At 38.0% G+C, this 71,921-nt stretch overlaps 5 protein-coding genes and 1 pseudogene across 8 annotated transcripts; 1 reads left to right on the top strand and 5 right to left on the bottom strand.

The window, feature by feature from the left end:
• Window positions 1–5,206: 5,206 nt before the first annotated feature.
• LOC126786706 (uncharacterized) lies at window positions 5,207–12,320 on the bottom strand. Of its 2 annotated transcripts, XM_050512613.1 has the most exons (4): window positions 12,182–12,320; window positions 10,890–11,257; window positions 9,061–10,252; window positions 5,207–8,681 (listed from the first exon to the last, which is right to left on the bottom strand). In XM_050512613.1, the coding sequence occupies exons 2-4, from the start codon at window positions 11,018–11,020 to the stop codon at window positions 5,715–5,717; spliced, it is 4,290 nt and encodes a 1,429-aa protein (XP_050368570.1). In that variant the 5' UTR covers window positions 11,021–11,257; window positions 12,182–12,320; the 3' UTR covers window positions 5,207–5,714. The 2 variants fall into 2 exon arrangements, with proteins under 2 accessions (XP_050368570.1, XP_050368568.1); XM_050512611.1 differs by lacking the exon at window positions 12,182–12,320 and having other exon boundaries at window positions 10,890–11,596.
• Window positions 12,321–27,839: 15,519 nt separating this feature from the next.
• On the bottom strand, window positions 27,840–31,958 carry LOC126785951 (uncharacterized protein At4g26450). Its single transcript, XM_050511633.1, has 4 exons — window positions 29,716–31,958; window positions 29,266–29,455; window positions 28,953–29,007; window positions 27,840–28,168 (listed from the first exon to the last, which is right to left on the bottom strand). The coding sequence occupies exons 1-4, from the start codon at window positions 31,605–31,607 to the stop codon at window positions 28,113–28,115; spliced, it is 2,193 nt and encodes a 730-aa protein (XP_050367590.1). The 5' UTR covers window positions 31,608–31,958; the 3' UTR covers window positions 27,840–28,112.
• Window positions 31,959–38,270: 6,312 nt separating this feature from the next.
• LOC126786168 (chloride channel protein CLC-f) lies at window positions 38,271–43,879 on the top strand. The gene is made up of 9 exons (XM_050511910.1): window positions 38,271–38,855; window positions 39,696–40,098; window positions 40,807–41,001; window positions 41,413–41,867; window positions 41,951–42,055; window positions 42,244–42,474; window positions 42,608–42,820; window positions 42,952–43,184; window positions 43,464–43,879. The coding sequence occupies exons 1-9, from the start codon at window positions 38,373–38,375 to the stop codon at window positions 43,537–43,539; spliced, it is 2,394 nt and encodes a 797-aa protein (XP_050367867.1). The 5' UTR covers window positions 38,271–38,372; the 3' UTR covers window positions 43,540–43,879.
• A 2,777-nt stretch (window positions 43,880–46,656) lies between these two features.
• On the bottom strand, window positions 46,657–49,870 carry LOC126787527 (protein NAR1-like; annotated as a pseudogene).
• A 1,838-nt stretch (window positions 49,871–51,708) lies between these two features.
• On the bottom strand, window positions 51,709–56,362 carry LOC126789412 (probable WRKY transcription factor 2). 3 transcript variants are annotated; one of them, XM_050515561.1, is made up of 6 exons: window positions 56,143–56,362; window positions 54,609–55,144; window positions 53,767–53,943; window positions 52,708–53,555; window positions 52,460–52,618; window positions 51,709–52,375 (listed from the first exon to the last, which is right to left on the bottom strand). In XM_050515561.1, the coding sequence occupies exons 2-6, from the start codon at window positions 55,053–55,055 to the stop codon at window positions 51,802–51,804; spliced, it is 2,205 nt and encodes a 734-aa protein (XP_050371518.1). In that variant the 5' UTR covers window positions 55,056–55,144; window positions 56,143–56,362; the 3' UTR covers window positions 51,709–51,801. The 3 variants fall into 3 exon arrangements, with proteins under 3 accessions (XP_050371518.1, XP_050371516.1, XP_050371517.1); XM_050515559.1 differs by having other exon boundaries at window positions 54,609–55,151; window positions 56,143–56,361; XM_050515560.1 differs by lacking the exon at window positions 56,143–56,362 and adding an exon at window positions 55,981–56,103 and having other exon boundaries at window positions 54,609–55,151.
• Window positions 56,363–61,494: 5,132 nt separating this feature from the next.
• Window positions 61,495–66,214, bottom strand: LOC126789411 (serine/threonine-protein kinase BRI1-like 1). Its single transcript, XM_050515557.1, has 2 exons — window positions 65,947–66,214; window positions 61,495–65,664 (listed from the first exon to the last, which is right to left on the bottom strand). Exon 2 carries the CDS (start codon window positions 65,481–65,483, stop codon window positions 61,905–61,907), a length of 3,579 nt encoding a protein of 1,192 aa, XP_050371514.1. The 5' UTR covers window positions 65,484–65,664; window positions 65,947–66,214; the 3' UTR covers window positions 61,495–61,904.
• Between the last annotated feature and the right edge of the window lie 5,707 nt (window positions 66,215–71,921).

The raw sequence follows: 71,921 nt of genomic DNA, 5'->3' as shown, positions 1-71,921 counted from the left end.
AGAAGCCACACGCGGCTTCCGATGAGGTAGAGGGATCTGCATGCCCCGATGAGGAGAATGTAGTTGTTCCGGAAATGGCGAGCGTTGAAGCGGAGCCGGGTGAGGGCGGAGGCTAACGAGCCGAGTCGGGTTAGGGAAGAGACGAACTCAGGCCAGGGGCAGTGGCGGGTGTCACGATCCCAAAATTTCGAGTATGAAAACTCAAATTCTGAAGTCATGAAAACTCTAAAACAATCTCAACAACTCGAAATCATTTTAATGTTACAGCGGATAATTACTGAGTTCATTGTACAACTCAATCAAAATGATTAGTACAGACCAAATTTATAATTCAACATTATATCAAATGGAAATGTAAAAATCCTCATAAATCCTCACCACAAGATAGGATAAAATAACAACTTCAAGTCTTCAGAGTTGTCCGTCGATTTCCGCTAATCCACACCTGCGGAATTATCCTCTACACCATCGAATATGTACACCGAGATTGTAAACACAAACCCGGTAAGCTTTGCAGCTCGTATGAGTAAAACATCAATATACTCGCATAAAAATATATACGCAACTCCACAAAACATCAATTATAAATGCACTCATGAGTCATTAGACGACCCATCTGGTTGTCTAATAAAATGAAAATGTATATACTCATGAGAAATTGGGCAACCCCTCTGTTTACCCAAATGCATTTATAATACGGGTACTCATGAGCGCTGATACACCTCTGTCACCCCTCATGATAGTACGCGGCCGACATTGGGCAACCACCTGCTACCCAATATCTAAAATATGGGTACTCATAAGCCGATAACCCATATGTTACCTCTTATGCAATACCCCGGCAGACAGACTAGAGCTCTAACTGTATCGTAACTTTCACCCGGCCAAATGCTAGGTTCTGACATGCCAACACGTCCGAAGACAGAAAACACGTCCGAAGACAAAAACGTTTTAACAAAACTCAATGTTAAAACCACGTACAATAATCATCACATTATATTGTACAAATCGAATCAACATGCTCAATATATAAATCTCAACACCAAAATGAACTTATTCACAACGGAATTTACGACATTATATAATATAGCAAACCATATATATATACCTATTTACCATTTATACACATACACAATCCACTATATCAAATACATATCATAGTTCATTCTTTAAACTTTAGCATATTCCTGAATCTCCGCAAGCGTAGATTCGTCATTGTGAGATTTTACTCACCTTATAATTCTGAGCGTAAATTCCACGATTCTGAATGTGAATCCTTTACTTGAAGTATCGATCACCTAGAATAGATAATAAGTGAATTTAGAATCGTTACGTAAAACCTTAAATGCCTAAACAGTAATAATGTTTTACTGTTCAGTAATTTCTGGTTTTACGAAGTTACTGTTCACAAAATTATTAATTACGTATTCATGTACGAGTACATACTGTTTACGTATTTATGTACATATGCATACTATTCAATGGTAAATACTGTCTCAGTAAATAATATTTACGATTTACCCTTCTGAAATTACTTTTATATTTAATGTACGTAATTTATATTTATAATTACTGTACGTAAAATAAATTCACATTTACTGTAAATAAATTCACATTTAGTGTACGTAAATCACTTTTATATTTACCGTACGTAAATCACTTTTATATTTACCGTACGTAAAAATAAATTTTTACAAAACAGTAATAATGTTTTACTATTCAACTCAGGCGACCGCACGTGGGGCCCACGCGCCGACTCTAACACCGCCACCCCAAAACCTCTCCTTTCTTTCCCCTTTTCTCCTCCACAGTCTCCTGCCGCCTCCTACCTACCTCACACACCCACACGCGCCGCCTAAGGCGGCGGTATTCCCACCACTCCCCTCGTCCTCCGTTCCTCCACCAATCCGAATCAAATCAACCCAAAATTCACAAAAAAGCATCACAACAATCACAAGAAGCTAACCCTCACCTCAATCGGACCTTGGGACCGTCAGATCGTCACCGGAGAAGCTCAAGAAGTCGCTAGCGTTCGATTTCGGGGTGGATTGAATCGCGATGTGATTTGGCCCCCAATTCAATTGCAGATGGTACCAAGGGTGAGGATCGGCGTCGAGATGCTCTCCTCCGAGCTCTTGCGTCGCCGGAGACGGAGGGTTGGGCAGCGATGAGTTGCAGGGGCCGCAGGAGGTGGGCGTGGCTTCTCGGCGGCGAGGAACGTCGCACCTTGCTTAGGGGAGGGAGGAGTCGAGTCGGCGAGGGTCTAGGCGTCGGTGGTGAGGGCCACGTCGCCCGGAGCGGGCAGATCGGTGGCGGGCTGAGGGAGGGAGGAGTCGAGTCGGCGAGGGTCTAGGCGTCGACGGTGAGGGCCACGTCGCCCAGAGCGGGGAGATAGGTGGCGGGCTGAGGGAGGGAGCGATCGGGAAGAGAGAAAGAGAGAAGAGAGAAAGGAGAGAGGCGGGGTGAGAAGACGGTTTCCGAAAATGGAAATCCTACTTCTGAAAAGTTTCCTTTTATACCCACTTCCAAAATCGGAAACTAACTTCCGTCGTTAATAACTTTCACGTACAACGTCCAATTAGAACGCGTGACGTGCCCACGAACTCGTATCGACGAGCTCTACAACTTTCGTGAATGAAATTTTCACAAACGAGCAACAGAGTTAAAGTTGATTCTCACATCGAGGAAACATAACGTTTTTCTAATTAAAAGTTCTTATAACGTTTCCGTTTTCGATTTACAACGTCGCAAAGTAACCAAATGTCGTTTAATAAATTTTACAAACTCTAAAAATTTCTAAAATTTGAAATTACTTGACTCCGAAAAATCGGGTCATTACAACGGGAGATGGTGGCGAGAAGGTTCTGGATGGATCAGGAGATGACGTCAGAGGCGGGAATTGTGACGGGGATGCTGGTGTAGGGGCGGTGGCGGGTTGCGATTGCGACATTTTTTAAGATTGTGTTTGGTTTCTGGGGAGAGGTTTGACATGTAACTATTGTTCAACACTTCGTGTGCTTTGAATGGTTGGTAATACAAGTAGCCTAAACTGAGAGGTATTTTTTTTTTCTACATTTAGGTTACACTATGTACTTTCGAGATTCTGATACTTCGACTTGTTGTACTTTCGAAATGCTAGCTCTCTAGTGATTAGTGAGCCTTACTCCAATGTGGTGCATACAGAGATAGGATGGTTTGCAATCGAAATCTCTCAAGGCATCGGGGCTAACATGTGTGAAACAAATATATCGGAAAGTACTAGTCTGAAAAAAATGCATAATTGACTTAAATCATATGCTTCGTTCCGATTGTCTAGCCTATAACTATGCTAATTTATATTGATGTTCGTATGGACTTTTCGACGCTAGCTGGAATACGAAAAAAACTTTCTTTTTGTTGCACAATTTTGCGTTAGACTACGAAACTATAGCATTTTTTTTGTTCATGAATGAGTTGTTGTTATCATTTTTAATTGCTAATGGCCAACTTTTTGAGAGTGTAATGTTTTTACTTTTTATTAACTCGTTCGTGCTAGTGCAAGTGTCTTTGATTCTTTATTAGCAATCGGAGGAAAAACCTGTGGAAGTCAAGTCAAGTATCCTCGAAACTCATCCTCATAGAATGATGGGAAATGCCACTAGCTACCACCAAGACCAATTCCAACCTCAGAAAGGTCGTGGACTCCTGGGAATATCTTCCGAAACGAAATCAATCTAAAATAAATTGCTCTCTTCGATCAATCTCACGCACTTCACCATCGAGTGCATAAATGATACATGCACAAAGTGCTAAAAGCAACCCTTGATACATATGCAACCAGTTTAACAAACCATGAGATTTGGATCAGACATCAAAAGATACTTCCCCCTTCGCTAGTTCAATGCATGTGTTCGAGTCTGAAAAGCCAGAGATCGAGAGCAGTACTCATGAAAATCAAAGCTCTATTTCTCAGGCTTCCAAGTATATATGCTTTTGAGATGAGGCTGCAGATGCGCAAGAGAATAAAGTGAGTGATCGACAAGAGAAGAAAAACGAGGAAATGGCCCACGACTAAGTATCATATAAGTGTTGCAGACTAGTGCGTAGCAAAATCAGGAGCTACTGTGCCATCAAAACCAATCCTGCATTATTACTTGGATCCCTACCTAAGCTTTTATATTGCGAATCCAACGGCCATATTATATTTCATGTTGTCGTTACGTCCTCTCTCTCTCTCTCTCTCTCTCCCCTTCAGCAAATAATGCACACTTCTACTAACGGCTATACTTCCCCAGTCGATATGAGAAACGTCCATGCATACCTTCTGTATATCAATTCCACCATGTAAGAGAGTTGAGAAATTAAAACCACAAGAGAAATCATCGAGTACGTGAAGGGATCGGAGTTAACTTTGAATGAAGCTACGTACTAGTTTTTTTTTGGTATTGTGAAGCTACGTACTAGTGGTACTACTTCTGATTCAGATAATAATTCATCGATCATAATTTGAGATAGATAACTGTTGCCATGCCAGAACATTATTGTAGCTCTGATCTTGTCTTGAAGTATCTAGCTAGTCAGATATATATAGTACGGGTACGTACGTACCCGGCATGCGATATATGCAAGTAACCAAGCAGCTGCTTGGTGAAAATTACAGTACATACACTGTTGTCTTATATCTGCAGAATTCAATGTGAAGGTGGAGCCTCTTGGTCTCATGCATATCCCTCCCGGCCCTCGGTCCAGAGACGCAAGTACGTCCAAACATACACAACATACAATTAAATGATCAGAGAAGATGACGAACGAGAATGTGAACATCGAGATATCTACATTCCTTGAAGAAGGCTTGTGCCCTATTTCGTAGCTGTGATGATTAGTTGTAGTTGGCACTTGGAAGTACATTCCCAGCTAGCTAACACTGTTTCTTTCTCGGTTGGAATCGCTAGCTTATCGATCATATATGCAAGTATGCAACCATGCATGCATCAATCATGTTCAGCCATGACATCACCTGGTATAGTGGTATATACATAATTACATATAGCTTATGAAGTTACGATCATTGATTTACAGTCGGGTGTAATTTCATTATTATTATTTTAACGGATAATTCCATTAAAGTTACTGCAGATATATATATATCATCGAATCATCGAGACAAAAGATAAATAGTAAATCAACCCTCTTGAGCATAACAAGAATGAACTAAGTTACTTTTGTAACTAGACGGTGTAATTATTTCCTACAAAGGCTCGATCCCATGAATAAAAAACAATACAAATATATATACTCAACATTTATGATTTTATGTGGCAATAATCTTAAAAATGAAAGAGCACAGAAAAGAAGATAAATACGTGTTTCAATTTAGATCGAAATGCTCGACTCTTCATATTGCTCAATTTCGTGGCTTTGAGCCAAGCTATTATGTCAACTATATATATTATTCCTTGATATTGCTTGTACTTTGCCTAAACTCTTCTGGGTTTAGCCAAAAGCATATGCATGCCTAAGCAGAAGAAGCCTGAAAAAGCTGCATAACTTTCGACCAGCATCATCTGGTACAGTAAAACTATATGTCCTCTCTCTATCCTTGGATCAAGGCCGCCTCTTTCTTGGCATTACCAGAAGTCTCTAGAAATCGGAGCCCTTTTATGATCAGTACACGTTTGGTCATGCAAACACCTGGTTGCGCTCAAGAAAATCCATTTCCAAACGCTTCTTCTTTTCTATGACAAGCTCGGAGGATTATAAAGTGTTGATCTCATATGAAGACCTCTCGAAGGTGTTGTTGCATGAAAAGGACTCTTCTGCAGCAGACCAGAACCATCTGTAGTACAGTTCCATCTAACAGGACTTGCATCAGCTAGCCTAGATGGAATTGCATGAAAGCTTGTGTTGTAAAAAACTGGTGATCCACAAAGTAAAGATGGTTGTTCCTGTGACCGGTAACAAGGCAAAGACGGATGTGGTCCTTTTGAGTTATAACTCGATGCTGGAATCAAAATTCCAGAAGAAGCTACATGGCTTTCCCTCAACCGATCAGAGTAGTTTTCAGCATTAAGATGATCAGCTTCACAATCATCAATGACAATTATTTCTTTATTGCCACTCAAAGCAGAACTCGCATTGTTGTGAAATGTAGATGCTCCAATGGGTTTGCTTGCAGACTTGTGTAGCGGGATTGGAAAATGGTAACCACCTTTGTACTCCTGAGATTCCATGGATGCCACGAAACCACCATCTGTATGCTGTTGTCGACACAAGCTTGGAGGTACTCTAGCAAACACTGGTGGCACATTCGGATTACTATCGCTTCTAAAATTATTCAAGGGCATTCCATCAAAACAATCCCCCATTTGATTATATGAATCCTGGCCTACGATTACTGAGCCATGAGCCAGATTATGATGAAAGGAAGGGTAGACCTGGTTCTGAAGACTTCCAGGAGAAACTCCTCGTGAGAATGTCGAAAACTGTGAAGTTGTATGGTTCATATGGGTGTGTGGTTTGGCCTGGCCAGGTTGTATCGGTGACACATCTTCATCTCTGTTAACCACCATCAAATTCTTTCCCATCAGCCTGAGTACGGAATTAGAAGCAGATGGACTGACAGAAGAACCAGAATCACTGTGACTTGAAAACTTCCCTTTTCCATCAGGAGAACCTTTCATAGGAACCGGAACAAAAGGGGACGTTGCAAAAGGGATGGACACCTGTTCCGGTCTTGAGGTTGGGCAACCATTCAGAGAGAACATGTCTGTCATGTCAGACCTTATCTCTGCATTGTCGGTTCTGCTGTTTAAACTACCCACCTGCTTTCCCATGGTTGCTGGTATCACCGAAGCCATTGCTCGTCGCCGTAATAACGGTGACTCTTGAAAATTTAAAGAAAGGCCTTGAGAATTTCTCTCCTTCCTTTGACAGCAGCAAGGCTGATCATCTTTACTTTTGAAGCCAAAAGGTCCCTTCTCAAGTGATGCCTTGTTGAGTCTGCAGTTCTCTCTGTCAAAAGCAAGTCTTTCTGCTAGATGTCCATTTATCTGTTGAAGTGCAGCAGCATCAGTTTCTACAGAGGCATCACTAGCTGCACCTGATGACACACCTGGTTGAATCTTCTCTTGAACAGATAGAGAACCCTTGGATGATAATGGTTCAGAAAATTTCCCATCCTGGTATGTGCCTGCAGAATGAGAGATGGATGATGTTGTAGAAATAGGTGAATCTGACGTATTCCCATCAACAAAATCAAGCTGATCCTGAGATGATTGAACCCGGCTTGTGGTTAATGAAGAGTTCCCATGAAAATCATCTGAACCCATATCCCTAGGACTTGGCAAAAATGATCCGGGTGGTCCTGGTATTGGTATTGGATCAACCTCAGTGAAATAGCTTCCCTGCCTCACTTCAGAGTACATTCCCTTTGCACTATGCCGAATAGTACCATCTTCAACTTCATCAGCACAAAACATGTCTTGTTCATCATTAATTCTTGGATCAGTCGAACTTGTCAGTGCTTTGGTTTCGGATAAAGATCCCTTGTATTGAAAACTGGAACTGGCTTTGGAATGGTGTCCCAGCATGTTAGGTTCAGGATCAACTGGATTACAAAGTCTAGAAACAGTCTTCCCGACACCTATTAGGGAAGACGATTCAGTAATAATGTCCTCACCAGAGACTTGATCAAGAATGCAACCAACCTTGGTAACAAATTTATCACCAACAGTACCATAAGCATCCATTTCTTTCCTCACATCATATCCAGAGTGCACGGGCACTAACTGGGAACTCTCTGAGGCCACGGATTCCCTCCTCCCCGAGTAACTCATGGAGCCTCTATTTTGTCGCGTTTGTAACACAGTGCTTCTGCGAGGAGACGCTTCATTAGTATTATCTACTCTTCTTGACTGCTTTCCAGCATAATTATACATGAAATCATACCCTCGATCATCCTCAGAATCCCAGTCCATAGTGTCTTTATCAATTTCTGACCTTTTGTGCACTTGTGACTTTTTAACAGCTGAATGTTTCTTAACAAAAGCAGCATCATTTTCAGTTAAGGATAACTGACCACCAACAGATGATATTTCTTTTGATGAGGGAAACTTCATGGAGTTTGATCTGGAAGCACCACGACCCTTAGATGGTTGTTCTTCACTAGCATCAGGATGACTACCATAACTTTTAGTTGGAGTTTCAGTAGTGTTGCTCAACATAGGTTCATAGTCCCCGTCATGAGCAAAATTGCTGTGGTTACTAAACTGACGAGAATTCCGCTTAAGGGACCTCTCAATGATCTCATTCATGCCAGCCTCAGAAACGGGACTTCCTGCTCGCTTTCTCAGAGGAGAGCAGTCACTCTTTTCACTTGATAGGGAGTCAGAAAAATCATTCTCAGTGCTTGAACTTCTTTCAGAGGAAGAAATTGAATTTACTGAGAAATTTCGAACACAATTCCCCTCCACAGGCAAACATGTTTCATCCCTCTCAACCAGAAGGTTACGAGATGTGTGCAATTTACTTTTCACAGCTGGATGGTCATCCTTCTGGAGCAATTTCTTTCCAACACCCGTGCGTTTGGAGCATGCCCACGATTTTAAAGCTAAAGGATTATAGGGATTGACCTGCTTCTTCAGTTGATGTCGTCCCTCTTTGCAGCTCTCTTTCACTCCATAGCTTGCTTCATCCTCACGATACTGTTTAAGACAATATTTGCTGTTATGATGATTACTTTATAACCATCATATTTCAAATTCAAAGGAAAATATCTAAAAATAATAATAAACAATAATTGGGATTAGACCAAAAAAATGTCCAGATACTGGTCTGTCCTAGCCTTTAGTAAATTTTTAGCTTCAATAAGAATCTAAAGGAAAAGCAGTGCCACCAAAAAAATAGCAAGAGCATGTAATACAGTTGTCATTCCTTTCTTCATTGTCTTCTTTTATGGGATCAAGTTAGTCGTCTTCGATGACCTACTAAAGGCGTAAGACTATCGGGAGGAAAATAAAGAAAGAGTTGTACATATAAATCCGTAGAAGACCGTAAAAAGAGCAATAAAATTGAGTAGTGTACCTCAGAAGAATGAGCCTTGGGAGATAAAAGATTTCTGCTTTGAGGAGCAAGTTTAAGGTACTTGTGGTGCTTTTTCTTTTTGGCAGAAAGAAATTTGCTTCCTTTACCTCCTTTCAGAGGTTTTATTGGTCGAAGATGCTCTAACACTTTAGAAGCTGGTGAGGATGGTACATGATCAAACTTGGACAAAATTCTAAGTTTGGTGCCACTGGCATCGACATAAACTGCACCAACATCAATGTCATCTGGCTCAGGATAAACTGAGGACACTCGCTGCCTTTTCTCTTCAGCAGGCAGATAAGATTTCTCTTTATCACGCATAGTAGAAAAATTTGAAATAGTAGAGGCCCAGCTTGAACCATTTCTTCTATCAAGATCTTCCAGCGTACAATGTTGAGCAGTAACATATATATCCACCATCAACTTTGTCTTCCTTGGCTTAATTCTATGCCTTGTTGTTACCTTGGACTCCTCCACAGTCCACTTAGGGGTTGACTCCCCAGAAAGACACTGATCGATATGAGCATTCAAGGTGGTATTAGATGACGATGAGAAGGTTTTACAAACTGGACAAACTTTCGAAGTCATTGTTTCAGAAATGGTAGAGCAATTAGAAGCAATATCTTCCTTTGAGTTTCTCTCCGAGTGGCTATTGTATTTCACTACCAATCTGCACTTCTTACCCAAGGGTGGTCGGTTTGTTCTTCCAGTCTTGTTGGCAACAGTAGGACCTGCAGCTTTTACTTCAGCTGAAGCAGCTTCCAAAGAAGTATCAGTTTCTACTGCTGAACTTGATGGCCTGTTGATGGGAAGTGACTCTTCTATTTCAGATTGAGAAATGCTGGTAATTGTTGATGGGAAATCATTTTCTCCTTCAGACCTGCATGAAATCGTTGTAGTTACTGTGCAAGCTTCTGCTAGCTTTGTCTCCTTCAATCCTGCATTGTTGGACGAGTCTAATGCCACATGATCATGATCCACATGCACATAAGGTGCTGCAATATTAAGATTGCTTCGGTTTTCATCTTCAACCGTACATCTGATCTTACGGGGTTGGTTCCTCACTGAATCAAGACTCTGAAATGGCGGCAAGACATCCTTCACGCCATGTTTCATACAACGTTGCAAATTTTTCTGAGAAAAAGGCCAGTTGGTCTTGAGATCCTTGCGCCGGGCAGTAAAAACATAATCTCTGCAGAACAAACAATCGTATCATATTATTACCAAAACACAGTCAAATTACAACGAGCTAATGAAGCTTTAACACCATGTATGACCCATCAAAGGCTCAAAGCCACCTTTAAAGTTTAGACTCAGTCCAAACAACCTACCAGGTTACTGTTACAACCCTTTATTGTATGCTGAACTAAAAAAAGGGAAGACCTCACACACAACAGTGGAGATATCCAGATATGGTAAATCAGAACAAACTAGTTCTGAGATAAACTGAAGATCTACAAGGTGACATGAAATAACAAGCAACGTGGGTGGACGAAAAGCAAGTTCGATTGCCGTAAATCAAGTTGGGTGGATTACAAACACGAAACCGTGTGGGATGCTTGGATTAAGAGCCGTGAAGGACTTCATAATTAGCCAAACCAAGCAAAAACCCCCTAAACACTGAAAATAGAGACAAGATGGGGCGTGTGTCATGACTTATTAGGCCCCATGTTGGACTGAGCCACAAGCAACATGAATGCATCATCTATATCTCTGGATCTGACTCAATACGCTCTAAGAAGACTTGAGGTCACAAACAGAAAGCAAGAAGCAGTTAGACCAACGAGCATCCACTGTTCACAGTTTTTGAGAAAAGAGATTAAATTTACCTTATGGAGAATTTGGGAAGTGGGCTGTTGCTGTTATCATCAATAAGGGTTTGCTTTGATAGATCTACCTCTTTGATCAGCTGTGGAGGAGGACATGGGGGATCTCGTGGAAGTTTTTCAGCGGATAACATCTGAAGAAAAGCTTCTCGGATCTTCTTGTGCTGTTCCTCCAACAGTCACAAGCTCGATGACTAGTATGTTTACTAGATTTCAGCATATATGATAATAGACCAGAATCTCTTGTTGTTCTTACTCTTCACTAGCTCCAAGCACCGCCACCACCACCACCGCACATATATGAAGTATGAACTAGTAGCACAGAAAGCAGCAAGAAGTTTCAACAACAATCTTCATCCATTTCTACCAGCCTACAAGAGAGAAATGAAAAGAGAACATACATGAGATCATGTGTTTTTGGTAGAAAACTAGATGAACACGGCAAACTAAGAGATTCCAGACCAGTCTAGAACGTTATTTTATGTGAGATGCACATGAGTGAAACCAAAGCATCTGAACACACACAAGTGACACAAGATTAAGAACCCAATTGACAAGTAAAGGACAAAACAAGCAAACAGATATGATCTTCTTGAATCCTAAAGTTGATCGAGTAGTGATATTTTATGCGAGCGAACCCAGAAGATAGTACTCAAAATCAAGGCTTTAAACTCAACAATCGACTAACTAACAGCAGAAGTAAAACAAATCGATTGAAACTATCAAGAGAAGAGGTTGAGGTTGAAGTAGTTTACAAGAGCAAGCGATGAACCCCCAAAAAGAAAATCAAAGTATTCCTTTTTTTCCCATAAACACTTGAGGCAAATCAAAACCAACAAATTAAAGCACAGATTGGCAAACAAGACTTGCAAGGTTGAGAGCTAGAGACCAAACAGCAAGTCACGAAGACTTGAACTGACCTCAAAACACAGAATCTACTCCACACAACAAAGCACACAGTGTGAAGCCCAAGACTGGATAAGAAACCAAACAGTGGTCAAATAATTGAAGACGCCCAGAAACTCAAAACACATGAAAAACGAGATCATGAAATCACAAAGAAACCAGCTTTATAATTCAAGCAAGAAGAAGACTCAAACCCAACAAAAACCACATCAAAAGACTCAGTCTTTGAGGAAGAGAACACAAACCCAAGATCAAAGAAACCCCAGAGCAGATGATTGTATGAGTTTTGAGAGTTGGAAATGAGAAAGAAAGAGAAGATATGAGGGTCTATGAATGAAGCAAAGAGAAATAGAGAGTAGCAATGAGGAAAAACAGAACCACCCACTCACACATCAAAAGGGCATCAGGTTCTCTTTCACTCCATAAAGCAGGTTTGTACCATTAACACACACCACGATTCACCTCCCATCTGTGAATATTCGTTAAGGAGAGAAGAGAGAATAGAGAATAGAGAATAGAGAAGAGAGATAGAAATGGAGATGGAAAGAGGAGAAGGAGAAAGAGAAAGAGAAAGAGAAAGAGAAAGTTAGAGAGAGGAAGAGTTTCTTTTCTCTCCTTTAAAAAAACAATTAACTACAAATACAAAGCTGTCCTATCCTATACCTACCCTACAACCCCCTCTTCTCTCTCTAAATTACGTCATTCTTTTTCTTTTTCTCCATTAATTAAATCCTTTGATTTTTTTTTTGGTTTAAGATGGCTATGTGGGCAATTGGCCTCCTACATGAATTGGCTTCCTCTTCAAATTTCTATCTCAGACGCCCATCATGTTCCATTACGCGACAAACTCTCTCTGTTGACAATTATCACACTTTGGAATATCACATTGTTTTTTTGATTGATTGATGGAATATCACATTGTTTTTTTACCCTCTCTTCCCCTCTGCTATGTTGGTTTTTAATAATAGAAAATGAAGTGTTATTGTCAAACAGTGTTTTCCTAGAGGGACTAAAAGGTTTTTATAAAATAGACTGTAATTTGTAGGAATTTACGTACACTTCCTGCGGCAGTGATTTTTTGGATATTGAGTCGGTATAAAAAGAAAATCAATAATACATATTAAAATTAAACTTAGGTTAACATGCTATTTAAATTAAACTCGAGAACGAATATAAGATACATATACGATATATGTTGTCTTGAAAGTAACCTAATTGAGTTCTTTTGTTAGGATACTTTTTCTTTTTCTGTAACTAAGACTATTTCTTTCGATGTTTCTAACTTAGGCTACAATAGAGACATTTGCCTCTAATTTGTTTGTTTTCTTTTATTATATTAAAAAAATAAACGACTTAACACCTTAAACAGATAAATGAGTGTAATAGAGCGACGCTAAGTATAGATCATAACAATGTCTCCAACTCTCCATCACATGTTGCACTTGAAATGCGGAATCAAAATACATTGAAGCACAAACCTCATACCATAGTGAAGTCACAATGTAAAAAACAACGGAGGGTTACAATCAAATAGGGAAGAAACGATAGTCTAAATTGAACGTGAACGGTTCAACTAGCCAATAAAAATGTCATTAGTTTGAAATTAACCAAAAGAAGATTCATGACACCAGATGTGGTAAAAAAAAAGTAGTAAATCATGTCAAGATCCTGTGGTAAAAAAGCAAAATCCAAAGTAAACCATGTATCATTGTTGTTCTTGTAGCTATTCGAATTGTACGCCATAAAAGGCAAAATCTACCTTCGGATTACAGATTTGTAAACTAGCCTGCAAAATTCACTGCAGTGAATTCAGTGATCCATGTTGGCGTGGTCGCAGTCGATGCTAGTAGTTTCAAGATTGCTTACGTATAAATTTGGATTTGAAAGGCCTCTCTCCAATTCAATTCTTCTCAAAACAGTACAAAACCAAGTCTTCTGTATTATTAGCTCAGGTCTCCCTCCGCTCCTTTATAACCATTATCGTATCTGTTACGTTCACCCATTTTTTCCAACATCATCATTATTGTTGTTGTTGTTGTTATTTTTATTTATCTCCCACAATTATTGTTCTTAATTGGTTAAGTTTATTCTCTCTCTACGACCAGAAATTTAAATTTCGATGGGATTGGAATCTTGATCTTTTTCTTCTTCTTTGTAGTGAAAATTTAGAATCTTGAGTTGGAAACAGTAGAAACTTATTCATTTATTTTTGAGTTGAATCAATATATGTTTTTGTCCACCGTAATCGGCGGTATTTTAGATAGGGAGATGAGGGAGGAATATTTATCCACTAATAATATCTCACAGTGATTGTAATTTGGTTTATGATATATTAGCAACTACCATCCACTATGTGTGTTGGCAAATAAAGTGGGGAGTTATAGGGATAAGTTATCTACATATGAGTTTTTTTTATAAAAAAAATTGATTTTAATTTTTACATTCTTGTCCTTAAATTATATATTTTCATTTTCAAATAACATATGGTAAAAATGTGTTAATGTAATTTCACAAACATTTTGGTTGACAAACCATGTTTGAGTTATTAATTTTATTATTTTTGAAGTTGATGAATACTTTCATTCAAGATAGCAAAGGATTCATGGCCAAAGCCAAAGTGAAATATTCCCACCCAACCTATCTAAGGAATAAGCACAAGAAACCAAGGAACTCCATGGTAAACATGGGAACAACAGAAAACCAAACCCAACAAAAGAAAAAACCAAACAAAAGAGTTCAAAACAAAAACAAACAAAACAGAAAATGGAAACTAAAAACAAAACAAACAGCCTCAAATGTACTCCACGCTTCTTTGGCGGAGGCGGTGTTGCTATCTGAAGGGAGGGAGCCTGCATAAACACCTTATTTGAGCTCTCAACCAGTCCAACCGACTTGGGGGTAAGCTTGGTTGGGAAATCTGGCATCTTTTGCATCTTGGGAGGTGCATCCCTTTGAGTATTGGACAAGAAGTCTTCAATGGAGCGCAATAACTTCTTTGGAGACGGAATGAAGTCTCGCATACGCTTAGACTGAGAAGCCTCATCATCCTCGGAGCATACAGAATCAACAGCTTCATGTTGATAGTTTACAAGAACAAGGGCAAGACTATTATCAGCATTTTCATGGACTTGCTTATGATGAAGCACCACCGGCTTACGCGGTTTAAACTGGTTAACCGAGGATGGAGTGCTCGAACTACTAGCGTTCATATCAAACAGAGATTGCACAATATGGGGAGACATAATATCATCAGTGCCAAAGAAACGAAATAAACCATGTTTCATAACCAAACTTGAAACTGTGGGCAAGGTGGTGAGATTTGGAAGGCCGACCTTGGTCAGAGAGGGTGACAGAGAAGTAAAAGGAACTTTGAAGCATTGACCATTCTCATGCCATATTAGATTACATTTGTTTTATATGTAAATAATTTGTTGTCATTTTCACTTAGTACATGTTAATTATATCATGACATAATATGATTAGCTAGATACACCATATAACAGTGTCACGTGGTGTGTCAGGTGCACAAAATAATTTTACCCAACATTACCACTTTTTATTATTAAATAGTGACTTTATAAAGTTTTGTTCACAACAACTCTCTTGTTTCTTTTTGTATTTAGATATGAAGTATACGTTGCATTCATCCGATATTCCGAGAATTGGTAATAACAAAATCTAATTTTGGACAAAGCAACCATATACTGTATCTGTTTTCTGGAAACATTCATGTATCCACCGGAAGGCGCAAAACAACAAGAACATATATAGACATTTTCTCCCAAGTGATGTGTCCCTTAGTCCCTATATATATAATTAATCAATTACTGAATATATATATACACATATATATATATATATATATATATATCTCGAATTACTACGTATTGACGGTATTGTACTAGTTTTTTTACCTTCGCTGCATCTTAATTTACCTTCCTAGCTCTTTTCTTAAACTGATGATCTCATAACATATTTTCTCGATGCAGATCTAAAGACGTATCCCTCATTTCTGATGCTGTTACACATTTGTTGAAACCCTAATAATTTTGTTTTTGAGAAATATCAGATTATTAATTGAACTTAATTAGCTCGAAAGCTTAATTATTATTAAGTATGGTGTACGGTGAGTTGCATATATTCTAAGTGTATATAAAGAAGCAGACCATAACGTGTTCCATGGTCCAAGCCATGGTTGGATTGACTATAAATTAAGAGGATGATTTGCATGTTTATGCATATGTCGATCTTTATGTGTTAATTAGTTGTTAATTTAATCATCAATGTTCTAAAGATATACAATGGGGTTTGTTTAGAGACTAAGAGGGAATATTGATAGACCCATTAGGCATTAATGTAGCTTTGTTCAAGAATGATCAACTCTTAAAGTCATTAGGAAGAGAGTTAAACTAGTATCATAATCATATATTATACAGTAGTTGATTATATATATCCATCCGGCCGTTCTTGTTTGAACTAGATCGATCGAGAATTAAACGTTTTTAGTCGTGTTAATTATATTCATTTCTCTACATCAATCCAATGTAATGTTAAACTAGATCGAGTGTGACCATGAGATATGAAGAGAGATGTGTCAAACATAATCTATTGAAAAAGAGGACAATTATAATCGAAAATTAGCAACCTTTTGCATGCGTCAAAGATCTATATTTTGTTTAAAGCAAAAAATAATTCTTATGTATTCTTCTAAATTGTAATGGTACAATGCATGTTCTTCAGGTGCCTAAATAGAGTTTACATTTACAGTTGATTGACATAGTAAATTATAGGCTGCAAAATAAGTGAAGTCTATGATTAGTGACTTAGTGAGTGACTCTATGCTGTTGGAAAAATGGTTGAATAAACCATTTAAAATTAAATTTGAATTGATTAATTAAATTAAGTTAAATTTATAATTAATTAAAAATGAACATAGAAATAAGTTATCCGTAAAGAGGGCTACATGATCATATATTTGTGTAATTTGGTTAATGAGTGAATAAGAAATTGTCACTCAAAAATGACAATTTGGAATGGGAGGAGTTTGTTTGTCCCACATTGGAAAAGAGAAATGTTGAAAAGACTTTATATGAAATCTATTATTTATGGGTTGTAAAGTGTGTAAAGCCTCCTTATACCCTCTCTCGCACGCGCAGGGCGGTGCAAATCTTAGACCCAGATTTGGGGGTCGGAACGCAAATTTGTTTTGTACTTCCGAAAATTACTTGTAACTCATGTATGTTATGATATTTTGATTTCCTATAAACATTGATTTTGTTCATTGTCGAGTGCAATCCTCATAGTATAAATAACCACCATCTTGTCATTGTAAAATCATCCAAAAATACAATCAGCTCTCCCTCTCTCAAAGTGTTTTTAGCTTTTCTCTGGTGATAGAAAAATTGTACTTCTCAAGTTCGTTGAGAGTTCTAGTTAGTATAACAACTTTTTAGAATTGTTTAGTCATTATATCCTAGGAGACAAGCGTCAAACATCATTACGTCGGTAGAAGAGGCGTAAACGTCTTAAGGACAGTGTGATATCACACACGTCTCGAATAATTATTCGATTATCAATCATTCGGTATTTTAATTGAATTCATATTGAATTTCTTTCATATTCTTCGTTATTAGAATTTATGTTTTATAATTATTTTATAATTCAATTTATAATAATTATATATACAATATCATCGTTGTTTTCTACCCGTATTCTATATACCACTTTGGAGTATTTCAAGTTGCAAGAGGACCACATGATAATACGTAATGGCTATTTTGACTTTATCGTATACTTTTTAAGATAATTTGAAATTCTTAAAAATTTGATACGAAAATAAGAAAGAATTGAAAACAACAAGCAATGATCGAGTGATGGCAGGGATGAGGGTGTTGAATACAAAATTCATATCTATTTAAGTTAGAATACCAACCATCCATCAATAAAAGTCTAAAATGGTGAATACCAGCCCTTGTACGTCATTAATCTGTAGATGGAGGTGGTGCTCTGAACTAGTAGTCTGTAAAGTCAAAAACCCTAATCACCCCAACCAAACCCAAAGACGGAAAACAAAATGGAGAGTGGGGTTCGGGCTTGGGAAGGGTAGTAGTATAGTACCGCAGCAGCTAGGATACTGTCACTTGTTTGAAATTGAAATTGAAATTGAGAGGTACCAAATTCATAAATAATGTCCATGATTCATCAATTACAAGTTCGCAACTAGGGTCCATTGTCAACAACTGATATAAGCTAAACTTCATTGCTCACTCAAAACAGACCGGGATCCTCTCCTAAAGAAAATTTATTGCTTAATAAATAAATCTTGGTCATCCACCGTGAATCAACAGTCAAGATGAGCCCAATTGTTAAAATTTCGCATACTTCGCTCCCACTCAATTCCCTTTATTTCTCCCAATTTCTAATATATAGGAAAAATTTTAATAATTAGGCTCATCTTAGCTCTCGATTCAAAATGTATGGCCAAAATTTATTTATTAAATAATATTAGAAAAAAATTTCATTAGGAGAGTATCCGTTCCTGTTTTGAGTGAGCAATGAAGTTTAGCTTATATCAGTTGTTGACAATGGACCCCAGTTGCGAACTTGTAATTGACGAATCATGGACATTATTTATGAATTTGGTACCTCTCAATTTCAATTTTAAACAAGTGACAGTATCCTAGCTGCTACGGTACTATACGTCTATACTACTATCCTTACTCCAAAAAAAAAAATCACTACCCTTCCCAAGCCCGAACCCCACTCTCCTAAACCCTAAACCAAGATGAGCCCAATTGTTAAAATTTTTTCTACCCCTCTCCCATCTAATTCCCTCTTTTTCTCCCAATTTCTAATATATAGGAGAATTTTTATTATTTGGGCTCTCTTGATTGTTGATTCACAATGGATGATCAATATTTGTTTATTAGTCAATATTAGAAAAATTTTCATCAGGAGAGGATCCGGCCCCTCAAAACAAAACTGCTGTAAAAGTTCAATCTTACGCCAGCTTCTATGTACTAAGAATAAGAGTCCGACTCTTTCGTTTATCTTCCCATATACATGCAGTTTTTGGTTTTCGCGATCATCATATAATAACGTTGAACCCTAAAAGTTGAACATATTATTTTGGAGAAGTTTTAAATACACACTCCTAATTACTTAATACACATCCATATTGTATTGAGGTCTCAAATCAATTTTTATAAGTATGCAAATGACTGAAACGAACATGTGTAATAAATTTAGAGAATATGAAGAAATTAATGTTTAGAATGTTTTTTTTTTTGGAAACTAATAAAGCAAGAAAAGGAATTTAGATGGAAAGTTGATAATGGAATAAGTGGAAAATTTCGATCATCTATATCTATCCATAAAATGTCCATAGTTTCCGAATTTAGAATACATCAAATAAAAATATTTCATGTTAAAACGTTATGGATTTCTAATTTTATTAAATTTAATCTGTTTTCCTTCATACAAACACATGGTTGAGGTAGGTATTTTTCATCTTGTTTATCACTTTTCATGTTTAAGAATTTGAAGAACAAGACTATATAGATCAGTAAGAATTTGCCAATAATCAATTAGAACATATGGTTGTTATATATTAAAACATACTAATTATACGAAATTATAAGGTATTTTTGGTTAAGGGTATTGTAGGTGCTTTGGGATGTGTATTTAGTACAATACTAGAATGAAAAAATAAATGTGTAGTGTATTACGTAGTGGGTGTGTATTAAATATATTTAAAATTTCTCATTATTTTGATATGGATGTCAAAATAAGATTTTTTTATGGAAAGAAATTAGTTAGATAAAGAATCCCCGAAGGCATTCATGGTTAACAATGTCAAATACAAGAGCTCTAAAGGCCACGTGAGACACTCTATCTTCCCAACAAACGTTATCCCGAACACTATGCCCGGTATTAGCTAAAGCATCAACAATTGGCCTCTCTAGGAATATACTTGACAGTAATGGAATTAAACCTTAGACATCAGACACTTAACATCATCAATATATTATTTTCTTCACTCTCAAAGGCACATTAATAGTACCATTTGCTGCATCAACAATTAACTTGGCGTCTCCTTCCGTCAAAATAAGATGTTTACAATTGTACCAACTTTGAGGACTGATTAATTTACTTGAAACTCTCAAAATCTATACAAAACCCATTTCCATCAAGTTATGTGTAGATAAAATGCACCACCAGGCCACCAAATAAAGATCAATTCATTTTTGACCTTTTTTTTTTCTGGAGTGTTGATCTTAATTTGGTGTATGATTTTATAATTAACTAGCCGCACAGCCTTTTCTGCATTGGGTAAGCAGTATGGGGGATATGCATTGATAAAGAAAGAGTGACATGCACAAGTAATACCGATTCTTAGTCTACTTAATAGTTTTTTTTCCGACCAACAACAACCGTAATCTATTAATTAATTATATAAAAATATCAGACACTAACAAGGAGAAATTATTATATATACCCGTCATATATTCCACGTGCCGTATCATTTAATGTTATTGGTTCATTTTTTACTGTGACTATTTCTGATTAGTTTTATATCCAAATCAACTTTTATCATTTTCATCGCGTGTGTGTTAATTATACCATAACGTAATATAATTGATTGAGTATATTTATAGACTTGATAGATGTATGTACGTATTTCTCTAAACAGACTATAGCTATAAAGATACATAAATATGAAACAAGTACTACATGATCACTAATAAAAGGCCTTACTTTCGATTGCACTTATGCAAGCTTCTGTTGAGTAAATTGAGAGCGAAAGTAAAGAATTCAATCTATAAATCACCCACATTAATAATATATATTTATACAAAACTGGATAAGAAATTAATCGAGTATATGAACAAGACCTCTGAGAAGTATACATTTTCTTCCTAAATGTGCAAATTGCAAATAATTTTGTAATGATCTAGTCACTACAGATTTGTTGTTGCGGATGGATCGGATCATGGATATTTCGTACCTAAGAATTTGGTATATTTGTTTGTTTAGTTTTGAAATATCTAGCATGTATTGAGCTAGGTATGGACGTATGGTCATATAGATTGCCCTTTTTTGGCCGTCGACATTAGCCGAATTTGGTTCCTTTTCCCAGTTCTTCTCCGCAAAGCTATTACTCGTTATTTCGTTAGGTTGGCCGGGCCCCATAAACCCATTTCAGTGATGTCGGCAACGGTTCTCCGCCGGCAACTTGTACTGATCCGACATAGTACGTAGTGGGGCACTTACATATATAGAGTCATATAGTCATATAGAGATTGGATGTATATAGCTATAAAAGCTACTGAGATTATCGTTCTACAGAGATTTCAAAACAACCCTCACATGCTAGGGTAGGTTGTTATCATTAAGCTGTAATCTGTAGATGAACCAGAACATGGAGATGTATAGAACACTCCTTTTTGTCCTATAGGATGTTGCTGGCTTGCTAATGATCCAAAGCTCTTGTTCATGAGGATTATGACATGTCCTTATAACTCGATGTATATAAAGTGTTTTGCATGTTGTCAGCAATTATGTATATTATGTATTTGTATATATCATCGAGCTCTTTTTGAAGGTGCTAAAATAGTGTTTAGAGACTATCAATTAAATTCAAATATAGATGAATGAACTAACGTAGCGTTTCAGGAATATGAGAAGACATGAACTAAAAATTACAATCATATGTAGTTTCGAGCCGACTTACCATCCCTTCTAGACTGTTGCAGACGGGTTAATATCATCTAACCCTTACGGGTTTATACACACACAAAAGACGGATCCTTGTTTCCCTATAGGGAGGGAGGACGCAACGAGGAAGATGAGTACGTGAATCATTGCTAAATCACATGTATTCTTTAAAATCTAGAAAGCACATATAATTAGGAGTTTTGTGGGCGATCACTGTAATAATAAGCCAAGTAAACAAAGAACTCTATCTACATGCATGCGTGAAGTTTGTTGATTGTATGGATAATTGGATAGTAGTGTACCATGCAATAAAATGAACTACATTAATAGGGTTTGATTTTTATTTTCTCAATAGAAAATGTTTTAGCGCTATAATATGACGCCAGATCCGGCGTCGCAATCCCACATGACATGTTAAGTCACCTTGTCATGTCAGCAATTACAATAATTACAAAATGTTATTTTTGAATGAAAATACAATCTTATCCTTGTTAATCTAACGGCTTTAGATTATTATAATATAATTGTAGTTATTTTTTTATCATTATTTTTTTTCAAAATGATTTCAAAATGTAATAAAAAAATATATACAAAGTATGCTTGAAATATATATATATATATATATATATATGCGTGTGTGGTGCCTATATGGTAATTGTATTAATTAATTATAATAATTAATTAATCATAAATGTAAATTAATTAAATAGGAAAGTCATGAATCTTTACATATTTTTCACTAAAAAGATTATCATCGACATAATTGTATTAAATATGGTATTAATTAAGATATGTATATTCTAGGAAAAATAATATTTGTTACCGTACATATCCTCTTAAATCGATTATACCCTAACAAAAGAATACACTTTAAAAAAAAATCTTATCAAAAGTTTTCATCTAAATATAAATGTCGTAGTTACCTTACATCGTCTTTAAAATTTTTTGTATATATATATATTGAAAATATATTATATATATACAGTTCATGTCCAGAGTGAAGATTCACTCTGAAATTACAGAGTGAAGTTCCAATTTTGACACACTTTTCGGTCAATTTTTTTCACCATAAGCGATTCAATATTTAAGTATGCTATTCAAGATCATCCCTACAAAATTTCATTTAATTCGAACATCGTTAAGGTATTGAAATTAGATTAAATTAATGAATGAATTAAAACTGTTTAACGTGAACCGTTCGTGTAAATCTCAATTTTGAAAGCTCAAACCATTGTCAAATTGGATGAAATTTTGTAGAGATGATTTTGAATAACATACCTAAATATTGAATCACTTATGGTGAAAAAAATTGACCGAAAAGTGTGTCAAAATTGGAACTTCACTCTGGAATTTCAGAATGAAGCTTCACTCTGGATAGAGACTGTATATATATATATATATATATTTCGCACGTGCACACACATATTTCAAGCATATTTTTGTAAAATTTAATTTTTAAAATTGTATTTTAGAAGCATAATTGTGATGAAAACAATGTTCTAAAAATCGTCGCCTAGGCGCCCGGAGACCCCTGGCCGCTGCGATTTTGGGCTAAACGGCGGTGTTATGCGGCTGGGCGGAGCCTGGGCGGCTAGGTTTTTTATTTTTTTTTTAGTTTTAGATTTTGAGTTTGATTCGGATACAAAAGAAGTACTTGAATGATATGGAGAAGAAGAATTTAATGAGCTCCGAGGGATTATGCTTGCAAAAATGCATTCCCGTTGTTTGAATTGTTTTTCTTATTTTCCAAAGGGTTGGTGAATTGTGTTTATTATTATTGATTTTCCTAAGTTCATTATTGTTGAATTGTATTTTTTTTTCCTAAGAGGCTAAGATCATTAGATCAATATTGTTGAACATTTCTAAGGATTAAGAACATATGTATTTTCAGTATTCTACACATTATATATATTTTTACATTAATTTTATGCATTATATTCTTATTTTAATTGTATTTATATAATTATTTGTTATTAAAAATTTAAAATATATACAAAAATACAGATCCGATTAATCCTCGATTAATCCTCTGGGCGCTGGTTTTCAGCTGTCCGTCCGATTAACGCCTAGCGTTTTTTATAACCTTGGATGAAAAAGAAGAAATGATAAGAAGAACAAAAAACATTATTTTTATAATAATTTAGAACCGTTAGATTAATAAGAATATGATTATCTTTTCATTTAAAATAACATTTTTATATAATTTTAATTATTGATGTGGTAATATGACATGTCATGCCACGTATGATTGCGACGCCGAATTTGGCGCCATATTATGACACCATAACACTTCTATTTCTCAATATGCTATAGTAGTATATTTGTACATCGTATATTTGTATACATGCATAACGTGACAAGAATAAATGCATAGTAGTATATATAGTACAAAGCAAATAAGTAACAAAAATAATGGGAGTTTTTCAACCGCGAAAGTGACGGGACGGGTTTAATAGAAATCTCAAATCTGAAATCTAAGGTGGGATGTGGGGTTGTTGTCAATGCCAATCAAAGTGGGTCCCGCTAAGACACAAAGGTGTTTATTGTCATATCACCCAATCTTTTAACGTTGAGAAAGGAGGCCACGTTGTACATTTTGTTAACGTTGTCGGATCCTCCATATCTGCTTTTTAAGAGGCTCCGAGTCCACATCAGGACCAGGCCCATGCGAGCCCACGTTTAGTCATTCCCCTCCTTTTTTTATGAAAAAGTACGACGTCCTAATCTCTCAAATGCTTCATTTCTAGTGGTCCGAGGTTAGAGTACAATTTACAAGCAGGTTAATGTTTTTCATACATCAATCACTATAATGACTTTAACATTTCATTATGAGTCCTAGTTTAGTTCTTTTACCACATTAAGAACTCGTGTATACATGAAATGACGGTAATTACAGTATATGAATGTCGTACATTAGCACATTGTACGGTTCTTAAATTGCTTGGTATATAGCATTTCGTTCTAGAAGTACTTGTGGATACGTAAAAAGTTCATAGTGAGCCAACACAGTTCAGCTTCTTATAAGCAAAACGCCCATTTTCATATTCCGCAAACAACAAAATGAATATATTGGTTAGCATCTTTGGCATTAGGAGAGATGGCATATATAAAAGCTTCATACAAGTATAGTACTTGTGTTTATATAAACATGGAAAAATAACATAACACATATTTATCCGGGAGCCTTTTTGATGAGGGTCATTAAGTCGAGAACTTAACTAGAACTCGGCTCTTAAGTGCAAAGTGACATGACATGGACACAAACGATTAACAAGAATATAAATTGCCCCTATAGTTAGTGGCGGAGCTAGGATTACAATATTGGGGATGCTTGAACTTCTTAGTTTAAAATAAATAATGGGGAATCTTGACAATGTGATAAAGTTTAATTAATGAATGAGAGAAAATACTAGAGGTGGTATTGTATTTGAGAAATTTGGAGATTAAAGGAGAAAATTATTACAAAATTAGAAGAAATAGTAGAAGTAGACTAGAGGAAGGAAATGGAAGAGTATGGAAAAATCAACCTAAGGACATGGATGCTTTCTTAGGTTGGGGATACTTGAGTCTCCCTAAAAAAAGGTTAAAGAGTAAATTTCATCATAAATTTTCTTGAAAGCATTTGAGTTTAGAGATGCTTGAGACTCCCTAAAAAAAGGCTAGATCCGCCCCTGCCTGTAGTTGGTTATGTTGCTTTGGTTTCATAGTGAATAAGCAAATGATAAGGCTTGGTAAATAAAATATATGCAAGCAAGATGGGTCTTCTTTTTCTTCACGTAGTGCACTGCACCACAAAGTAAACTCGTATTTGCAAATAGTTGCTGAAAATTATGGAAACCAGAAGCACAATAGCGCATTATTATTCATATAAAGGGAATGATAAGTCATTATCAAGAGTGGTCTTTTAACGTAATGATGCAGTTTTTCTTTTATCCTTGAAGACAAGAAATAGTTCAGACCACGCCTGGCATTGGAAACATGACGAGGACATCCAGATTATGCCCTCTTATCCATCTGATCTCCAACACCACAGAATGCCTGAAACTTGCATATACATCTCCCTATCCCTCTGTTAATTGATTTACCCAAAACGAGTAATGTGAAAATAGCCAACAAAATTTACATCAATTACCGTTGCCTGTTACGCTACCATTTTATGCATGCACTATTATTTACTGCACACGATTCACTGCGAAGAGAACCGTATGATACATGCATGTACCGATGTACGTCGCTTGTCAAGTTCTCATACAAATATATATATGTATAAAATTAATTTTACGACGAACATTCAAGTATCATATAGCGCGTTTGTTTGAATTGACTCTTATTACAATCGTTTGTGAAGTTGGCCGGTGATGGAGTCATGAGTTTATTATCAAACTACTGTGAAAGAATAGATGAAATTAAAATTTACCTAAATTTAAAACTACTGGGGGGACTAGGTTTTGGAGGTCGATAGGAATACCAGGTAAAATTTACAGCTTCCGTTGTAGAAGCTAGAACAGAAACTGAACAAGAGCTTCATAAAGAGGTTTCGCTTGAAGACATTCACCAGTATATGCATGCACGATGTTATATGTCCTTGTTACTAATAATACATTACGACGATGAGTACGACTGAAGCAACACGTACTCGTTTACAAATACAAAACCAATAATAGCAACACGTACTGAAGTTGAAGTAGCTAGCAGATAGTTTGATCCGTTGCTATTATTGAATTGAGTTTTCGTGGTTTTCTGTTCTTGATTTTGTCAAATATCTTGGCTATGTTGGCTATGTTATTTCACAGCGATGATCTCGAAAGAAGTGATAGAAACATTCACATTCTCAGACTCTTATCCTCTGTTTTGACCTGGTGTTGCAACCTCCAAATCTACTCTAGTCGGAGTATTTCGTATTTATGGATTATGAATTAAAAGAAGAAATTTCCGATGATTGAATCATACATCGAATCATATATATTGAAGAGTTTGAAGAGTTAAACAATGTGTCCCAGGTGACATATTTTCTGGGCTCCCCAAAACGGCACGTGTGCATGTTCTTCACTATTGAAGACTGCAAGGTCAATCTGCCTGTTCTGAATCTCTGATATTATTAAGGAACAAGATTGGTCCCAATTTTCAATTTTCCATTTTAAATATGGAAGAGAAGAAAGAATGAGATAGTAACTACAATCTCGTTCACAAGGTCACCGTGAAATTCATGTTCAACCATCATTGAATGTATATCAAAAGTTGAAGAGAATCTTTTTAAAATTCATAAATCCAAAAGTGGTTGAACATGAATTTCATAATTAACTACTGACCATATGAACATGACTGATAGTAACTATATGGTTGAGAATCACACACCCCATTTGTGTGTATGGAAGAGAAGAAAAAATGAGATAGTAACTACAATCTCGTTCACACGGTCACCGTGAAATTCATGTTTAACCATCAAATGTAAATAAAAAATTGAGGAGAATCTTTTTAAAATTTGTAAATCCAAAAGTGGTTGAACATGAATTTCATAATTAACTACGGACCATATGAACATGTGAACATGACTGATAGTAACTATATGGTTGAGAATCACACACCCCATTTGTGTGTATGCTATAGCTATATGGTTGAGAATTTCAACAGTTGCTTATGTGTGGAATTGCAACTTTGCAAGCATCATGAGTATTGGAATGGGCACTCCATCGCTATCTGCCACATATCAAGATGACAAGCAGAGTTGATTTCCTCCAACAAGGGAACCAGCTCCCACTCTACATTTATAATTAACCAGCAGGCCAGCAGGAATGGATATGAAAATGAAATCAACCAAGCTTGCTAAAGATTGCTTTCAACCTTCTCTAGTAAACAGAATCAAATATATGCAAATATGAAACTTCCAGAGAAAGTGAAGGTATAAGACAGATGTATGAGCCAAGTAATAATAGAGCAATCAAAAGGGTCAAAATTCCATTGCACAGTATGGTCACAACTATACCCCGGCCAGTAAATATCAGAGCAACTCTTCGCAACTAAGCAATGCTCAAAATTTCCTTTTTAAGACCTAGAAAATAGGAATATTTGGACAGATTTGTATGGAAACTAGCAAGCTAGCTTGACAAGACTACTGTACTATGCATATTCATAAGGGTTCAGGACTCTAACAACTAGTTTCAGAAGGGTTCTGTGTAATATCCTGGGTTAATTATTAGCATCATCTTATAATAGAGAATGTGGGAAACAAGTAGCAAACTGTTCTCCCACCAGTTCTCCCAGTCAACATAATTAACAGTTTCAATGTAGAACTAGGTGTAAAATCTACATGGGGTGAACAAGTTGAGGATAGAGAGGTAACAAATGGACTGTTCAACAATTTCTGCCAGTCAACATGATTACAATTTCCATTTTAGAACAAAGTAAAACAGATAATTAAAAGCATACAACATTCTTGAACCTCTTAACAGGGGAAAGACCTACTAGCACCCTCTATTATAAGCAAATCAAATAAAAGAAAGGAAGCTAACCACTTCATAGAGCTAATATGGGTAAAAAGGAGCCCCGGTGACCAATTCTAAGCATATCAGAATATGCATCTGAGAAATTCTATGGTTAGCTGGATCAAAAGGGCTTCTCATACTCTTGCGGAGGTGGCTGCTCCCAGGGCCTCATGAAGGCTGCAAGGTAAATATAAGAAGAATTAGGTAGGAAACTGGTATAAGAGATATATCTAAGAAAATGATAGCAACAAATTAAACCTATGGAAAGTCAAAGATTGTAATAGACAAATCATAACGACACCATGAAAGTGAATGAGTGATACAAATCATATAGTAGTGGTTCCTATCCTAGTTACAGTTCACCTCAATGTTCTTTTGACACTTCAGTAAATAGCAGTTACTTATCAATATCGGTTATTCTAGATAATGACTAACTAACAAAGAACCCCATCACATTGATGTTGCGCTGCTAGTGATCCGAATCTAATTTCAACTTTCTAGTCACCTTTTGCTAGCTAACCAACATGTAAGATCTTCTGCCATGTAGTGTACATTATAAATCTATGATCCTTCAGGTCATAACTCCCAAATATTTTACTTGACCACTTCATCAATTTACTAATCCATATCACATTTCACACAGATCACAAAACATATAAAGAAATGAAAATGGCACAAAAACTTCAAACCATGATTTGCATACTGGAAACAATTAGCAAACAGTAAGGATACAGTTTTAAAATCCTTAGCAATATTGGTACTCTTTAGGCATTTGTTTTCTCATTTCCATTCATTCTAGATCCAGCAGATACATAGTTACTATATGGCTTAAGTTACGTAAATATGTGTAGCAACATGATGGTACTTGGGCAAGGTTATGCTATGAATGTTCTAAAACAAGCAATCCCAATCCAAGCAATATAATAGGAAATGAACCACTGAATCAAAACCAGTGACTTACTTAATGGTATTTCACCCAGAGCCATATATATTGAATCATCATCTGCAAGAGTCCCCTGAAACAATAATTGAAAGCAAATAAATATGTCAGTTATTTATGGCTTCATGCATGCACTTTGTAAATATATTTCCATCAAAGCACACCAAGAAAACTACACAAGAGCAGAATCATGCACTAAAGTGAGTATAAAGATTATCAACCAAATGACAACAACCATACAACTAAGTATATATCAGAAATCTATTTATTATACGTTATAGATGAATAATCACTATGCTGAACAGACAACTCAATTCAAGTAATCAACCAGTACCTCTGCATTAGGAAGACCAATATCGTTAGGCATTGGAGTAAGATTCTCTGGTACTGAAGAACAAGCTGGGAAATCATTTCCCAGCAATTCTGATATCATTAGCCCATAACCATCTTGGGTATCAGGCATACCGCTAGAGCACTGTGGTTGGTTGGAAAAGCCATCTAGCGGTATAAATTCAGTCCCTGTCCTGTTAATCAAAACAACTTCAGAACCACATGCCAAATAAACTAAAAAAATATGAAAAGATACGTAATTTTTTGATAATGACACTAAGACTGCAATTAAATGTACATTGGGGAGACCAAACCGACAGAAATGTAGTTCAAGGCTTGACTACATTATTTGATGAAGGAAGCAACTAAAGTATAATTCATAAAAAAGAAAGAAAGAGAGAGCATCTTAAATCAGTACTCATACAGAGGAATGTACCCAAAAAAAAAAACTTACTTTCTCTCTGCATCATTGAAGACCTTGTCTTCAGGAATAGAGTCATTTTCTAAATCAATTACTTCAATCTCGTTGACATCCACAGTGCGTCTACTGCTTTCATGAGACATATTGCAGTTACTCATTGACAAGTCAATATCAACTGGTGCTGCTTCTTTCTTCACTCCAGAGACATCCGAGAAGTTTATTACAAGATTATTATCACGATGCTCATGTGCATCATTGACCTCCATGAGATTAAGGTCGAATGAATTTGGAAAAAGCTGTTTCTCTTGCATATAATCAACACAAATTTCAGCTCCATCTTTTTGGAACTGTGGATCATCTTCCATAGAGCTGTCATGATCAACAGCTACAATCACTTTCTCCACAGGAGAAGTGTTGTCCTCCAACGGACTTGCTTTCTTTTCGCTCAAATTGGAAATTTGGAAGCAATCATCTGACTCAGCATATGGAAGCCATTCTCTTGGTTTTTTTGCTTCCATCTGCTTATCATAGTCTTCTGAAGCTCTCTTTTCACCTCTATCCTTAACTACAAAGCTAAAACTCCTAAGTCCTGCTGGCCCTTGACTTAATTGTTGCTCATTCTCACGAATAAAAGCTCTATCTGGTAATGACTGAGACCTCGCAAACTTATTCTGCTCAATACCAAATCCAGAACCCAATTCTACTAAATCCCCGACAGATTGTCTAGACTCAACTTTAGGAGTTTCAGTATCAACACAACTTGCATAATGAGTGTTATCTAATACTGGGGTACCTGAGGAGACGTCATGAGTACTGTCTTTGACTAAATATTGAGATGATCCTCCCACCTGCAGACCAATGCCACACGACGTGCTCCCCTCTTGGATACTTGGAAGTGGATCGACCTTCAAACCTCTAGTGGTCAATGCCGAGCGAGTCCTAGTAGGTACCTTGGCAAATTTACATAGCTTCAGCAAGTCAGTGCCCTCTGCCTCGGCTTTCACCTGAACCGGCAAGTCCTCCACATCACTCTTTTTCTCGGTGCCGTCATTGTTTCCACATTCCTTATCCTTCATCTCCACATCATTCATTTTCTTGGGCTCCACATTAACTTCAGCAACTCCATCAGCTCCACCAGTCCCGGAAGAACTCGGCTTGGAGCTCATGTCCTCCTTCTCCGATTTCGTCTCCGAATCCACTGCATCCTCACACTCCCTAGCATTCTGCTGCCATGCATTCCCAACATCTCTTCCCACCTTCTGCTCCTCATGCCTCCCCGAATTAGAATCATCCTCGGAAGAAGCCCGGCTATGTCTATCCGAAAACGACCCGCTCCTCCCATACTCCCTCCCCCAATCGGGCCGGGTATCCGACCCATACCCGCCCCGGTTCCTTCTCCTCCCCTTGTTCCTCGCATTACTACTGAACTCGTCCACACCCCCACCCCCACCAACCCCAAACCTTCTATTTCTGTACCCTCCCTCCGAATTATTTCCTAATCGGGAAAGCGCCGACGTCCGGCCGTCCTCTCTCATCTGATCACCGTCAAACTCCGCCTGCTGCTTCTTCTGCCACGTCCCGGAGAGCACGCTCGGCGGCAGTAGCCCCTGCGCCACCAGATACTCCGCCGCCATCCGCCCCGCGTCCATTAAAATATTGCCCCCCTTCCGCGGCGGAGCCGGCACCTGCGGGGGCGGAGGTGGCGGCGGCGGCGGCTGGAAAGATTTCGAACGGCCGAATCCGCGATTGAAGGCGGCGTTGTTGTTCCGGTGAGGGGGTTCGGAGCTGTTGTTGTTGTTGTTGTTGTAATAGCCGCGGCCGCCGCGGAGTGAGGTCTCCGGCGAGATCCGACCCATTCCGATACGGTCCATACCCATCGAATTAGACCGGTACCCATTTCCGGGATTGCGGTGGCGAGCGTGCATGTTCGTTTAATTTGGGTGAAACCAAAAATCTTTGAAATCCAAAATTTGGGGGTTCAGCTGGAAATGATAAAGAACTGATCTTTCCTTCTTTTCTTCCACAATTCCATCTAAAGATTCGAAATTTGGAGCCACCCAGATTGGAAATGAACGTACAGCTCCTTCAAAGATTCTGACTTTACTTGGAATTTGGGGATTTTGGGGGTTCAGGTTTCAAATCCAAGAGAATCCAATCAGTAGTGTCAATTGCAGATCAGGAAGAGTCCCAATCTGATAACCCTAGATGCCTCCATTTTTGTGTGTGTGCAGAGAGAGAGAGAGAGAGAGCTTCCTTCGGTTTGGAAATGGAGGCCAGAGCTGGTTTAATAGTCAATTTTGTGTGTGCATCTCTGATCAGCAGCTTTGAATATAATAAAGGTCTTTACCAGGTTGAGATTTTGATTTTTTTTTAAATTAATCTTTTTGTGTTTGTTGAGATAATGAAGAGGATGAAAAGTTTTGAAATGTGCGTCAGGGTTGCATTAACCTTCTGTTTTGGTAAAGGACTCGATATTTGTGGTTTGGGCTTGGGTTACTTTTGGTTTTCGTGGTTACAACGAGCCCCAATTGGTTTAAACTTGGTAGTGTTCTTGGGGCGTTTTCTTCTCTCCATCCTTTTGTTTTAGCTAGGGTTTTACAATTATTCAGTCTGGGGGAAATGGAGTGATGAACTAAATTGTTCTGGTTACAACTGCCTTGAGCCAAGCTAGTTTTCAAATTGGGTTGATCAGTGGCGGATCCAGAAATTCAAACCGGTTGGGACTTGAATTTGTATACAGAAAAAGTTTCGACGATATTCTAATATAAATTGAAAATAAACTCTATAATCATTCGAATATATCACAAATTAAATAAGATACATATACAATCGTATCAAATATAAAATATATAGATACAAACCTAGCTCAATTAACTAAATTTTACTCTAAGAGTACTTGAAAGTTGAAACCTCATATTTATCTGTCACAAAATCATTACTAATAGAAGGACTTATAATTTTTGCCTTTTAGTGGGACTGATATATATATATATATATAACCCTAATTATTCCATGCTAACACATATTTTATATGTAGGTTTTTTTTCTCTCTAAAATTTTGGGTGAGTCCCACTCTCTCTTGCTCTAGCTCCGCCCCTGGGGTTGATGTCATATAGTCACGGCTACCGGAGGCTAAAACATAGACAACAACACGAGTGGAAGTTTTATATCGAGGCATACGAGTAAACCGACTAAGCTTTGTTTCTAAAGCATTGATTGTACAATTCAAAATGCATTTGATAATAAGAATAATGAAGGGCCCCGACACATGCGAGTTTCAGAGTTACATAACTTTCTAATTTAATTTTTGAAAACTGATAACTTCGCTACATAATGTCATTATTCCAGAGAATGGTACCGCTATCTCCACCCATGTCCTATTCTATACATATAACTTGAGCTTGTTTTAGGCATTTTGAAAAGACTATACATATTACTTGACCCTGTTTAAGGCCTTTTTTTTTAATGTTTTGGCGTATCGGTAGTACCCCTTTACAAGTTATCTCTTTTGAGTTTGACGACATCTGTATAGAAGTTGACTCTCTCATCGCATGGTGCTGCATCCACAAAGTTTCGAACTCGAGATATTGCTTAAGCCACAACGGCCCTTGTTTAAGGCCTTTTTAAAAGATGAACAGAGATTTTTAACACATTGCATAGACTCCTTGAAAACTGGCGCAAATCAAATGAGGATCCATTCAAATTTGTTTTGCTAAAGTTGGCACCTTCCAAATCAACATTTTGAAATGTCGAACATGAAAGATTTGCATTTGAAAAGCATACATTCTTCATACATGAATAGCTGAAGTTCATCGATGATAGGTCCAAACTAGATAGATCAAGGCCAAAAAGATTCAGACCTTTGAATGATAATCCCGGATTTCGATGTGTGTTATTCTATGCGATCAACTTGATAATATCACGGCAGGTTAAATCTCCTGCACCTAACTTCTCTTTCCTCTTAGTGCATGCTTGGTACCCCTAATTGATAATTCTGAGGAGGACTCATTAGAGTAAGTTTAACCTACACTAATTTTGTACTGCGTCTGGTGCTGCAACTTTACCAGCTTCAATAATCTGCATTTTCTTATGCACAAGCTCATCTCTGTTCTGACCTTGCTACCCAAAAATTCACAGCCCTAATATCTTTCACAATCTCATACGCAATGTCATTTAAGTTAGTACCAATATGCAACAAACACCAAACTAATTCCTTATCAATCCTTATTTAAGTTGTGCGGGCTAGTACGGTGTAACAAATATGCACTTAGTGTCCAAGACATCGTAAATTCCATCTATCAAGGCTTGGAGTTGAAAGTATTGTGCCTCCTTCAAAAGTTGTGGATACTTAAAATCCTCCAGACTATGATCATAGCCATCTCTCAATCAATTGAGGATGCACCCAAAATATTCGACCATCTCTATCAATTAACGTATATCCCTCTTGATCTTCAGTCGTCACACTTCCACTAAACATTGCACCAAGCATCGAATTGTTGAGAATATAAATTTCACATTGGGAATTGGAACCTAGCCTGTGGGTTTATAAGGGTTTGGACCACTCCATCCATTGTCAATTGGTTTTGGATGTGAACCCCAGATCACTTTGTCATGGTATTAGAGCGGGTTACCCATATCCACGTGTGAAGCCCAAATGACCACACGGACTCCACGTCACCCAAAATGTTGTCCATGTGTATGGCTTGAAAATTTGCCACACGTGCGGGGGTGTGTTGAGAATATAAATCTCACCTTGGGAATTGGAACCTAGCCTGTCGGTTTATAAGGGTTTGGGCCACTCCATCCATTGCCAATTGGTTTTGGATGTGAACCCTAGATCACTTTATCATGGTATCAGAGCGGGTTACCCACGTCCACGTGTGAAGTCCAAATGGCCACACGGACTCCACGTCACCCAAAATGTTATCTACGTGTATGGCTTGAAAATTCGCCACACGTGCGGGGGCGTGTTGAGAATATAAATCTCACATTGGGAATTAGAACCTAACTTGTGGGTTTATAAGGGTTTGGGTCACTCCATCTATTGCCAATTGGTTTTGGATGTGAACCTCATATCACTTTATCACAAATTAGGCTCCGGCCGAGTTAGAGTATCAGTGTAGGTGCAAAATTTCTTCCTTCATACATGCATAGCTAATAAACGTCCCACCACAGCATCAACATTATTGAAACACGACCGTGTAAGATTTACATTCGAAATGCACACATCCTTCGTACAGGCATAGCTAAAAGCCCCACCTTCAACATCAACATGATTGAAAAAAGACTAAAGACACATTTTTGATTTTTCAGACATGCATAGCTAAAGTCCCCTCATTCGGCATCAACGTAATTGAAACACGAATCTGCAAGATTTGAATTTGCAAAGCAGACATTTTTCATACATGCAAAGCTAAAATCCACCTTTGACAGGTCCAACCCTGACAGATCAAGGCCAGAAAGATTTACACCTTTCAACTTCTTCCTACTGCTGGTTTCATTCTGTATGAACTCAATAATATCGGTACGTGTAAGATCTGCTGTATGAACTCAAAACAGAAATATTATCTTTTTTTTTAATCGAAAATATCATCTATTTTGGTTTGTGGTTGTAGGTTGAACAAATTGTGTATTCTAGTTGAAGATCTATGGTTATCAAAAGAAGATTAAGTATTGATCATCGTAAACTAAATAGTGGAGTTGCTTACTTGTATATCTTTGTCTATGGGGCACTACCTTCTTTACCAAAAGTTTGAGCTTCGGAGTCATACCATCATTCGATCATTTGTACATAACAAAACCTCAAACACTTGTTTTCAATACATAACAGAAACATTTATTTTCTGATTTAAAGCATACAGTAAATAGTTTAAATATAAATCATATAGAATGACTCAAAATTAAGAAATAATGTTTTACACAATTGAGAGTCTCATCCGGCTACATATATTATAGAGAAGGTCCTTATGAGATAAGGTCCGGCTACATATATTATAGAGAAGGTCCTTATGAGAGAAGGTGTTAGAAAATGTCATTCAATTGTATTTTCTATGTATTATATGCCAGGAAGCTAAGAGCTAAGAAAATAAAGAGCCATAGAGTCTGGGAAAGATGATCTAGTGAAGTTTGCACCCTCCAAGTAAGCTTCTTCCAGATCGGCTTCTGATAAGCTATGATAAGCACCTCAAAGATCTGCATTCTTCATTTTAGTCTTGCTCAACTTGACACCTTTCAAGTTTGCTCCATACAAATTTGCTCCCCCAAATTGGCGTTTTTAAGATTAGCATTATTCAAGGTTGCATGACTTAGTCGGCTCCCTGAAAATTGGCATCCGTAATATCAGCATCGTTTAACTTTGCATACCTCAAATTTGCTCCCTTAAAATTGGCATTAGTAAGATCAGCATTGTTTAAGGTTGCAAAATTCAAATCTGCACCAGAAAACAGAGTTCTACGGAGATTTGCCCCACTGAATGAACATGCACCATGGCAATTCTGCAATGCGGAAGTCAGCACCCTCGGCATCTGCTCTGTCGAACTTAGAACTCAAAAGTCTTGAATGTGAGAATGACACATTCCTTAGACATGCAGTACTAAAATCACTGCGTGGAAAATGTTTTACAGATGAAAGATTGAGGCCGCAAAGTTTAGCACCTTGAAATTTTCGTCTATTAATTAGAGAGCCAGACTCATACTTCTTTGCAGAAGAACGAATATATTGGCTTGTAAAATCAGCTAGTATGTTATCCATCAGCGATCAGCCCTTGTAGTTGGTAGTATTTTGCTTCTCTGAAAAGTTCTTTGGCATTAACAACATCAAAGTTTGGAAGAACGCCACGCCTTAGCCAATTAAGAATGTGAATGAAAATTTGGCCATCCCTATCATAGAAAACATATTTGTTTTCAGGCTCCTGGTGCACAATTTCAGCAAGCTTAGAATTTGGTTCCCGATGATTCAGAGTATGAACAGTCGTGCAGAACTTTTGTCCTCCAATGTTGAGGTGCACCATAGAGGAAGATCCAATCTCCTCCTTTGACATTGCTCCATGCTTTGAGAGATATATTGAAAATACGAGAGGAAAAAGATCGAATAGACAAAAAGATCGATACGTATTATTAGCAACCAATGTTATTCCCAGAATGGACCTGAATTATCACAGTACATTACATAATTACGTACATCAACATGAATATATAGATCTCCATCGAAAAAAACATAATTCTATAGATGCAAACTAAACATGCATGGAACAAATATATATGTTTTATGGGGAAGTTAATTATCAGCAAGAACACAAACAGTGAAACAGATCTTGTACACTAACCTGAAGTGGTCATTCTATCAGGTCTCTTCTATGCTCTGCTAGCTCACAACTCAATCGACGCAAATATTTATGGGACTATATCTATGGGACGCAAATCCTTAATTCCAAGTCGATCACTAGCTAGGTATCCAGTGTATTTCATGTTTTGGGATTTTGTATTGGGAAGGGTTCTAGCTGGACAATTATCACAGGATAAAGAAATCAATAAGGGAATGAAAGCTGCAGGTAGGAGAGAAATCAAATAGAGAAGCATGTAATTCCCTACAATATGCCGAAGCTTTAAGACGGTTGCAATGGAATTGAACAAAGGACGATCAATCCCTAGCAAATGGTAGCAATAGCAATCTACGATGTCACTGTTGCCTATATGGCAGCTACCAGCTAGCTAGTCTGATTAGTGTTTATAGAATTATTCATGGCATCATATCAGGTCTATATCTAAACTGGAAGCCCTGCAAATAGAGAAGCATGTAATTCCCTACAATATGCCGAAGCTTTAAGACGGTTGCAATGGAATTGAACAAAGGACGATCAATCCCTAGCAAATGGTAGCAATAGCAATCTACGATGTCACTGTTGCCTATATGGCAGCTACCAGCTAGCTAGTCTGATTAGTGTTTATAGAATTATTCATGGCATCATATCAGGTCTATATCTAAACTGGAAGCCCTGCAAGTAACTTCCATCATATGTCGAATTCACAATATCAGTGTACCACTAGGGTTTAGTACTGGGCTGTGAGTATTGACACATCAATACCTTCACATACATGCTGAAAGAGGTGAGGTTAACCGAACCATCTAGTGATTCTAACCTATATACAACAACAAAAAGCTTGATTAGATTTAAACCAGGATCATGTTGTGAGTTGAAATGGTGTCACACTACACTACTACATAGCTAAGGTCTCCATCTTTTATACACACAAGAGAAATAAGCATGAGAAACACAACATAGTAGAAAATTAGAGAAGAAGCCATGGAATTCAAGCAAAAAGAACGAGTCTTTCTCACCTTAACAGGTACCTCAAACGACGTCGTCCGAGAGCAACGCCTCAGCCTAACCGGAAAAGGAGTCCCGGCTATACAACCTTTATTATTATGGGCCGGGTTATTTGATAATTCCACCGAATAACACGGCCCATAAGTTGACCCGAACCGTCATGCTCTCCGTAGTTACCAACGCGTTGAGACGTACAGGGGAATTAAATGACGAAAATGCCCTCGAGAAGTTCTTGAAGCAAATGTGGCCTGTAACAGAATCACAGTGAATCGAAGAAGAAGAAAAAACCAGAGAGAATCGAATTCTGGATTGTTAGAAGTATCGACGACGGGGGCAGAATCGGAATTTCGATTGGGTGAGGAGGATGTCAGGAGAGGAGTACAGCGATGAGACTCTTCTGCTGAGATCCTCGAAAGACTACACCGAAGACGAGCACGGCGCAGTTTCGACGGAGGACGACGGCGGTGACGGCGGCAACGGAGACTTGGAAGCGCAGGAGGGGATACTGAGCCGGAAAAGTAGCACGAGCCCGAGCAGTAGAGTCGGTGCGTTCAAGGATCTGCTGCTGAAGCATTTGGACGGCGCCGGAGGGATTTCCGGTCGCCGGAACAGTTTCAAGCGGGTCGAAGGGAATAGGGAGAGAGATTGGGAGAGTAATCGGAGGGAGCGGCGGCGATCGCCGGTGGATCAGCTGCGGCATAGTAGTAATCATGACTCGTCGTCGTCGGCCGGAATCGATGAGGACGATGAACTTGCCGATAGTGCTCCGCCAGAGTGGGCCATGCTTCTCCTTGGGTGCATTCTCGGCCTCGCCACCGGTCTCTTTGTTGCTGCATTTAACAAAGGGGTGAGCTTCACATGTACTCTATTCACATTCATCAAATTATGATCTAGCTTTTTTGAATTTTGTGATTCCATGAATAATGTGTGCACTTTTGAATTGTTTGGACACCGTAGAGAGTATAATGTAGTGATAAAGATGGTGTATGGTGTTTTATTTACTTGATGGTTTGATAATTATGGTTAGAAGCTTGGGAGGTGGTGGTTTTTGGTTGCCAAACTTTGAACTTTTTACGAGGTATTGTAAATGTTACTGTAGTTTAATAGTTTAGAGTTGGAATGAAAATTGTGTGAGGAATTGGTTTGGTAGTTTTGGTTGGGAAGCACCGATAAAAGGATGCGCTTTTGGCTCTAGATCCAGTTCTCCTAAATTTGGAGTTTTCTAAGTTAAATGATGAGTGTACTATGATGTTTGACTCTGCCTATTCTAGACAAGTAGTAGATTATTTGGAAATGATTTCAGTCAATCTGGGTTTGGTAATTATGTTAGGATGCAACTGATGAGAGATGGTGATTTGTGGTTGCCAAATGCATTTTCCAAGTTTTGAAATTGATAACTTGTTAGTTTCTGAAATTGTGAAATATTTTCCAAGTTTTGAAATTGTGAAATATTTTCCAAGTTTTGAAATTGATAACTTGTTAGTTTCTGGAACTGTGAACTTTTACGCTATTGTCTGTGTCTTTGCATTGTTTAAATGAGAAAGTAATATAAGAGAGATTAGAGACAATATAAATGTCAATTACTGTAAAGGATGGTGCTTTAAGCTGTAGATTCCAGAGAATATAAGAATATGTCATATTTTAGTCAATTCTTTTCACTTTTGTTGATAGTGTAGTGCTCCTTTAGGTACATGTTATACACGAATGGGCCTGGGCTGGTACTCCAAATGAAGGTGCGGCGTGGCTCCGTCTGCAGAGACTGGGCGATACCTGGCATCGGATACTTTTAATACCTGTTACGGGTGGGGTTATTGTTGGCATGATGCATGGTTTACTTGAAATATTAGATCAAATAAGGCAATCCAGTTCCTCTCAGGGGCAAGGATTTGATTTACTAGCTGGCGTCTTTCCAACAATAAAGGCCGTCCAGGCAGCTATTACGTTAGGTACTGGTTGTTCTTTAGGTCCTGAAGGCCCTAGTGTAGATATTGGAAAATCCTGTGCCAATGGGTTCTCATTAATGATGGAAAACAACAGAGAAAGGAAGATTGCGCTCGTTGCAGCAGGTGCTGCTGCTGGAATTTCTTCAGGTAACCAGAATCACATGTCCAGCAATTGTTTCCACATATTTCATTATTTGGTTCTGTTTCATTGTTTCTTTGTCCTCCTAACTTTTTTTCTTTTCACTAAATGATGACGAAAACTCATGCCACACAATACTTTTCAACAATAATCTAGTGTTGTATTACCTTCATTCCTTTAACAATCAATCTAATGATCTAATCCGTACCTATTAGAAACAGAAAAATGATTTAAGTTCTTTCTATAAGAACTGTGGGAAGTGTGAAATTCCTTAGTAAATGCAATTATTTTGCCATGTGAGTCTCAGGAGTCAGGATAGACTTGAAATGTCCATACAATTTCAGTATGAGCACAAAAGTAGTGCAGCTCTGTGTTATTAGGATTGATCTGAAAGCAAAGGCACTTAGGAAGGCTTCTGTGTAATAGTTATTGGTATTCAGATCATCAAATACAAGCATGATGGTACTGAGCTGGCAATTACTGCCATTCCTAGTATGAGTAAAATGACAAAGGAATCATTGTGACATGGACTCGTAATCAGTATCATTTTAACCTGCATGGCTTAAATCAATGACATGAATACTTATTGTGTTTTGCTACAATAATGGGGTGATAATCTATGTATTTAACAGTGCCTCTTTATATAGTTCTGCTTCTTCAATTTATGTTAACAATGGCACCAATAGATACTGAGTTTTAGGATTTCTTCTTTTCAGGATTTAATGCGGCAGTTGCTGGTTGTTTCTTTGCTATTGAAACGGTGTTAAGACCGCTTCGAGCAGAGAACTCTCCTCCTTTTACCACCGCAATGATTATATTGGCTTCTGTTATATCCTCGACAGTATCTAATGTTTTACTTGGGACACAGTCAGCCTTCACAGTGCCTGTTTACGATTTGAAATCTGCTGCAGGTAATAAACTTTGCCTCTCTCTCTCTCTCTCTCTCTCTCTCTCTCTCTCTCTCTCTCTCTTTGTTTTTAGCCTTTGTCATTATAAATGTATACTTCATGTTTGATCTATCTTTATATGCACCATTTGATTTTGTCCGAAAGTGGCATCCATATGTGTGTGTTGAATGGATGTGCTATGTTAATGACCTGTGGTGGTTAACAGTCACTTTGTGTAGCATTTGGTAAATTTTGATTTACGTTTTCTTATTGCAGTTACTTCTAGATTTTGATATTGAATTGTCCAAAAAGCAAAACCCAGGACATCTATACTTGTAAACTGACTTGCACTAAATTTTGTAGGATGTAATAACGTATTTTTGGACGTACCTATTGTGCAGTACTTTTATTTAATCTGTTTTTTTTTCCTTGCAGAATTGCCCCTCTACCTTATATTGGGAATGCTATGTGGTGCTGTGAGTGTTGCCTTCAATCGCTTGGTTGCTTGGTTCACAAAGTTTTTTGATTATATCAAGGAAAGATTTGGCCTTCCTGCAGTTGCATGCCCTGCTTTAGGTGGTTTAGGAGCTGGCTTGATTGCTCTCAGGTATCCGGGGATTCTGTACTGGGGTTTCACAAATGTTGAAGAAATTCTGCATACTGGAAAGACTGCTTCCGCTCCTGGAATCTGGCTGTTAACTCAGTTATCAGCAGCCAAAGTTGTAGCGACAGCTTTATGCAAGGGTTCTGGGCTAGTAGGTGGACTATATGCACCAAGCTTGATGATTGGGGCTGCTGTTGGTGCTGTATTTGGGGGTTCCGCGGCAGAATTGATTAATTCAGCAATTCCAGGAAATGCTGCTGTTGCTCAGCCACAGGCATATGCACTGGTATTGTAATTTGTAACAAGATCCTTTTTGTAGTAATGGTAAACATGTACTGAGATGACTTGATATACCCTAAAATTTCGTAGGTGGGGATGGCTGCTATGCTGGCTTCAGTTTGTTCGGTGCCATTGACGTCAGTTCTCCTTCTGTTTGAGCTGACAAAAGATTATCGAATATTGCTTCCTCTCATGGTAATTTTTCTATTGTTTTGCTTCAAAACTGCTGGATTTATTTGCATTCCTTGAACAGAATGAAATCGTTAGATTTGGTCGAAGTGCATTATCTCATGAAATCATTTCCCAATTTGGGAAAGTGCGGACAATGTCAAGAGATGTTCAAGCTTTGTGTTCTTATGTTTTGTATATTTTTGTGCAAATAGGGGGCTGTTGGATTGGCAATATGGGTTCCCTCTGTGGTAAACCAGGGAAAGGAAACTGAAGCATCTGATACGCGGAATTCTGCAAGAGGTTACTCTTCTGTTTCGGCTGCTGAAGAGAAAGATGAAGTTAGTTGGAGACAACGTGATAGTGGAGATGATCTGGAACTGTCCACAATGGGAAATACTTCTGATGCTGAATTAACTGAAGAAATGCTTCTGGAAAATCTGAAGGTCTCTCTCTCTCTCTCTCTCTCTCACACACACACACACACACACACACATTCCTTTTTGCAATTGCAGCCTCTCTTTTCAGCTTCTAAATTACTTCACTTAACCTGTCTTATCCAATTTTTGCAATTGTTAGGTTTCGCGTGCCATGTCAACAAATTATGTGAAAGTTTCCCTGACCGTAACTATACAAGAGGCAATTCAATCCATGCATGACAATCATCGGAATTGTCTGTTAGTAGTTGATGATGAAGATTTTCTGGAGGGAATATTGACGTATGGTGATGTGAGACGGTATCAATCAAGGAAGTCAACTGATACCTTGAAGAGTGATTCTAGATTTCTGGATGTATGTGGTGACATATATGCATGTTTATGGTTTTATATATACTAATACTCGTCATATGACATAGTTGCATGTGATTTCTAGTATAACAGCTCATATTTCCTAATGATATGCAAAATTTGGAATCTTTACAGGAAAATACCTGTCTTGTATCCTCTATATGTACTAGAGAAATCAGCTTTCATGGAGGAACCCGAGGTCTACTAACCTGTTATCCAGACACAGGTTTGTTAATGGCAAAGGAGCTAATGGAGGCCAAAGATATCAAGCAGTTGCCTGTGGTTAAGCGTGGTAGACAACCACCAAAAGAAACAAGGCGGAGACTTATTGCTATTCTTCGTTATGATTCAATCATGAAGTGTCTCAGGTCAGGTTTGCATTAAGTTATCAATTATGTTTGATGCCTGGTTTCTTGTTTTCAAGTGTACCTTCCTCTCGACTTCATTGATTCAGAAATGAGAAATGATAGAATACAGAGCCTTAATCACTTGCTATATTAATCTCCTAAACAATCCTTGATTGAATCTACCTCTTTTTTATCTTATATCTTTCCTAAACGAGATGCAAGTTCCTCTCCTTTAGTTAATGCAGATACAACTTTGTTGAACTTAGCTCTTATTTAGAATGATATCCTTTGTTTATGCAGGGATGAGATAACTCACAGGAAATCAATTCATCAACATAGAAAAGAGAATTTTGACGAATTAACAAATGGCCATTAATTTCAGCTGGCTGAAGAGCTGTCATCTACTTAAATTGTGTGACGGCCACTGCAAAAAGAAGCTGAAATCTCCAAGAAACAGCAACTAGCCCTCTGGGGGCTGGTTTGTTCCTTTATGTTTGGAATTTGGCTCGCAAATGAGGTTGATAGTGAGGTATATATTCTCAAGCGCTGTTGTGGGTTTTCTCGGCTCCACAATACCTAGTAAAATTGGTTTGATTTTTGGTCAGACCTGGCAACTTGAGTATTGTATATGGAAAATGCAGTGAATATGGATGTAACTTAGCGTGAAAAATGCAAAATACAAATTATAAGCTGAATCAAAAAAATTTCTTACACTTGTTTGAATTGTCTGTGTTTAAAGTCTAGCATGGGGTCTGTTATCTTACATAGATCTACATACAAGTTACTGACAGGATATGAAAGCAATTATATTCTAAGTGACATCACCTAGTTATGATTAATCTCTTCTCATTACATTCTTTGATGCCTAAGAATTGTCTGGTCCTGCAATTTCTATCAGCCGGTTTCTTGAAGAATTCCCTATTTTTATGTAGTCTTGACTGCCGATAACCTTGATTAGTTTTATGAAATTTATTTGGATACTGTGGTTTATCACAAACTTCTTCAAACTGTTTCCTTTTATGGTATCCATTAGGATTTGCTGATGGTTGATTCCGGTTATTGAAGGAAAGCCCTTTATAGGGTGGTGACCCAGGCTATTCAGATTTTGTGTTTCAGTGTGTTGCTTTCTTTGATAGTCGCTATTAGGGATCGCTGATGCTTCACTCGGTTTCTCAACTAATGGATTGAAACCCTTGAACGACATCCTACCTCTAATTGCTGCAGGTCTGGGGTCACCTTATGTTATAACCACACAGCTCCTTGGTTGGGTAGGAACGGCAGATGTAAAAGAAAAACCCTTTCGCTCAACACCAGGGGATCTCAAAATTGATTCTTCACCTTGAGGCTTCACCATCTCTCTCTGAATTGCGTTCTGCATGAACTTCAAGTTCCTCAAACTGCTAGAAAGCTCTCTCCCCATTTTAAGTTCTGGGTTTTCTCTAAAAGCCAATTGAACGTAGCTGAATGTGTGCCTTACACTCTTACAGTGAAGGAAATAACGGTTTTTATAGACTTGTCCAACACAAGCATTTGAAGGCATTAGTCATAATCTATCTTGCTGATAGGTTTTATATCCTATTCCATTTAGGATTTGTGATTGTAATTCCTAGACCCATACGGATTCCTGTTTGTTTTAGGACACTAGCTCGTACCTTGTATCGATTCCCTTTATGCGAAACCCTTGATCCGAAAGAAACAAAAGTCAAAACCTTTCGCAATCCGTAACCCACGTAGCAACACTTACGCTGGCGGTGGAAGAGATGGACAACAAAGAACGCAGGGAACATAAGCCAGGTTTATCTGAACATTTGAAGATGAAATCCTACCACTGATGACAATGCTTTGAGTGTTGAATCCAGCTTGTTTCGTATCCACTGCCTCTGAAATTGGGAAGCGGTGGGAAGCAGAATCTGGGAAACTTAAGACATCATTGCTCTCTATCCTCAAAGTGAACTTTCACTCTAAAATTACAGAGTGAAATTCCAATTTTAGCACACTTTTTGGTCAATTTTTTTCATCACAAGTGATTCAATATATATGTATACTATTCATGATAATCTTTACAAAATTCCATCTAATTCGGTTATCGTTAAGGTATTGAAATTAGATTAAATCAATGAACGAATTAAATCTGTTCAATGTAAACCGTTCATGTAAATCTCAATTTTGAAATCTCAAGCCATTGTCAAATATAATGAAATTTTGCAGAGATGATCTTGAATTACATACCTAAATATTGAATCACTTGTGATGAAAAAATTTGACCGAAAAGTGTGCTAAAATTGGAAATTCACTCTGTAATTTCAGAGTGAACTTTCACTCTGAAATTACAGAAGTTCACTCTGGATAGGGACTGTATATATATATATATATGTCTTACTGGCTGCCGAAGTCCACACCAATAGTTTTGGTGCGGATTTTTATTTTTGTACCACTTTTCGATCGAATTTCCTCAGCTCCACCGTCTAGTGTCTAGATGATATTGTGTAGATCATCTCTGCAAAATTTCAGCCAAATTGGTGATCGTTAAGGCCCTCAAAATTGCGTTTTTCTGTTAAAAACATGAATAGTTCGTGTATGACAGAATTCAGTTCGTCCATTTGTGTTTCGATTTTTAGAGCCTTAACGATCATCAAATTGACTGAAATTTTGCAGAGATTATCTACTCAATATTATTTAGATATTAGACGGTGGAGATGAGGAAATTCGATGGAAAATTAGTGCAGAAATGGAAATCCGCACCAAAATCATTGAACGAGAAAGATCTTATATATATGTACACACACTTAAAAGTGGTAGATATACAGTCTATTACATTCTGAGGCTAACTTTGGCCTCATTAAGAACCATCGACCAAGTAAAAAAGAGGGTGTGAAATGAATCATGAGAAACTACATCAGGCAGCCATAGAGGGCCTGCTTCGTGCCAAAATTAAACCCCATTCGGAAACTACCATCAGAACCCCATCAGGCAGCCATCAGAAACTAACTACAGTCTGCCTTGCTCCAGCGTAGCGCGTTAGGGAATAGCCCTACTAATCTTAGTATAGCTCCAAGTCAATAAGTTTTAGAACTGTAGCACCCCTTGGCATACTCGAGCATTACATCATCTCAAGTGCCACCACACACAGGGTTAAGCATCTGGATTCCCATCGGTTCAAGGAAAGAGTTGGTGCAATATATCAAAGTTATTGGCTTGTAGTTTTAGAACTGTACCACCCCAGAGAATTGAAAGCCTTGAGCATTACATCATCTCAAGTGCCACCACACACAGGGTTAACTGGTTAAGCATCTGGATTCCCATCTGTTCAAGGTAAGAGTTGGTGCACTTCATATAGCTCCAAGTTATTGCCTTGTAGTTATACAACTGTACCACCCCAGATAATTGAAAGCCAGCTTTTCTTATTGGACAGACCGACATAAATATGATTCTTGTAAATTTATGCAATTGACTCTTTTCTTATATTCACTATGTTCTCTATACATCTATATACATGACATTAGTTGGGAAAAAAGATTGTCAAAATAAATTATCGGTTCCCTATATCAAAATTTGACGGATCCCAATCCTGGGAGTTCCTACACAACTGAGGCTGTCTAGGCATGTTCGCATCTTGTTGAGAAAACTGGAGGTCCAGGCAGGGATATCCATCACAATTGTGCAACTGAGAAGTTACGCTTTTCAAGATAGGGTGGTACTCTGTGTGCATGAGTTGCTTGGCCTTCTCTGAACCAGGTTTCTCAAGCCACTCATTGTATAAGCTTTGCACCATTGGATTACCAGAAGGATCAGATATCAAGATCTGTAGTTTTTTCAGGGATTGTCAAGATAAGTCTAAAGGCATGTTTCTAAAGGCTGAAATACCACCACAGAAAGCTTAAGCGTGGGAATAAGCTTTCCATGCAGTAGAATTCACAAACATCACTATTATTAAGATGCTCACCTTGTCTGCAATCAACTGCTTTGCAGATTGCCCAGGTTTTGGCTTAATCTGTCCTCCACCATTCAAGCAACCTGTGCAAATTCCATATTAGTATAAATTAAAATTCCAGTTTCACGGAAATAATATATGAATTTAAGAATTTAAAGGAAACATACCTGAAGGGCATGCCATGATCTCTAGAAAGTGATGATCACATTTCTCAGCCTTAATTTTCCGGACAACATTTTGCAGGTTTCGAAAACCATAACATAGTGCGAACTTCAATACAGTCCTCCCTTCCACCTAAATGAAAGCACACATTAATACCTTACAAAAAAAAGAGAGCAGCAAATGCTTACAAAAGCTTACACAAGTAGATAAAAGTTTTTTAAAACCAAACACATCAGACCAATTTTAACCTTTAGGGATGCACACACTAAAACACTTCAAACACGCATGTCAACACTTGGGTATTATACGGAATACTGACAAAAAAAATCTGGATACAAGTTCTAGGGGTTTAGAATAGAATACTACAACTTTAGCCTTTCTAATACCGTCACATAGAACGAGTTTTAGATGCATAAAAGCCAGAAGGCCATACAGATCAACAAACATAATCTATAATAGGCTCATTTAAAGGGCTCGAGTGATATTCACCAGTGGCGAAAACTCTGGTGTTCTTTGCTTGTTTATTATGCAGAGTGATCAACCCTGTTGAGTCGCAACAAGGACTACAACATAAGCCAAGAAAATATGTGGTTGTACTCAAATCCTTACAAAATTTTCATACCTCTAAAGTCACGTCCTGGAAGTCCGAATTTTTAATAGTTCTGAAGTCCACAGGGCCTTCAATTTCTCTTCCAAAGATTCTTTAGCAGCATATCGGAAAATTGTTTCTGCATAGCCCCCTGAGCTTCAAGGACTCCGTATAGATATCCATCTCTAAAATTTGTCAACCTGGCAGAAAAACATGTGTTAAGAAATCCGCAGCACATGATGAAGGCAAGCTTATTGAAACATCTGTAGGTCTTACATGCTATCTAAGGGAGACTCTTCTAAGTCCTCAAAATCAACACTGTTAGAGAAATGAGTGTATTACTAGGATAGTTTCGTCATTTTCAACCTAGGTATATAACTCTTGTAACCCTTTTATTCTACATCAATGAGAATCAACACAATCTAGCCTCTAAAGTATTCTTGCACTCTTTACTTTCCTTGCACATTTCAATTCAATAAACCCTAAATCCTAACACCTTTTAACTGCAAGCACCCCCAAAAGCGATTAAGATGATATTAGTCAGAATCATTCAGAGACACAAAAGTGGACAAGGGAGCAAATATGACAAGTTGTGAACTAACCTGTATCAGATCTAAAATTTCTCCAGTTGTCAACACTGAATCTACCTCTGAAACAGTAACAGATCCATTTTCATTACTATTGCCTTGATCAACTTCAAATACAAAGTCGTCACGTGACACCTCAAGCTTCTTGTCATAACAAGGCATCACTGTTACATGGTAAACATCATCTGGCCTGTCAAATGAAAGCTTGAGAGAAATGCTATTGCTAACTGAATTGTATTGCAGAAAAATGAACAGGAATTCTGTGTGATACAGGAGTTTCTAACATATAGTCTTGACTATGACTAACTAACTCACGTGAGAAGCACGTGTAGAGAGAACCTTGATCAAATACATGCTGATTGATCAATCATATAAATACAATGAAAATAAGACATAGTTCAGTTATAGACTTCCTGTTGCACCCTGAGAACACTAAATACATCAAAAGGCCAAGTTAGCCTCCTGTCAGATCTGGAAAACGCTGTTTATAGTATGTCTATGAATCCAAGAACATCTAATTTTTTAAAAAAATTAATATGAAATATATTGATGCTAATACACTACATCATTACAATATGAACATGATTTAAAGTCCAGAGTAATGATACAAAATGAACCAAGAAAAAGAATGAGAGGAGCACGAAGATAATCTGGTGAAATATCACCCATCTATGGGTTAATTGTTTCATCACTTACATATGATACTCCTACTGCGCAGCTATGGCAACAGCAACAATTTGACTAATGAGAAGTAAATATTATCAATCCATAATATTTTAGTTCTTAGAATCGCGTCTTTCACAGAAATGATTCACATCATGATTTCAAATCACAGTTCAGAAAATTATGTGAGCAGAGTAGATATTAGCCAGATAAAAGTTACCTAACTCCAATTGTTTGCTGAGGACTCTTCACCGAAGAAATAAAAGGCAGTACACAGGATCCAAGAGTTTTTTCAGCGTAGCATATCCAACCTGCAATCATCAATTTTCTTCACTACAAATGAGATTCTAATGCAGAGTCGAACTACTCTGATTAAAACGAAATTCTCTTTTCATTTTATGTCGCTCTGCAGTCTATGCTGAGGAGGGGGAAGAAATAAGAATGTGATGCAATTATCAAACTGTGGATAGGTTGATATACCTGGACATGGGCAACAGAGATTTGCGGCTTTCATCATCAGTTGCTTTGTTGTACCTTGAGATGAATTCATTACAAGATTCAATAAGTGCTAAATCTCTATAGAAAACCCTCCGATGTCAAAGTTAGTGTTTTTCTTAGCTGTTTTCAATTCTAATAATCAGAATCAGATCTCTTACCTCTTTTCCAATCCCCTCTTTATATATTGGAATTCCTCATTCTTCATTAAATTATATTTACGATTGGCATCATGACGGCAATCATATGTACTTATGTAAGTTTCCCCATCATTGCTCATTTATTTTGACGGTAATTCATCACATTCCTTTTTAATGTATCGGTTTCATACCGAACATTCATTAGTCATTACAATCACCCTAGTTATGATCGTCATTCAAGTCATATTAAACTGTCTCTTTCATTGCAGTCTTCGTTACCATTACCACTCGGCCGTATTTATTTCTTCTATTCAACACATCTTTTCTTTTTGCGTTTTCTCCTTGTGACTTTTGGGTAAAGATATTTTCTCTCTCCCACACCCGCTTCATCTCCTGAGATTGTTATTGCTGATGAACACTGGGTCAAGGCAAAAAGAGAAACACAGAAGAAGAACGGAAGGTTTTGATGGACTTACTGTTTCGCCGGGGAGCTGAAATCGGTTGTGTTCCTTCGCTCGAACTTATTAAGTACCTGTCGGAGGTAAAAGTTTTTTAGATTGACACGTCAGGAACCAAAAAGTAAAAAAAATAGTCATTCTGCTCTGTTTTAGTAGATTTGGGTCATTGCAAGGTGAGCTAATTAAGGTTACAAGAACTATAACAAAATTAATATCCACAATTAAGGAGTCCTTGGTGAATTCTAATCTTTAGTCCAGTTAGATCAGGATTCCTTAGTGTTAGTGTGAAGGAATACAAATTCATCCCAACTAGAATTAGTAACTTTTTTTCTTTCTGTATAAATAGAACTATTCCCTCTAGTTGGTGACTATTTTTCATTCAATCAACCTTAAAGTCATGGCAGCGATTGACATCAATGACCACAAAGGCCTAGCTTTCAGATCAGTTTCAAGAAAACCTCCAAAACTCTACAAACTGACCATTAAGTCGTTTTCAAGGCTAAAATCAGTGGAGAAGTTTGAATCCAGCGAGTTTAAGGCCGGTGGATACAAGTGGAAACTAGTACTTTTCCCCAATGGAAACAAGAACCGTGGTGTGGAAGATCACATCTCTCTCTCTACTTGGAGATGAGTGGAAAGACAGCAATAAACCCCTGGAAGATTGTGACAATTGATTACAAGTTGTTCTTGCTCAATCGGCCCAAGAAGACCTACCTTGCTCTTGAAGATTCCGATAATAGGATAAAAAGTATTGCATTTATAGGACAATCGTTGGTGGTTTGGCTGGCTTTGATCGATTCATCCCTCTTAAAGAGTTCAATGATGCATCAAATGGTTATTTCATCGATGACGGATGTGAGTTTGGAGCAGGGGTCTTTGTTTCTGAAACAACACTAAAAGGCAAAACAGAGGAACTTATCAATAACTTCCAACACTGTTATGTACAAGAATGTTTGGAAGGTTACAAACTTTTCCAAGTTACCCGCTACATATTATGACTCAGAACCATTCACTGCTGACAATCAAAAATATTGTGCATGGAGACTAGTTCTCTATCCCAAGGGAGAATTCGTTGGAGAGGGTAGTCATGTTTCTGTTTTATTTGTCTACGTATAATTCACATGAGCTTCCTCACAGATCGAAAATACTTGTGGAATTTACTCTACGCATTTTGGATCAAGTCCATGGCAAGCATCGTTCTTTCAAAGGTACAAGCTGTTTCCGTCAATGGATTGGGGTTTTCACCGGTTGGTTACACAAGAAGAAAACGCAAGGTTTTCAAAGGATGATAGTTGCATTATTGAGGTCGAAATTACTATTCAAGGAATTTCTATGCCAAAATAGAGTTTCTACCATGAAATTCAAGTGTATCAATTAATTAGTTTGTGATAGGATCATAAAAGCATGCATGAGAGTTTTGATATTCACTAAAGTTTGGCATTGCTTATATGATATCGATATATCAATGAAACTTACCAGCATTTTGTTTTACTTTTATTATTCAGAAGAGAATTTATAAATGAGCAACATTACCATGTATATATATTGAAATATGTAGTTCGCTTAAATGCCACTTTCCTTCAAAGATTTAAAAGAAACAAAAGGGTGAAACTCTACATCTGTGGTCCAAGGGGAAGCCTACTCATAAGTTGTTGGTATACAGATGAAGCATTGTTCATGTTAAAACCAGGTTCTGACATTGGCTCTACTTTTGGTTCTCCTTTTGGTAACATGAAACCCATTTCACTGACCTGACGCTGTTGAGCAAAGTAGGGATGATGAACTGGTAGAAAAGGGACTTTGTGTTGGCCAGGACCAAATCCGGCCATTGCCAGATTGGCCAGGCCAGGATGGTTCATTCCGAAAGAGAAACCCTGGGGATGACCCAGCTGCTGCCTTCCAGGTAAGCTGAATGAACTCATTGACATTGGCCTTTCAAATCTTGCCATGCTATTGTGAACTTGTGATGACTCTGGCCGATGAGGATGAGCTTGTGAAGCAGAGCCAGACCCCTGACCAGACATGTTGCCTGAAGGGCCAGAATTGACATGGCTACTATTGCGAGCAGCGGGAACCTCATGATTGTGCTTTCCTTCATATGTGGTGATGACTGACTTGAGGTCATGAGACGCTCTCTCCACATGCTTCCTCACTGTACAACCAGCATTGGTGCACTTATAGTAGCTCCTGTGCGAAAAATAATTTGTTATTCCCATACACGGTGTGAAAGAGGAAACTGGGAAGAAGTTGGTCATGATAATAAGTAGCAACCTTGGATTTGGATTCCCTTTCACTACTTTCTGCCCATACTTTCGCCAACGATACCCATCATCAAGGATATCAACTTCACTGGTAGTCTGGACTACGACTCTAGGCTCCCGAATAGCTCTGGTTGCTCCACTCATTTCTGTTGCAAAGGCTTCAATTTTCCTGAGACATAACATGCAATTTATATTGACCTCCATGAGTACTTTTTTTGAGATCATTAACACTAAGAAGAAAAGGAGGTAAGCAATAACCTTCTTTTCGACTCTGACTCATCTTCTTCACCATCATAAGCTAATGAAACACTACCATGCGTTCCTTGATCATCTTCATCCTCATCATTGGAAAAGGTAGATGATGCGTCGATCACATCACCTGATTCAAGGTGTGCACCATTCTGAGCCTGCATAGAAGTGGATTGCTGGCCGTAGTCAGGACCCGCTGATGCTGATGAAGTCACCTCAAGGTTATCATGCTTCCAATCAGGAGCTCCACCAGTTGCCGTTTGTGCACTTGCCCAAACCTGATCACCATCAGTACCTGTCTGAGGTCCACCTTGTTCAAGGATGTCTGATCGCATGTCAATGAGTAAGTTAGAAGACCCAATGACCCCTGATCTACGACTGGGAAGGGGTTTAGGGTGGTTATGGGCCCCTTTGTAGATGATCTCTGTTATATGACCCTCATGAGATCGCTCAACCTTTTTCTTAACCTGACAATTTGGATGTGTGCACTTATAATAACTTCGAGGGTACTCACTGCCTTTTACTTGTTTTTGCCCATATTTTCTCCAATTATATCCATCTTCAGATGCTGTACCTCCACCGGCAGCAGCCGTGAAATCACCACCACCTCGTTGATCTCCTCCTTCCTCTGGTTGCTCATCAAGAGGTGGAGAATGTTCAGTACTGCCACCAACTGTATCTAAAGCCATAGGATCTGCAGAGACTGTATTTGCTCCGTTATCTTTTTCAGTAGATGTGAGAGAAAAATCTGGCTGGAGCTGAAAATTGTTTGCATTCTGATTTTGAACTCTGGAGGGTTCCATACTTTGAGACGAGTTTTCTGACTGGACTGAAACCTCAATGCTGGAAAAGGATTGCTGCACAAGAGTGGCCTCATTAGTATATATTATGGAGGCAGAAGTCATTTATGAACTCATCTCCATGGGATATACTAAGGACTCCTCTTAAGTGTGTTACCATGGTTGTCTAACTTTTATCAGTCAACATCATTAAAGGTAACATGCATGCATACATAACGGTTGCAACTTATAAGCTGGAAAAGAAGGTACATACGGACAATAACACTACCTTGCTTGTCGGAGCAAGAAAGAAAGAGCCTGATTCGCCAAGAGGCTTGAAAACAAATGAAGTATTCATGTCCTCAAAGAAGTTAGTTTTATCAGCAGCCTCCGACATCAATATGGAATTCCTGCCATTACCATTTGAGACAAATGGAAATTTTCCAGTTGTTGGAGAAGGCTGTGCCTGCAATCAAATCCAAAAGAAGAGTTATGTGGCAGGTTTAACTCCATTGCAACTAAAATGGAAGTTTAGATTTAATACCATATGTAGCAAACCTTAACTAATGCAACAATCTACCTCCTTCCACTTGATAGGAAATTCACTCCCAAGTTATATGCAGAGTCTACCTTGATTAATATATGCTATTTCAATCAACTTTCCAAGTTGGTGCTCGAGGCAAACATATAGGAACAAGGCCAGGCAACAACTGGTTAACATCCCTGGACACTAGTTACAGATATCTGCCATTCTAAATTAAGTTACCCAAAATTTATTGCGTGACTTAGAATGATGCCAGTTAGACGGTCATAGCTATAAAGCCTCTCCCTTGTTCCTCACATGAACATATTTTATATGTGTATCTTGCCATTGATGGACTAAGTTTTCCTGTTTGGAACATTAGAAAAGCAATGCCCCAGACTATGCAAAGGGGGCCTAATAACCCTATTGGATCACATAAACCCCTAAACACTCATGACCAATAGATTGAATCCATGTCTTGGAAGGGTTCTCATACTTTTACCAACCAAGCTAGCTAGCAGATTCAGAATCATAGTGTTAAAAATTTAATGCAGGTAAAAGTTCGAAAGCAGCACAAAGGCAATACATATAGTCAGAATTTAACTTACTAATGAATTTGAAAGGAAGACAGGAGAGTCCAGTAGCGTGGTTGGACTGAGACCAGGGGGTATTGTCAGATAAGGAGACCGAACATCAGAATTAAGTGAAAGGTCAGAAGATCTAATGCTTTCTGTATTTAACCGCGGAGCATTAAAACCAGTTCTGGCTGCAATCCTTTCCACGAGTCCCCCACGTGAGTTAGACTTGTACTCTGAAAATGAATCCATTTTAGTTATGTCATCACCACTACCATTTCCTTGTGACATGTTATTTCCGTTGGTATTTCCTTCTCGGGACCCCAGGAAGAAATCCTCAGCTTCGTTACTGTTAGGAGAGTCCAAGAACGACCTTGAGCCAATGCCGTCAACTAATATTGAGGAGAAGAAGTCTCTTGGGCTCGGACTCGGAGGCACCCAGTCTCCAATTATAGCAACATTATCATCCACGCCAGCCATGAATCTTAAGCGCCTCAGCTGCTACCAGCTCAATGAACAGCCGCTTACAATCAACTGGATGCACCAAGGGTCCAAGATCAAACAAACACCTGAAAGCTTTATAACAAGTGCATAGCAAAGCAAATTTAGAGACCACAAGATTCGCAAAGAGCAAGCGTAATTTTACAATAGAAAATAAATATACCAGAAATGAACTATCTGACTTGAACTTTTATTAGCTTGCAAAGGAACATGACAACAGAAAAAGAATAAACTTTCGGTTTTAGGTTTCAATAATACAAGCATCCAAGTGTTTCTTTGAAAAATTAAGCATCATATACTTGGCCCTTTTCTTTTATCTCTCATCGGCAATTCCCAGGTAGCAAAAGCAAAATGAGGAAAACAGGTATGTAGTCCCCCTCTGAGCTTCATATCAATTCAGATATCACCACAATTATTACCATCATTGGGGAGACAACCAAACAACATTGAAAATTTCTGTTCACAGGATACATTTAACACGAACAGTAGGGAGAAACGAAAACAGACGACCCTTAATTCATCTCCATAATTGGTAATGAATAAAATTATTTAAGGCCACCCATAAAAATCCAACCAATAAGGCAGGTTCATGCTTTTAACTCTAAAAACGTTACAAAAACCACATTTTCAAATTCAACGAATTACCAAAAAGGGAATTACATTCCCTTATTTGAACATGAATGAGATAAAACTCAGTTTGTTAGATCCTGACATCCATGAAGATCCAAGCATGAAACAAAAATGAACAAACCTCAATTCCCCAAAATGGGAAAAAGGTCATGAATTTCCATGGCATTCATTGAAGCAAAAACAAGCCCATGTTGCAGAATTCAGAGAAGGGTAAATGGGGTCACAGCAATTATCATTTACCCTTATTGGAGAAGAATATAAAAAGGTTAGGTACCTGAAGTTTTTGCAGAGAAGAGGCATTGATGTCAGAGACACATAAGAAATCCTCAAAATTAAGAGAGACAGAATATAGAAATAGTTCACACCCAAAAAAAAAAAACAGAGAGCTTGGATACGGAGAGAAAGCAGAAACATAAAAATGATTAAAGATGATTACCTGAGTGATTAAGAATCAAGGCCCAGATGATGTTGAAGAAGACCAAAGACCAAAAGCTCCTCCTTTGACCACCACCACCACCACTACCCACTAAACCTCCCAACCCAAAGATCACTTTTTTACATCAAAGTTCCAATCTTTCTGTTCAATTCAGATGAACCCCAAAAAAGGGTACCAATGAAACTGAGAATCAGCAACTCCTTCCTTCTCAAATGCCTATCTCTCTCTTTTATCTCTCTAACTTCCCTCTCTGGTTGGCCCAAAAATATTAATATTGATACTGATATGATGTGTTCTTTGACAAAATTACAAAAAGCAAAACCCAATACTTTATAATTGTTAGTTTTCTTTTTCTTGTAAATACTGGAAAGAAAGAAATTTAAAGGGCAAAAGGAGAAAGGAGAGGAGGGTGAATAAGTTTTAGCAATGGTGGTGGACCAGAAATGGATTGGAATCTTTGAAGAAAGAGAAAGGAAAACAAAAAACCAGCAAACTAAAAGCAACACCACAATCAAGAGACAGAAAGAAAAAGAGAGCTCAAAATCAAAGCTTGTGTTTTTTCATCAACATTACACACTATCACCCCATTTTCCCCATCTTTTTCCCTTCCTTCCCTCAATTACTGCTTCTCCTGTTTTTGACAGAACAGAATTAGAGCTTGCTTATTTATTCCAATTTTTGTAGTGCACCCATTTGGCTTCTCTTCCCATTTTCCCTATCAGACTCCTCCATTTGGCAACTTTCATCCACATGCAGGGGCATTATAGTCCTGAGATAAACTCATGATTAGTTGATGTGAGAAGTGGGTGTGAGAGATGTTGGCAGGGGATTGCTACCCGTATGTTGGTGAGGATTGATTTTTATTTTACTTCTTTGAAATGAATTATGGAAATTGTGTGTAAAGCTGTTGTGGACAGAGGGTTTAGCTGCCATACACCTGTTTCAGTACCCTTCATTTGGGAGGGATGTTGTAACTGCCTGTTCCTGCTTAATGGTTACAGATTCACTCTTGAGCCTCTTTTTCTGTTCATTTTTGTTGGGTTTTTTTCACTACTATTATTAATGCATCATCACTTACTACCGACCAATTTTTGTTTTAATGATGATATACAGTTCTCCATCAAAATTATAATATTGCATACGGTCATAACGCTCCGCAAGTCATATGGAATACGAAGAAAGTACACAATTTCTTTGAATTAAGCGAATTTTGAAACACAATGGTGTTCTACATGAATATACTTTGAATCACCTACAAAGATAGTTAAAATATATATTTGTGAGTTTTGTGCCTCCACACATTTACAACGGATAAATAATTGAGTAGGTTAAGATCAAATTACTAAGCTTGAGGCGCAAAAATGATCAATACAAAAGACGGTTGATTGAAATCTCTCTAAATATTCCACATTTTATGTTGATTAGTTCACAAGATAAGGGTTAGTATATATATCAGCAAGAAGGTTCTAATTGTAGATTTCTTAGCAAGAAGACAACTAGCAAGGACAACATTACATAGGGAGGTTCGGAACTATCAAGGATGTAAAAATGATTTTGGCATGAAATTTGACACCAACCAAATTAGATTGCCATTACCTAAGTGATTTTACATAACACATAATTAACAAAGTTACTAAAGAAAAACTACCTTAACTTGCATATTTCTACAAGCCAAAAGGACAAAAAGAAGCTGTAATCTATTTCATTAAACAAACACTTGGTTGTGAACAAAGTTTACACAAAGTTGACCTTGACAAAAATAATATCAATTGAGATCAGTATGGTACCAAAAATGTCATAGAAGGTTGGTTTATGGGGATATATATATATATATATATATATAGCTAGGGTGGGGTGGTTTAACTATAGTTTAGTGTCTATCTGATGAAGGAGAGAGGAAGAAAATAAGGTACTAGATTTTATTCCAATCTGAAGGACCAACAAAATAAACGATTGGTTGATAGTGATTTCAATCCCCAAATTGATTCTGTTTATTGTTCTCTTAGTACTTGGTATAAAGAATGCAATTGTAGCAGAAGGATCCAATTCTAAACTAATCACACCATGTAATGTGTGGTGCACTGTTTTGATTAAGGTCTGGTTAGAGCTCATCCTCTTTTCACAAAGTTATTCCTACGACAATAGTCTAATCATGCTCTCAATTGTACCAATTGAGACAGTTATATTATTGTTAGTTTCATAAACTTTGATCATATATAGACTAAAACCCCACAAGCAATGTATAGTATAGCTAAGACCAATTTCAGAAATGAAAATGTCGACCCTTGAAACTGTTATTCTTCAATTAATTGAGCAAAACTTTTGAATAAGTACGTATATGATTTTACTATAAGGTAAAGAGAAAGCTTTTAGAAAATAGCTCTCTTTTTAATGGTGATAATAGCTCTTATTTCAACTCAATTAGTGTGACTAACGACCGAACCATACATTATTTTTTAAAAGAGGCGAACAAATCTTCCTATAATTAGCCGATGCACAACAAAACAAACAAAGTAACCGCAAACTTGTGTCTCATGCACGACAATCATTAATGAATTTTGACTCACCAAACTAAATGTCGGATTTGAAAATTCACTCGAATCCAACAAGTTGTTCTAGTATGAGAAACGAAAATGCATCGAAGCATCACTTACAAAAACAAATTTGGATGGGTTTGGGACTAGGGATTGAGCCTAAATATGGTGAATTCAACAAACAATACTTCAATTATAGGTCATTATAACATTTAGTACCTTAAATTTAGAAACTATCGCATTTGTACATCAAGTTTCTATGTCAGCCTAATTTTAGTTCATTCCGTCAATTAACACCGTCAGTTGTAACAATACGATTGTTGGTTGTTGGTTGATGGACATATACAATATGAAATATATGCTGGTTTATTTTATAATTACGAACTTTAGCTTGTATGCAATTGTTGTGGTAAATAAAAGATGTTTATTAATTTTGTAATAAAATGATATGTATTAATCAACTTTTTTTTAATAGAAGTTAAAATTGGAGGGAAATGAAAGATGAAATATGAGGAAAATGATGTGACGAAAATGACTCTGAAAATTAGTGGGAGATAAAGTCATTAACGGTGTTAATTGACGAATTAAACTAAAATTAAGTTGAAATAGAGATTTGAGTTACTAAAGCGATATTTTCCAAACCTGAGATACAAAAAATTTGAATGAACCATAATTAAAGTATTGTTTGTTGAATTCACCCGCCAAAATATGGTATCAAAGGATTGATGAGTGGAACAATAATTTGTTGGGGGAGTGAATCAAGTGATAAAAATTAAGAACTAAGAACATGCCAAATGGAAGAATCCCAGGAACTCCGAACAAGGCAACACTACTTCTGCCATGGCGATGCCAACACAACACGCAAAGAAATCAATAGAGAAAGAAACTGGTCCATATCTAACAAACATATCAATTTGACAGCTGAGGAAAAAACAAATATATTACAATTTTAAATTTAAAGGACTGAGTCAAAAAAGATGCTATGACCAAGTCTCTCACTATCCAGTTACCAATGTTTTTCTTTATCAGTCTCAGTCTGTCTCACTCACTCCTCTACTCCCATGTTACTCCTACATGATACTTCGTTCCCCTCAATCATTCAAACTGGTACCACTATGCACTATTGTGGCTTCTATGAACACAACAAGAACACACTCATGCACGTACGAACCAAATGGTTTCATTCTTCGTTTTGGAACCAACATTGTTGGATTTTGATTCATCCTTTGCTTTGAAACTAATGTCAATCTTCATTTGATCCGCGAGTGTATCTTTTTGGTGTGTTTTCGCTTCTTTCGATCTTAGCTGGAGAATCTCAAAGTTACATAATTGATAATCCCATTAATTAAGTATTACTTAATATCAACAAATGAAGGAAAGTGTGAGTTATCTAACCTCGTGACAAGAATGAAAGCGTGATGATGGATTGATGTAAACCTCAGAAGAGGAGGACTCACATAGCAATCATCACTCTAATTAGAATCTGACAACCGTGATTAATGTTGATCCCCATAATATATACAACTCCATGTCAAAACATTTCTTCATTAGATAAGTGTATGTGTTTAGGTTGCTAGGACAGATAGTAAATAATAAAAACTGAAGCTGTAGGACTCAGAGTCATCTAACACATGGATCATGAGATTATCTGACTTGGCTTTGAGTGGGGAAGAGTACTTGTGAAAGAGACAAGAGACACAGAAAGAGTTGCATGGAATCACAAATAGGGTAAAATCCAAGGTTAACCAACTGAGTCAGAAACCCAGAAGAAACACAGTTGGTCAGTTAGGGGGAGAAAACCTGCCATTCTTGCCAGGCAAGTCTGAATCTCTCAGTCTCTACTCAATACTAACCACAGAGTGAACAGCATTACTAGACAGTAGGGGACCTCTTCATACAAGTTGGAGTTTAGGATCTTTTTACAAGCAGAGCCCACCACTCAATGATCGTCACAATCTCTTGCTTCTTCTTTGGGTACATAATAACACCAACTTCTCAAATCTCAACTTCTGTTTTGGGCTGATATATCAAACTTTTGAAGATCCCAATTGCTGTTTTAGGCCCTGAAACAGGCCCAAAACAAGCCCAATATCAGTTGATTTTTTTTTCTTCTCTCTTTTTTTCTTTTCTCTATTTCCTGTCTTTAGAGTCGAAATTAGATATAATTTTGAAAAACGACCTTAGTGCTCCGAGTGCATCCATGATCCATGCACCAAATTTCACTATATCAGTGTCTTGGACTAACGATAAATACCCTCTATTTTTATTTTACCACTATAAAAAAAGACATTCTTAAACTCACGAAACGAAGATAATTGGTAAATTTCATTCGATAAACTAGGTGTTTGAGAGGAAGCATTGTCACAAGTTAACAGTGGGGTTGATAACTCAAGACTGAATTTCGAGCTATTGCAATAGTCACTATAATATGCATTTGTTAAACTAGGAAAGTCATTATTATGGAGCGGAATCGACAAGAAAATCTGCACAAAATCCTCCAGGAAATAAGAACTATATGATTAGAGAGCGCTACTAGATTCCACAAAGTAATTAAGCTCCATGATTAAAGTAATGTATGCCAACATATCAGAAAAACAATCCACATGATTTGTCATCAACAACAAAGCCAATTACTGCCAAAAACTTTAAAACCCCAGCTCATGGCTGCCCACTTATCCTACTGATTAAAGTAAACCCTATTTAGAATGACTGGAAAACAAGTCAAGCACTCCAGCTTATTTAGTTTGTAGGAAAAAAAAAAGTAAAAAAGTAAATGGTAGAGAATACAATAGAACTTCACAAGTATTCTATACAATGAGAACCAAAATCACGTTGGTTCATATTTTCTTACATAAGATCGAAGCTTCATTATAGACCCTCTACAACTTTACAAAATGTTTGTTCCCACAGATCCAGCATTCTATGAACAGCAAACTAATTGTGATGGCAATAATGGTAAGGCAGAAGTTAGCAAAACTGTGAGAAGAACATAAGCCAAAATGGAAGGGAAAATTTTTTCTTTTCAGTAAAGTCTTAGTTCTGGCTAGACATGATTTCCAAAATGAAAGAATATGTACTTTTACCCAGTAGAGCTAAAACAAAACTTCATTTACTTTGTTCTCTTCATGCCTTTCTTCAACTTTGCTGTCCGATTCGGTGTTCTATTATATACAGTCCGCCAGTGTGAAGGAATGAATCCACGGTCAGGAATTCAAAGTCTCGTTCTTTTCATGGTTCCTCAGCAACAGTGTCTTTCAGTGAAAAGCCGTCCAGGACATCACTTTCGGAATCAACCTGAAGCTCTTTAAACATAGCCATAACCTGAATCATTGTTGGCCGTCGGAATGGCCTGTCATCTAGGCACTCAAAGGCAATATTCAGATACTGGTATAGTTCAGCCTCACCAGATTTCTGTGTCAACAACTCTGAGTCGAGTATCTCATTCCATCTTTTTTCTCTTTGAAGCTGTTTTGCCCATCCAACAAGGTTGTTGTCATCACCAAACGCTGATGGGTCTATAGGCCTTCTTCCTGAGAGAAGCTCGAGCAGTATAACACCATAACTGTAGACATCTCCTTTGGTTGTGCATCGAAAACTCTGGTAGTACTCAGGGGGTACGTAACCTGGAGTTCCTGCTAGGGTGCTCACACTGAGATGAGTATCGAGAGCATTAACCAATCTTGCCATGCCAAAATCTGATACTCTGGCCTCAAAGTTTTCATCTATAAGAACATTGCTAGACTTCATGTCACGGTGGATTATATGAGGTATGCAGCTATGGTGAAGGAATGCTAAACCTCTAGCAGACCCTATAGCAATTTTCTTTCGTGCTGCCCAGTCAAGCCTCGAGCCTCCTCCCTTAACTTTGTCATGAAAAACACTCTCCAGACTTCCCCATTTCATGTACTCATACACGAGAAGTCTCTCCTCTCCAACCTTGCAGTACCCCAATAAAGGAACCAGGTTTCGGTGCTTGATTTTTCCAATAGTTTCCATTTCTGCCATAAACTCTCGGTCTCCTTGACCTGTGACTTGAATAAGCTTCTTGATTGCAACAATACAGCCATCTCCCAGTTGTGCCTTGTACACCTCACCAAACCCTCCAGAACCAATCAAGCTATCAGCACTGAAACCATTCGTGGCTTCCAGTAAATGGGCGAAGGTCAGCTTCCGCAAAGGCTTTTCAAATGTGGCTACATTGATGCTGAGAGGCTCAGCAACACAGGAAAGTTTCCAGCTGCTGCTACCTGAAGTCGGAAGGCTTTCAATATATTTTTCTCTTTTTGCCTCTTTCCGCTGGTACTTCTTCACTCGATATAGAGCTAAGGCAAGTATAAGGATACAAAAGAGAAAGAATGTGATACCGATGACCATTCCTGAAACCATAGACGGCTTCTTTCCATTAACACTTTCTGCTGAATGTCTTTGAGAGCCACATGGTGGCAGAGGCAACCCACAAAGGCCAGAGTTATTCTCATATCTGGATGCTGGGAAAGTGGTAAGCTGACCTCCAGAAGGAATGAGACCGGTGAGGTTGTTGTTAGACACATCAAGGTCACTCAGGAAAGAGAGAGTCCCCAAAGATCCTGGGACATAACCTTGAAGATTATTGTGAGAGAGATCCAGGACTCCAACTGCTTTCAATCCTCCAAAGCTTTCTGGAATAGTTCCACTTAACATATTGTGTCCTAGATTGAAGACTTGCAAATAAGACAGTGTACCTAAGTCAGCAGGGATAGTTCCAGACAACGAATTGTAGGAAATATCAAGGAAGATCATGCTTCCATTGCTGGTGAATGTGTAAACTGTCGACCCTGTGTAAATTCTAGTTGATGAGCAAGAATGAACCATAGGTAAACTTTCGAGTCTCAGCGGCCGGACTCCCTCAAACTCAACTAGTCCTCCCGCACCCCTGCAAGCTGTACCACCCTCATTTCTAACAAATGCAAACTGCTTCCCTGAAACAATTCCAGGAACAACTAGGCCGGCCTGATTAGCAAGCTCTGATGGAATATAACCATTTAGATCATTGCTGTTCAGGTCAAGCCAAATGAGGCTTTGACACTTGCCAAGCTCAGCTGGAATCTGACCAGACAGTGAATTATTACCCAACTGGAGTATAGCAAGCTTCAGGAGATTTCCAATACCTGAAGGGATTGCCCCTGTAAGCCGGTTGCTAGATAGTGACACCCAAATCATATTGGTGCAGCTGCCAATGGACTGCGGAATGGCTCCAGTAATTAGATTATTGTTGAGAATCAAGAGCTCCAGGTTTCCTCCTTTGACGCAAATGCCTTCTGGGATTTCACCAGTGAGATTGTTTGCCCACATAACCAAGTCGGAAAGATTTGGCAAGAACCAAATTTCTAAAGGAATTGAACCACTTAAACTGTTGAAACTCAGATCAATAGCTTTCAGACTCTTGCAGTTTCCAAGTTCCACTGGCACAGTCCCGGAGAAAAAATTGTTGGCTAGAAGTATCTTCTCCAAAGCTGAGGTTGCACTGGAGGAGCAAAACCCTGACGGAACATTCCCTGTAAAGAGATTAGCGCTGAGATCAAGCACTAGAAGCCGAGTACCATTGATAATAGAGGGTGGCACAGGACCAGTGATGTTGTTGAAGGGTACATACAGATATCTCAAACTCGGAAGCTTGCTCACAACAGTACTGAGGAAATTTCCTGAGAGTTGATTGTGACCAAGATTGAGAGTAACCAAAGAAGAGCATGCCACAAAACTTGAAGGCAATTCACCAGTAAGCAAATTAGCAGAAATATCAAGCTCTTGAAGTGTCCCACAAGCTTTTCCTAGTTCAGCTGGAATTACACCCGAAAACTGATTACGACCCAGAAAGAGTTGCCTCAACTTCTTGAGATTTCCCAGCAAGGCACCTGGAATCTTGTCCTGCAACTTATTACCAGTCAGGTTCAGTGTCTCCAATGCTTGACAGTTGGAAAGGCTTGAAGGGAACTCATCCCCATATAGATTATTGTGTGATAGCTTCAGCAAATTGAGGCTGCTGCACTGCCCGAAATCAAGGCTTGTAAACTTTCCAGAGAAATTGTTGCTTGAGAGATCCAAATACTTGAGAGATGCAGAAGCACTTTCCAGGAAAGTGTTTGGTATCTCCCCAGACAAAGCATTGCATGAAAGGTCGAGTGTTGTCAGATTCTTGCAAGACAAGATAGAACCACTCAATTTTCCGGTGATCTTGTTACCGGAAACATTGAGCAGATTCAAATTCTGGCATGTCAACAATGACAAATCCGAAATCCGGTTTCTAGAGATGTCAACCTGAAGCAAAGAAGCACCAAAGCTGAAACTCCCTCCTGGGATAGAATTACCAGAGAGGTTGACCAAAGCCAGATGCTCACAGTCCTCAAGAAAAGTCCGAACCGGAAGAGGGGTTGTAATGTTGTTGGAGGACAAGTCAACTGTAACAAGACTACATGAGGTAATGTTGGAAACTGAAAGATCAGAAGCAGAGAATGAATTGCCTTGCAAGTACAGATTTTGAAGACTTGGCAAGGACGTAAGAGTTGGAAAGTGAAGACTTCCAATGAGACCGGAATAGGAGAGGTCAAGGGTGATGACATGGCCTTCAGAGCACGTCAGGCCTTTCCATGAACAAAGAGCAGTTAAGGAATCAGATTTCCAGTCAGATAACAAACCACGAGGGTCAGATTGAACAGAGGATTGCTTGAACTCCAACAAAAGCTTCTTGACCACATCCTCATTAGAAGCAGCTGAACTCAAATTTAGAGAGTGAAAGAGAAGCAGAACAAGAAAACAGACCAAACCCATCATGCTTCTGATCTACACCCTCTTCATTTTTGTTGGTTTGCTTCAAAGTTTCAATAAGGAATCTTTCTGGGGACTATTCACAAACACCTGAGCTGCACAACTCATCCATCTGGATCAAAAGCTCTCATCTTTCAGATCTGGGCTAATCAAAGCTTCAATCTTTCCATCCATTTTTGCTTGGAACCTGCAATCGAAATTTCCCCAACAGGAATTAAATGAAATAAATTAGTAAAATGGGTTGGTGGTGCCTTGATGGTGGAAATCACTATCAAACAAAGTAAGAAATCAACAAACTCAAAAGAAACCTAGCAAGAACAAACATTTAAGAGCCGTAGCTACCAAATATGAATGAACACGAATGAAAGAGAAAGCTATATGCATATCATCAATTCATCATAAATATGAAGTTGGAGAATGGGCAATCAGATAGTAAATTGTTAAGGAAAGAACAGAGGAAGGGAGATACCTCGGAGTGTGACAAAGTACGATGTTCAGAGATGTCGGCTATGCATATGAACCAAAGTACAAGAATAGCCAGCAGCATTCAGTTCCTTAGTTTTCTGTCTCTGATGGGACTTTGACTGAAATACTAGGAACCCAGAATAGGCACAGAAAGAGCTGAAACCTTCAACAGTTTTATGTGAATGTGACACGAGTCACAAGTCTGCAGAACTGCACAATCAGTGGGGGAAGAAGAAGAAGCAGCCCAAAGAAACAGAGAAACAAAATAAACAAACAAACAAACAAAAAATAAGGAAAGGAGAGAGAGAGAGAGAGAGAGAGAGAGAGAGAGAGATAGAGGTGATGACGCTTTTTAGAGAGGAAGCTAAAGTGAGACAGAAATACAGAAGAATATAGAATACAGGGACAAGTTGGTGGAGTGAATTGAGGGAGTGATGTGCCCCCCAGTTCTCAAATTTCGGGTCCAGTCAAACTTTGGATATGATTCGTTTTCTTCTCTCTCTGTCTGTCTGTCAAAAAAAATTTCTGACAATTTTAGGAGCTCTTGGTGTGGTTGGATGGATTACCCCGCACGTACGTCTCTAATTATGTGATATTATTTCTTCCTTAACTTTAATATCTGTTCATGCATAAAAATCTATTTCTTGGACTTGAATACATAGAGATAGAATCTTTCAATTTGTATGATGTAGGGTGAGCGAAAGGGATTGCTCTTACTTTCTATATGCGATTGTTCAATACTTCAATGAGAGTAATTACAACGGAGTTCATCCTTTTCTGTTCTATTATGGCGTGACATGATCATCGGTCTTGTATTCCTCATTTAGTCTCTACTAAAATACGAAAAGGAAAAAGAGTTGTTCGGTTGCACACATTAATGCTTAAGACAAGCGATTAAGCGAGGGTTGAATTCTAGTAGCCATGCTAGTTAGACTAGCTTCTTGTGTTAGACTCTTTTTGTATTACAAACTCGAAAATAGCAATTGCGGAGGTAAGATGAGATGTATTGATCAAGGAGGTGATTAGAGAATTTGCATGATTTCATACTGTTGTTACTTGCTACCAAGTTTTTTTTTTCCATCGTGTCTTGGAATCACTTTAAAAAAATCATTTTGCAAAGAAATAATATATGCATCAAGTGTAGGATTATGGATTGAACATGAATAAATGATCTACAGAATAAGTTTAGAAGACATAAACACTTAATAAATGGCAAAGAAGAACAAATCTAATTAAGTTGTAGATCGACGTGCAGTGTATGAAAAAGAATTGAGGACCAGTGAAAACTAGTACATTGGATACGAAAGTCGCAACTTATAAAAGGCATGATGGAGAAGTAATAAGTATATATTAAACGAGTGCGTGTTTAGCAAAATAAGCTTTTGTTTATTGACCCCCGAAAAACTCCTCCATACACTGAGATTCGATTATTAAATCTTGCTCCACATTAGAGGCTAGTTTAGCCAACTATGACTTAAAATTGATTATGTGTTGAAGTGTTAAGAATCATTTTCAACAATTTCCTATCCCACACAAGATTTCAGCGAACAAAAAAAACTTCCACACAAACTTCTAGCACCTCGTCTAATCATGCATACTTAATTATTAAACTAACTGAACCCTATACCCCAAATACCAACTAGTAATTATAATAACCAAGATGGTTTCGGTTGAGGTGAACTAAGTTCTATAAATACGGTAAAAACTTCTCAAAGCTAGTATAGGGCGCGGGGCGCGGTACATTGGAGCTTGGGGCCAAAACTTCTCAAAGTCCCCAAAACCCTAATTCTGCCAAGAAAATTTGAACTTGTTGCAACCTTGTAGGGCTTCTAGGGTTTCAAATTTTGTCATTGTATGCTTTTCACACGAGTGTTGCTGCTGCCCTTTTGTCGTTTTCCAGAAGACACCTCCCGCTAGATTCGCACTCTGCACCCCCAATCCAACAAATGTATACAAAATTAGTATTTGGTCACAATTATTATTCATACCCACGTATGAATATGATTGAAAAAATATCACTCATGATAGAAAACAGCGGAATCCTGGCAAAAATATGCGAAAATTCTTCCCTCCACTGGGTGGAGATTCACTACATGACATGGCTACATAACAACCATGTGTTTCAGTGTTTGACTTAGTCAAAAATAACGAAAAGAAGGGGTAAAGTACTCAATTGAGATCCAATCCTCCACCATGTTTCTCCTTGGTTAATTTCCAGTCCTCCCAGTGGCCCTCCCAGTCGTGCTTCGCTCCAGCACCGCCGCAACCTCCCCATGCCACCATCCCATCGAATTTAACTCACTTCCAAAGCCGCCGACGACAATTCCTAGACCCAACTTTGCCTCACTATCCTAATTTATCTCATTCTTCCAACCCGACAAGGCTGATAAATCTCAATCTCAAATCCTAATCCACAAAATTAAAATCCTAGACCTTGCCATAAATCCCCAAAATATTGAGAGGAGTCGATAATCAGAGGGACGAAAGCCAAGAAACCATATTTACAAGGCTGCGTAAAATTGTTTTCCTGGGTTTTATAACAATGCTAATGCTCCATACATTCAAGATCGATTATTCCAAAATCAATAAATGGGAATAAAATTAGATAAATTTGGATTGCCATTTATCATGACATATGCTTTGATAATTCAATTACTTGAATCATGTACCAGTTAAAATTGAAATCAGCTGGGGAGGAAGGGAAGGAAAGGGAAGAGCGAGCTAGAGAGGAGGCGAAGGGCAGAATGAGTTTGGTCTGGATTGTATATTTGTATAACACCCCAATAAGTTTTTGACTTCTTTTTTTACTGTTCCCATGTTTTTTAGTAAAATTAATTTTTTTTTATTGTGACGGTTGTGTTAGCGCGTAAGGCGCACATACTGTTAAAAATTACCCACGTATGAATATGATTGGAAAAATATCACTCATGATAGAAAACAGCGGAATCCTGGCAAAAATATGAGGATGATTTATGGATTGTCGTCTATTTTATTATATAGGTCTTTTTGGTAACATGAAAATATCAGGTGTCACTCATATTTTGCCCCCACGGCTTCCCCACCATACCTAAAGCCATGGAAGGCAGTGAAGAAATTAACATTTTTGCTGGGACCAAAGTTAGCAACTTCCTACTACTAGCTATACTAACCCTTTTCACGGGTTTCTTCAAACTTTGTTCACTCTTGTCTATAGTATATAGATGTCCCATATATACGTACGTGAACTATTTGTTAGGTATGTCTTCATATGTGTAGTTATGTGCAAGTGACAACAGGAATTTCACGCCACAAATGAATGAGTTTCGTTATTGAAGAGGATAGAGTCGATGAATGGGTACTTATTGCAATCTTCGATTGATAAATGGCAAGTGCTTCCCCTACTTGTTGAAGAGGCTGCCGTTTTTCTTGACATGCATATATATTTGTTCATTATAATTATTCATTTATTCTTCAAGTATCGGATTATTGTTGTAATTTATGAATTTTTTAAGAAGTCTAAATAAATATATATATATATTTATATGAATATAAACCAAATTACAATCCGAGAGAGACAACGGTGGTGAACCTAACTGTCACACACCATTCCCTACCAACTACCAACTACTATAGTGGACAAGAACTGATAGGATTCAACTGTAACCTTAGCTATTTTCATATGCAATCAATAACCTCTCACGGCCAATCTCAAGAAGAAATTCGTTCAAATAAGCACTATATACCAAAACCTCCGACATATATGAATAGACAACCATATTCATTATATTTATTACAAAAATTAATCGACGTTAATAGTCTCTAAAAACGACACCACAACCATGACTCACCCGGCGACGCAGCAAGAGACTACCATATATACTGACCAAAACCCTCATAAAGAAGAGGGACAATAATCCACCGAGCCCGACAAACAACACGATAAACCAGAAACCTATAAAATAGGACAAAAACAAATCTGGGCCAAAAAGCCCAAACCCACCTAAGCTGACTCAGACCCAGACCCAAACGAGCCCAGGTCCCCTTCCCTGAATCTCCAGACAGCTTCGAATACGACCGAGACGGCGTCGACCTCGGACCTCGGAAACACCTTGTTGCCGCCAGAACGCACCGCCCTTGTTTGTGGTAGGGGAGCAACCACCCTTCAGGAATCAGCCTAGCACCGAAGCGCCAAATCCGACCCGAATTCAATCTAGGTAGGATGTCGCCGCCTCTGCTTCCCATCTTAGACCGCCGCATCTACACCAGCTCCACCCACCAAAAACCCGATCTGCACCTCCAAGCAACACCATAGCATCCCGCCGATTGATCTCCACAGACCCAGAATCACGTCTCGGACAACACCCTGAAACCACCACCCTCTCTCAATCCACCACCATCTCACGATCCACCACCATCAACCAACCATGCTAGGCCACCGGCTGACCCGCCATAATTCCTGTACAAAAACCCTAGATCCAGACTTTGCGGAGCAGAGGGACAACAGTTTTTGGATAAATTTACATAAGTTGATGTTGATGGTACGTAGAATTATTTGAGATATTTGTATCTATAGTCGCATGAATATAGAAGGCTTGGAGTGTACCAAAAGATAAGGCAATAAACCAAAGACTCTTCCGGTGGCATGGGACTTTTGTCTGCTCAATTATAAACTTGATTGGAAGGAAGCAGCCTCGGCTATGGAACCTTCCGAGAGATTTGACTTCAATAAAATTTGGTGGATTGCATTTTCCATGGGATATTGTTCTTTATTCTTAATTTCTAAAACGTGTATTTGAGATAGCAGGGTTTTTTAGTGTATAACAACATACAACGTTTACTTTAAGCCGCGAGCTATTATTACTTCCTACATAATTTATCTTCTCTCAAAGTCTCAAACTGAAATGCCTCATTTTGTTTTCGCAAAGAAAAGTAGTTCAAGTACAAAGAATTGAGAAGAAAAGTTGGTTCTTTAGGTTTTAACTTCCTTACATATAATCTTTCTCCCACATTTTCATTTCACGTAGGAACTTGTTCGTTTCCTTATGCATGCAGACGAGTTCTCAATTCTGAGAAACATACCAAGGTTGATGATCGATCTGCGCGTCCTATGAAGATCACGTCCCATTATCTACATGTGTAATCATTCCCCTATACCGAGTGATCATGCATGCTCACATGAAGAGGGTAAATTGACTCGAATATATGGTTTCTCAATTAGCTATCTTTCGAAAAAGTATGGACGAATGCAAGATGTCGTTGATCTTACTGAATTGTCTTTAACACCAAGAAAAAAAAGCTTTGCACAATGCACACTAGACTTTTACGTTTGAACCAAGGCACAAAGGTCATTTTGATGATGGTGTAGATTGACCTTTTCAACTTTGTGGATATGATTCGAGATCAAATAATAGTAACTTGGGATGGATTTCAATCTACACTTTCTCTTTTTTAATGATAAGTTTGGCCAAATTAGTCATCTTTGTTGACAATATCTTTTATAGGAATGAATGTGAGATCTATTGAAGATTCAAATTAATCATCTATTCCTTGTCATTACTCATGCAAGAACCAAGACTGATAATTGCAAAATACTTTGAATTTCATACTTAGGATTCTATATATTCTTGTGATCGAGTATCTAGGAAACTAAGGCGACTAACGTACGTATATAGTAAAAAATTGGCACATCGCACTATATTGTCTATATATGTTCAACGGCGAATAGGTATATATGATCGATCTAAGCGATGTACAAGAAGTATCATGAGTCCACACCCTAGCAAAACGAGGGAGCGAAATTACTAATTGAGAGGAAAGAGCAAACAATGGAATGGTGACATTTTTTTTTTTGCAAACTTGTACGAAGTTAAAAATGAGGCCATTCTTTATAGATTACGGAAATAATCAAGAAATCATGGCAAACTATTCAATGAGAAAATCATCAAGGAATTAACTTTTGATGATTTGGGGTAACTCGTTTCAACATCTGCCCATATTGTT

Source organism: Argentina anserina, chromosome 3, assembly GCF_933775445.1.
Source record: "Argentina anserina chromosome 3, drPotAnse1.1, whole genome shotgun sequence".
NCBI classification, from domain to species: Eukaryota; Viridiplantae; Streptophyta; class Magnoliopsida; order Rosales; family Rosaceae; genus Argentina; species Argentina anserina.
The sequence above is the reverse complement of the archived record's forward strand: the minus strand, read 5'-3'. Positions and strand labels throughout refer to the sequence as shown.

Excerpts from the sequence above, each read along its gene's own strand:
- LOC126786706 (XM_050512613.1), bottom strand. The coding sequence starts at position 11,020 with ATGTTATCCGCTGAAAAACTTCCACGAGATCCCCCATGTCCTCCTCCA. Across the intron at positions 10,253-10,889 it reads CTTCCCAAATTCTCCATAAG|AGATTATGTTTTTACTGCCC; the intron begins GTAAATTTAATC and ends TTTGTTCTGCAG. Across the intron at positions 8,682-9,060 it reads CCAAGGCTCATTCTTCTGAG|TATCGTGAGGATGAAGCAAG; the intron begins GTACACTACTCA and ends TGTCTTAAACAG.
- LOC126785951 (XM_050511633.1), bottom strand. The coding sequence starts at position 31,607 with ATGCACGCTCGCCACCGCAATCCCGGAAATGGGTACCGGTCTAATTCG. Across the intron at positions 29,456-29,715 it reads TTCAATGATGCAGAGAGAAA|GACAGGGACTGAATTTATAC; the intron begins GTAAGTTTTTTT and ends TTTGATTAACAG. Across the intron at positions 29,008-29,265 it reads TTGGTCTTCCTAATGCAGAG|GGGACTCTTGCAGATGATGA; the intron begins GTACTGGTTGAT and ends TTATTGTTTCAG.
- LOC126786168 (XM_050511910.1), top strand. The coding sequence starts at position 38,373 with ATGTCAGGAGAGGAGTACAGCGATGAGACTCTTCTGCTGAGATCCTCG. Across the intron at positions 38,856-39,695 it reads TTGCTGCATTTAACAAAGGG|GTACATGTTATACACGAATG; the intron begins GTGAGCTTCACA and ends GTGCTCCTTTAG. Across the intron at positions 40,099-40,806 it reads TGCTGCTGGAATTTCTTCAG|GATTTAATGCGGCAGTTGCT; the intron begins GTAACCAGAATC and ends TCTTCTTTTCAG.
- LOC126789412 (XM_050515561.1), bottom strand. The coding sequence starts at position 55,055 with ATGGCTGGCGTGGATGATAATGTTGCTATAATTGGAGACTGGGTGCCT. Across the intron at positions 53,944-54,608 it reads TCTTCCTTTCAAATTCATTA|GCACAGCCTTCTCCAACAAC; the intron begins GTAAGTTAAATT and ends ATTTGATTGCAG. Across the intron at positions 53,556-53,766 it reads TTCTTGCTCCGACAAGCAAG|CAATCCTTTTCCAGCATTGA; the intron begins GTAGTGTTATTG and ends ACTCTTGTGCAG.
- LOC126789411 (XM_050515557.1), bottom strand. The coding sequence starts at position 65,483 with ATGATGGGTTTGGTCTGTTTTCTTGTTCTGCTTCTCTTTCACTCTCTA.